This window comes from Bos javanicus, chromosome 7, assembly GCF_032452875.1.
Source record: "Bos javanicus breed banteng chromosome 7, ARS-OSU_banteng_1.0, whole genome shotgun sequence".
Lineage (NCBI taxonomy): Eukaryota > Metazoa > Chordata > Mammalia > Artiodactyla > Bovidae > Bos > Bos javanicus.
The window spans coordinates 10969987-11039799 of record NC_083874.1 but is presented as its reverse complement, the minus strand read 5'-3'; the positions used below and the strand labels follow the sequence as shown (position 1 = coordinate 11039799).

General features: G+C 51.1%; 2 protein-coding genes and 1 long non-coding RNA gene across 7 annotated transcripts; 1 reads left to right on the top strand and 2 right to left on the bottom strand.

The window, feature by feature from the left end:
* Window positions 1-42248: 42248 nt before the first annotated feature.
* Window positions 42249-42846, bottom strand: LOC133250547 (uncharacterized). Its single transcript, XR_009737343.1, has 2 exons — window positions 42761-42846; window positions 42249-42495 (listed from the first exon to the last, which is right to left on the bottom strand). It is a non-coding gene; the product is annotated as an uncharacterized LOC133250547 (long non-coding RNA).
* Window positions 42847-42954: 108 nt separating this feature from the next.
* On the top strand, window positions 42955-65989 carry ADGRE5 (adhesion G protein-coupled receptor E5). Of its 4 annotated transcripts, XM_061421877.1 has the most exons (20): window positions 42955-43039; window positions 47470-47520; window positions 47739-47858; window positions 48409-48564; window positions 51799-51930; window positions 52471-52617; window positions 53482-53628; window positions 53714-53760; window positions 53891-53968; window positions 55967-56144; window positions 56228-56335; window positions 56744-56958; window positions 57504-57686; window positions 58660-58851; window positions 59068-59294; window positions 59398-59464; window positions 59601-59692; window positions 59776-59944; window positions 60035-60139; window positions 60229-65989. In XM_061421877.1, exons 1-20 carry the CDS (start codon window positions 43000-43002, stop codon window positions 60256-60258), a joined length of 2484 nt encoding a protein of 827 aa, XP_061277861.1. In that variant the 5' UTR covers window positions 42955-42999; the 3' UTR covers window positions 60259-65989. The 4 variants fall into 4 exon arrangements, with proteins under 4 accessions (XP_061277861.1, XP_061277862.1, XP_061277863.1 ...); XM_061421878.1 differs by lacking the exon at window positions 51799-51930; XM_061421879.1 differs by lacking the exon at window positions 52471-52617.
* DDX39A (DExD-box helicase 39A) lies at window positions 60926-69522 on the bottom strand. Of its 2 annotated transcripts, XM_061421890.1 has the most exons (11): window positions 69384-69522; window positions 65226-65434; window positions 64970-65097; window positions 63699-63791; window positions 63152-63335; window positions 62362-62480; window positions 61901-62032; window positions 61696-61805; window positions 61451-61595; window positions 61192-61339; window positions 60926-61076 (listed from the first exon to the last, which is right to left on the bottom strand). In XM_061421890.1, exons 2-11 carry the CDS (start codon window positions 65431-65433, stop codon window positions 61060-61062), a joined length of 1284 nt encoding a protein of 427 aa, XP_061277874.1. In that variant the 5' UTR covers window position 65434; window positions 69384-69522; the 3' UTR covers window positions 60926-61059. The 2 variants fall into 2 exon arrangements, with proteins under 2 accessions (XP_061277874.1, XP_061277873.1); XM_061421889.1 differs by lacking the exon at window positions 69384-69522 and having other exon boundaries at window positions 61192-61595; window positions 65226-65433.
* Between the last annotated feature and the right edge of the window lie 291 nt (window positions 69523-69813).

Here is a 69813-nt window from a genome sequence, read left to right as displayed (position 1 = left end):
CATGGAGTATAGTCACAAAGAGTTGGACACGACTGAGCGATTAAGCACAGTAAAGCACAGTATGGTGATTCTCAATTTGTAAAGGTTACACTCCTTTATAGTTATTATAAAATGTTGGCTATATTCCATTTGTTGTACAATATATCCTTGTGAATTATTTCCTGCGTAATAGTTTGTACCTCTTAATCCTTTACCCCTGTATTGCCCCTCCCCTTCCCTTTTCCCACTGATAATTTGTAGTTTGTTCTCTATATCTGTGAATTTTTTTTTTAGGTATATTCACTAGTTTGTTGTATTTTTTGATCCCACGTATAAGTGATATCATACAGTATTTGTCTTTCTCTGACACATTTCACTTAGCCTAATACCCTTCAAGTCCACCCATGTCCAAATAGCAAGATTTCATTCTTTTTATGGCTGAGTAGTATTCCGTGGTGTATAAGGCTCAGTGAAACAATCCTCCTGCCAATGAAGGAGACGCGGGTTTGATCCCTGGGTCAGGAAGATCCCCTGGAGGAGGAAATGGCAACCCACTTCAGTATTGCTGCCTGGGAAATCCCACGAACAGAGGAGCCTGGCAGGCTACAGTCCATGGGGTCACAAAGAGTAAGACACGACTTGGCACCCGAACAACAATGTATGTGTATACCACATCTTCTTTATCCGTTCACCTGTTGATGCGCACTTAGGTTATATCAGTCATTTTCAAAGGCTGAGGAAGCATATGTGGCTAATGGTGACCATGTGGGCTGATGTAGCACGAGAGGATGGTGGGGACCAGGCAAAAGGGATAAGGGGACCCTGGGAGCACAGGGAGTCATGCAGGTTTCACTCAAGTGAGACGAGGACCCCAGGAAGATTTTGAACAGGACAGGTACTTGATTTGTTACAAGATCGCTTTGGGTGCTGTGCTAAAATGAATGGGGAGGACGCAGGGTCTTACCTTGAAATGCATTACAAAGTGAGGTAGATAGTCTTCAGTAGATGGATGGGCAAATAAATTATGGTGCATCCACAACATGGAATATTATTCAGTGCTAGAAAGAAATGAGCTAGCAAGCCATGAAGAGACATCGAGAAAACGTAAATGCATATTACTAAGTAACATAAGGCAATATGTGATGACTACAAACATTATAATTCCAACTCTATGACTTTCTGGGAGAAGCAAAACTATGGAGACAGTAAAAAGATGAGGGGCAGGGAGGAACGAGTAGGTGGAGCACGGGGAATTTTTAGGGCAAGGAAACGATTCTGCATGAGACTGTAATGGTGGATTCACATTATTATACATTTGTCCAAACCCACAGAATGTATAGCACCGAGAGGTGGTTCATCAGTTGTAACAATTGCACCATGCTGGTGGGGATGCTGAAAGTAGAGCAGGCTATGCATGCTGGGGACGGGGGCGGGAAGTATATGAGAAACCTCTGTACCTTCCCCACAATGTTGCTGTGAACCTAAAATCCCTCTAAAAAAATAAATTATTAATTAGAAAAAAAAAATTCACAGAGGTGGTTGAAGTCAGAAAGACAAATAGCGTATGGTATCACTTATATATGGAATCTAAATCATGACGCAAGTGAAATTATTTATAAAAACAGAAACAGACTCCCAGACATAGAAAACAAATTTGTGGTTACCAAAGTGGAAAGGGGGTGGGGGGTAGATGAATTAGGAGTTTGAAATTAACAGATACAAACTACTGTGTACAAAACAGATAAGCAACAATATGTATACCTACTGCATAGCGCAGGGAACTATATTCAATGTTCTGTAACAAACTGAAATGGAAAAGAAAAAAAGGTGGGTGGATAGATGGATAGAAAGACAGACCATGACAAATGGAGCCAGATGTCCCTTGTAGACTCTAGGTGGTGGGTATGTATTCACTGGACAAGTCTTTCAAGTTGTCTTTACATTTGACAACATTTAAGCTAAAATATAGAAAAATTGATGTTATTTGTTTCCTATGGCTGCTGTGACAAATGACCACAAACTGGGGCGACTTAAACAACAGGAGTTTGTTCTCTCATAGAACTAGAGTTTGTATCCTGAAACTAAAGATCCCGCGTGACCCAACTACGAGCTGGGGCAGCGAAATAAATAGTTTTTAAAAAGAACCCACTGCATAGAGAAAGGACAAACAGTACTTCATAAACTTTTCCTGTCAGTTCTGAACCTGGGTAGATGACATTGCAAAGTGACAAATTAATTCCTTGACCCCTGATCAAAAAAGCCACCTTCCTAGGGGGCGCTAGTATAAAGAACCCTTCTGTCAATGCAGGAGATGTAAGAGAGGTTTAATCCCTGGGTCGGGGAGATTCCCTGGAGAAGGAAATAGCAACCCATTCCGGTATTCTTGCCTGGAGAAGCCCACGGACAGAAGAGTCTGCTGCCAACTGTCCATAGGGTCACACAGAGCTGGACATGACTGAAGTGACTTAGCACAGCACACACAACATGTGATACCTGTTTTCTTGTTCAGTGAATATATTGCAGTGGTCATGTGGTGCCAATAAATATAGGTTTGATCATTTTCATTTTCTACCATGTACTGGGTTGACCAAAAACTTCATTTGGGTTTTCCCATAACATCATCAGTTCAGTTCAGTCACTCAGTCGTGTCCGACTCTTTGCGACCCCATGAATTACAGCATGCCAGGCCTCCCTGTCCATCACCAACTCCCGGAGTTCACTCAGACTCATGTCCATAGAGTCGGTGATGCCATCCAGCCATCTCATCCTTTGTCGTCCCCTTCTCCTCCTGCCCCCAATCCCTCCCAACATCAATGAGTCAACTCTTCACATGAGGTGGCCAAAGTATTGGAGTTTCAGCTTCAGCATCAGTCCTTCCAATGAACACCCAAGACTGATCTCCTTTAGGATTGACTGTTTTGATCTCCTTGCAGTCCAAGGGACTCTCAAGAGTCTTCTCCAACACCACAGTTCAAAAGCATCAATTCTTTGGTGCTCAGCTTTCTTCACAGTCCAACTCTCACATCCATACATGACCTCTGGAAAAACCATAGCCTTGACTAGACGGACCTTTGTTGGCAAAGTAATATCTCTGCTTTTCAAGATACTATCTAGGTTGGTCATAACTTTCCTTCTAAGGAGTAAGCCTCTTTTAATTTCATGGCTGCAATCACCATCTGCAGTGATTTTGGAGCCCAAAAAAATAAAGTCTGACACTGTTTCCACTGTTTTCCCATCTATTTCCCATGAAGTGATGGGACCAGATGCCATGATCTTAGTTTTCTGAATGTTGAGCTTTAAGCCAACTTTTTCACTCTCCTCATTCACTTTTATCAAGAGGCTTTTTAGTTCCTCTTCACTTTCTGCCATAAGGGTGGTGTCATCTGCATATCTGAGGTTATTGATATTTCTCCCAGCAATCTTGATTCCAGCTTGTGCTTCTTCCAGCCCAGCATTTCTCATGATGTATTCTGCATATAAGTTAAATAAGCAGGGTGACGATATACAGCCTTGATGTACTCCTTTTCGTATTTGGAATAAGTCTGTTGTTCCATGTCCAGTTCTAACTGTTCCTTCCTGACCTGCATATAGGTTTCTCAAGAGGCAGGTCAGGTGGTCTGGTATTCCCATCTCTTTCAGAATTTTCCACAGTTTATTGTGATCCCACAGTCAAAGGCTTTGGCATAGTCAATAAAGCAGAAATAGATGTTTTTCTGGAACTCTCTCCCTTTTTCGATGATCCAGCGGATCTTGGCAATTTGATCTCTGGTTCTTCTGCCTTTTCCAAAACCAGCTTGAATATCTGGAAGTTCACGGTTCATGTATTGCTGAAGCCTGGCTTGGAGAATTTTGAGCATTACTTTACTAGCGTGTGAGATGAGTGCAATTGTGTGGTAGTTTGAGCATTCTTTGGCATTGCCTTTCTTTGGGATTGGAATGAAAACTGACCTTTTCCAGTCCTGTGGCCACTGCTGAGTTTTCCAAATTTGCTGGCATATTGAGTGCAGCACTTTCACAGCATCATCTTTCAGGATTTGAAATAGCTCAACTGGAATTCCATCACCTCCACTAGCTTTATTCATAGTGATGCTTTCTAAGGCCCACTTGACCTCACATTCCAGGATGTCTGGCTCTAGGTGAGTGATCATACCATTGTGATTATCTGGGTCGTGAAGCTCTTTTTTGTACAGTTCTTCTGTGTATTCTTGCCACCTCTTCTTAATATCTTCTGCTTCTGTTAAGTCCATACCATTTCTGTCCTTTATCAAGCCTATCTTTGCATGAAATGTCCCCTTGGTATCTCTAATTTTCTTGAAGAGATCTCTAGTCTTTCCCATTCCCATACATTATAGAAAATCTCAAATTTTTTGGCCAACCCAATATGTGGGCAACTTTCTAGGCACAGACTCTTCCACAGTTTAATAGCTTTGCTTAAAGGTTTTGCAATAATGATAATAATAGCAAGCACCTATCATGTGCTTAGTAGGAGAATTTTGCACACATTACCTCATGGAATCTTCATGATATGCTCTGTGACATCAAGTCATTTGCCTGAGGTCACATAGCTTGTAGGTTGAGGAACCAGGAATGGAACAATGGCCATCTGACTCTGGGGCACTTAACCACTCTGCATTCCTCTTTATGGATCTTGGCATATCCCTAGACATGGACTTCCTGGGTCAGAGAGTTTTACAGACTTAAATGTTTACCACAAATATCTGCACTGGCCTCCAGTGTATCACTTTACACTCCCGTGAGAGTGCACCAGTGTGTCTTCTCAAAATTTCACACATGCTGGTAAGCTTGACAAGTAAAAGAGATCCTTTAACTGATAAATGATCAGGTGACACATCTTTACAGAGGTTTATTGAATTTTTTTCATTCCTTTGTGAGCCCTATGCCAATATCGTATCTGGGACATTTGTCTTTTTCTTATTGAACCATAAGGATTCTTTATTTATTAAGGCTGTTAATGCTTTGTCTGCCATACATGTGGTCAAAAACCTAATTTCCCTTGACCTGGGATGATTTTGAAAAGCCACACAAGTCTGTTTGTATTGCACTTCTGGCCTCAATAAATGTTTCTGTTTTTACTTTATTTATTTTTGGCTGTGCTGGGTCTTCGTTGCTACTCGGACTTTACTTGTGGTAAATAAGGGCTACTCTCTAGTTGCAGTGAGCGGAACCTACTCTCCAGTTGCCATGCAGGGGCTTCTCATTGTGGTGGCCTCTCCTGTTGCAGAGCACAGGCTTCAGGGCTCCCAGACTCCAGAGCACAGGCTCAACAGCTATGGCGCATGAGGGGCCTAGCTGCTACGTGGCATGTATGAGCCTCTTGGATCAAGGATCGAACCCGTGTCTCCTGCACTGGCAGGGGGATTCTTCACCACTGAGCCACCAGCAAAGCTCCAAGGTTTCTTTCCAACAAGACCTCATAAGAGGCAGTACTGTATTGGTGATGTCTTCAGAAGCAAAAGTGGGGACCAGTGAGATCTTACAAACCTCAGTCTTTATTCAGACCAACATTTGAAAAACCTCTTGGCTTTTTTAATGGCAAGAAAGTTCAGGCCTCGGAGTCAGGACCCCCAGCTTTTTGTCCAGATTCTACAGTGCAATTTTCAGCTTCTGCTTCTTCCGAGTTTGGAAAGTGGGAACATCAAAGTGTTAGTCCCTGAATCATGTCTGACTCTTTGTGACCCCATGGACTGTAGCCCACCAGTCTCCACTGTCGATGGAATTCTCCAGGCAAATATACTGGAGTGGGTTGCCATTTCCTTCTCCAAGGGATCTTCCCGACCCAGGGATCAAATCCGTGCCTCCTGCATTGCAGGCAAATGGAGAAGGCAACAGCACCCCACTCCAGCACTCTTGACTGGAAAATCCCATGGATGGAGGAGCCTGGTAGGCTGCAGTCCATGGGGTCGCTAAGAGTCAGACACGACTGAGCGACTTCACTTTCACTTTTCACTTTCATGTATTGGAGAAGGAAATGGCAACCCACTCCAGTGTTCTTGCCTGGAGAATCCCAGGGATGGGGGAGCCTGGTGGGCTGCCAGAGTGGGGTCGCACAGAGTCGGACACGACTGAAGTGACGCAGCAGCAGCAGCAGCAGCAGCAGCAGCAGTTTTACCCTCTGGGCTCCCAGTGATTGGTAAATCCAGCCACACCCACCTCTCCACCAAGCCACGCCCATTGAACACAAAGTCTCCCTCTTCAGCCGCGTCCATCTCCTCTAGTAGAGTCGAAGCAGCAGATAAACAGAAATGGGTGCTAGGTCTGCGACCCCATGGAATATAGCCCACCAGGCTCCTCTGTCCATGGGATTCTCCAGGCAAGAATACTGGAGTGGGTGTCCATGCCCTCCTCCAGGGGATCTTCCCCACCCAGGGTTTGAATCCACATCTCTTAAGTCTCCTGTACTGGGAGTCAGCTTCTTTACCACTAGCACCGCCTGGGAAGCCCCAAAATAGAAATGGCTGTCCCTCAAACATAGTTACGGAAAAACTGTACAAGGAAGGAGGCAGGCAGGACGGGTCCCTTGACCCTGATGGCAGTCAATCCCTTGGCGCCCCCAGCAAACATCTGGTTAAGGAAGAAAGAATGGCCTTGGCTGCTTGAACCGACCACTCTTCAGTATATTCTTATATGTGCCTCTTTTGTTTTGTTTTGATTTTTTTTAATATTTATTTGGCTGCACCAGGTCTTAGCTGCATCAGGTCTTAGCTGCATCATGCGGGTCTGTCATTGTGGCATACCCTGCGGAGTGTGGGATCCTAGTTACCTGACCAGGGATCAAACCCGCCTCCCCTTCCTTGCAAGACAGGTTCTTAAACACTGGACCACCAGGGAAGTCCCTTTCTGTGCCTCAGTATTGCCATCTGTAAAATGGAGAGAATTTTAAGGATCCTATGAGTCGGCATCTGTAAAGGGATTGGAACGGTGCATGGCACGTAGTAGGTCTTCAATAAACAACATCACTGTTTCTCAGTTCCACTGTGTTACCACTGAGGATAGTGTTAAAGTGTTAGTCGCTCAGTCGTGTCCGACTCTTTGTGACTCCATGGACTGGAGCCCTCCAGGCTCCTCTGTCCGTGGAATTTTCCAGGCAAGAATACTGGAGTGCGTTGCTATTTCCTTCTCCAGAGGATATTCCCGACCCAGGGATCGAACCCTGGTCTCTGGCGCTGCAGGGAGATTCTTTACTGTCTAGCCACCAGGGAAGCCCACCACTGAGGATAAGGGGCTAGATGGAAAAGCAGGGCCCAGGGCACCTGGAACCAGCCCCGGGGGCAGGTAGGGCTCTGCATGGTGTCTTTATCTGGTGTCACCTGGGAGGACCCTCTGGGAGTGGGGATGGGGTCCCAACTACACCCCTCCGCAGCCCCGAGCCCCCTCATCCACATCTCTGTCTTCAGAGGCCCAGAAAGGGCCCCCTGGGAAAGTGGCACCGTGGGGACTACAGTGCTGCCCAGCACAATTACCGTTTTCATCCTCATTAAACCACATTTTCATTCTAATTAGAGTTTCACCGCCTCCCAGAGAGAAGGGCCGATTACTTTTCACATCATTACCAGCCTCTCCCTCCCTCCCTTCCCACCCTGCCCAGGTGCCTATTCCACACCAGCTTCTCTCCCTCACCCTTTCCCCTCTCTCTCCATCTCCACGGACTAGACAGAATCACAGAACATTTATTAGTCACCAATGGGATGCCAGGAGTTGGTGATGGACAAGGAAGCCTGGCATGCTGCAGTCCGTGGGGTTGCAAGAGTCAGACATGACTGAGCGACTGCACTGAACTGATGGGAGGCCGAGCTCGGAGTCAGTAACTTACACCCACAGCATCCTTGACTTCGGTTTGCTCTACCTCATTGCACTCTCCCCCCTTTTAAATTGTAGTTATTTATCTTTGGCTGTGCTGGGTCTTCATTGCTGCGCCTGGGCTTTCTCTGGTTGTGTCGAGTCAGGGCTACTCTCTAATTGCAGTGCAGGCTTCTCATTGCAGTGGCTTCTCTTGTTGCAGAGCATGGGCCCTAGGGCGCAGGCTCGGTAGTTGTGGCGCATGGGTTTAGTGGCTCCATGGCATGTGGAATCTTCCCGGACCAGTGATCAAACCTGTGTCCCCTGCGTTGGCAGGCAAGTTCTTAAACACTGGACCATCAGGGAAGTCCTCATTGCCCCTCTTCTCTCCAGCTCATACCCCTCCAAGCATGCCCTGACATTTACTTGTTCTGTTTATTGTTTCTCTCTGTTCCCTTGGAACATCAGCGCCCATTTGTATCCCCAACGGACTCCACTTCTGGGCACACTGACCCCACAGCTTCTGACAACCCACCCCCGGCTGCTGCACTATTGCCAGGCTGGGCAGAAGGTGATGGAGAGCAAGCACACTGCTGGACCAGTCCCTGCCCAGTGATGGGGGAAGAGTGGGGGGCAAATACCCCAGCTCCCACGGCCCCCGGTGGGGAAACTCTGAGAGGTGTGTTCTAATTGGTGTCTCAGCATTTCCTGGCAGGACTGAGCCGAAGTTGCCCGCAGTGGAGATTCGGTTGCGAAGACACTTTCATCCAATGCCTTCCCTCCCTTATTCGGCCTCTCCCCTAACCTTGCTTCCTGGGGTCACCTTCCAGATCAACCACAACCTGGATCTCCCAGCCTCCTTAGGATCCAGGGAAACCAGATCCCTGAGAGAATCACTTCAGTCCTCAGCACCCAGGGGATGGGTGAAGAAAGCTTCGGCAGCTCTCCCTGACACAGAAGCTCTGTTTCCACTAGAATGTGGCATCACTAGGCTGTTTTAGTTTAGTTTAGTTTAGTTTGCTTTGGTTTTGTTTTTGGTATGGGCTTCCCTAGTGGCACAGTGGTAGAGAATCCACCTGCCAATGCAGGAGATGCAGGTTCAATCCTTGGGTCGGGAAGATTCCCTGGAGGAGGAAATGACAACCCACTCCAGAATTCTTGCCTGGAAGAATCCCCATGGACAGAGGAGCCTGGTGGGCTACAGTCCATGGGGTCGCAAAAGAGTCAAACATGACTTAGTGACTCAACAACAACTTGGAGCATCTTGGGACGGGCAGCCCTTTCCCACCCCAGACTTAGAGCACCCATACCAGGGACCCAAGTCAACCTCTAGGTGTCTCAGAGCTTGGGCATCCACAGGCACCACCCTCACCCCACAAGGGGTAATTAATTAATGCTAAGTAATATCTGTGTTCACAGAGCCATCCAGGCCTCTGGGCCTGGAGCATCCAAGGAAGAGAAGTATGAGAAAGCTGGCACCTTTTCTAGAAATGGGGATTATTCAGCCTGCCAAGGGCAGGCAGGCAGGAAAGGGTTCATGGTGACCAGCAGGGAAACAGAGGCGCAGGTGAAGAGCAAGCAGCCCTGGACAGCTTCAGAAGGGATTTGCCATTTGTTTTGTTTTCTCTTTTATTTTTTGTCTGCATCCCGTGGTACATGGGATCTTAGTTCCCCCACCAGGAATCAAACCCGCACACCCCTGCATTGGAAGGCAGAGTCTTAACCATTGGACCACCGAGGAAGTCCCTTCATTTGAAAGAACACAACCAGCCTTGGCAAGAGGCCAAGAGCCTCTGGCTTCATGTGAGCTCTGGGTCCCATCCCTTGAGCTTCAGTTTTCTCATCTGTGCATGCGTGCTAAGTCACTTCAGTCATGTTCGATTGTTTGTGACCCCATGGACTATAGCCCACCAGGCTTCTCTGTCCATGGGATTCTCCCAACAAGAACACTGGAGTGGGTTGCCATTTCCTTCTCCATTTATCATCTGTAAATGGGGCCAATAGTCTTTTTTTCTTCTACATGCAAGGAGTATGCATGTTGGACTTCTCTGGTGGTAAAGTGAATGAGAATCTGCCTGCCAATGCAGAGGACACAGGTTCGATCCCTAGTCCAGGAATATTCTACATGCTCTAGAGCAACGAAGCTCCTTCGAGCCACAACTATTGAAGCCCAACCGCCTACAGCCTGTGCTTTAGACTAAAAGAAGCCACAGTAACAAGAAGCTAACCAAGGGGCAAGGAAGAGTAGCCTCCACTTGCTGCAACCAGAGAAAGCCTGTGCCACAGCAAGGAAGACAATGCAGCCAAAAATAAATAAATTAATTTAAAAAAAGAGATTTTATGCCTGTAAAATGGTTTGCTTGCAAACTTCCTTTCCTTGGATGCCTAGGGAGAGGATTTCTGCAGCCACGTGCCTCAGTTTCCCCTCTTCTGCACACAAAGAGCAGGGAAGATTCCCCTCTGCTGCCCCCCCCTTTAGAGGGCTCCCAGGGTAGGGTCCCACTTCACCGAAGACTCAGAAAGATCGCTTCCAATCGGCCTTAAATTAATATCGCCATCACAAACGTGGCGACGAGATGGTTCCCTGGCCCCTGATTAAAACAGAAGTCTCCCCCACGTTCGCGGAGATGGAGCAGAAGGGAAAACAAAGACGTCGCACACTCGCCGCCAGATAAATACAGACGCAAACACATGCACGGCAGATAAACACACACTGGCACACCAAATATACACACAGCCGGCTGCCGAACTCGGGGTGGGCTGGCACAGCCCGGCTCCAGTCAGCCCGCAGCCCACACCCTCCCCCAGGAACGGCCACACGGGAAGGTAAAGAAACCCCACCCCCCACCCCCACGCAGATGCTGCCAAGCCTGGCCCACTTCCAGGCCCCTGACCAGTGCAGTGCTTGTGGCCAGGAGCCAGACGTGCGCCGATGCGCCCCCCAGCAACCAGGCCTTAGTCCAAGCGGGAAGGGACCTAGCGGATAAATACCTCTGCTCCCTCTCCTCGCAGCTACATGGTCCATGGGCCTCCAGGCGCCCCTGGAGCATCTGCAAGGCCTCTCTCCCCACCCCTCCGCGCTCTATCCACCCCCTCAAGTTTTTCCCCTCATCTCCTGTCTTCATCTGTTCTGGCTGCTGTAACAAAAATACCTAGACTGGGTGGCTTGTAACAGCAGAAATTTCCTTCTCACAGTTTTCGAAACTGGATGACCGAGATTATGGTGGAGTTCTGGTGAGAGCTCCCTTTGAGGTTCAAACAAGGCCAACTTCATGCTCTGTCCTCCCGTGGCAGAAAGAGGAAGAGGGTCCTCTCTGGGTGCCTTTTAAAAAACTTTTTATTTTGTATTGGTGTCTAGCCGATGAACAATATTTTGATAGTTTCAGGTGGACAGCAAAGGGACTCAGTCATGCATAGACATGTCTCCATTCTCCCCCAAACTCCCCTCGCATCCAGGCTGCCCCATAACACTGAGCAGAGTTCCATGTGCTATACGATAGGTCTTTGTTGGTTATCCATTTTAAATATAGCAGTGTGCTCATGTCCATTCTGAGTCCCTTTTATATGATGGCTCCACCCTCATGACTTAATCTCTCCCAAAGGCCACACCTCCTAATACCATCACATTCAGTGTTAGGATTTCAACATAGAAATTTGGCAGAAAGACAAGCATCCATTTTATCTCCCAAACAAGCCCTGTGCCTTCCCCCTCTTGTGTCACAGTCTGCTTTTGAGGGAAGCCAGCCCAAGGCACTCACAGAGAAGCAGAAATGCACATCTGTACACTGACTGGGTGGGTACCTACCAGAAGGGTATACAGCTGTAGGTCTCAATGGGGGTGGTTGCGCCCCTCAGGGGATGTTCAGCAGAGCCTGCAGACATTTTCGGTTGTCACAACTGAGGAGGTGCTACTGGCATCTAGTGGGTCAAGGCACATGAAGCAGCTTACCCTACAGTGCACGGGACAGCCCCTCCCCCACAGCGAAGCAGGATCCAGCCCCTGTGTCAAGAGTGCTGAGATTGAGAAATTCTAGTCCATGGGAACCCAACTGCCTTGCATACCTTAGCATCCACGTAGAACTGACCTCCATGTAGAAGCAGCTGAATGCACACATATCCAATGCAGACAGCACTGGGGTTCACAGGCAGCCTCAGACCACAGAGATGCACTAGGCACCAGGCCCTCATAGTAGGCAAATAGCAGGAACATTCAAGAATGATGAGTTAGGCAACAGGACGCACAGGTCCCCTGTGCATCGCCAAAGGGGACCTGCACAGTCTGGACGCAGCCCACGTGCCAAGCACTGCTCTGAGAGCTTTTCATGGGAATAATCCACTGGACACTCACAGCCATCTGGGGAGATAGGTCAGTGACCATTTAAGCTGGGACTTCCCTGATGTTCAGTGTTTAAGAATCCATCTTCCAGTGCGGGGGACTCAGGTTCAATCCCTGGTCAGGGAACTAAGATCTCACATGCCACAGGGCAACCAAGCTGATGCACTGCGATGAAGACACAGCTCAGCAAAAAAAAAAAAAAAAAAAGAAAGTAAAACAACCCCCCCACACACACACACAAAAACAACACAAAACCCTGACAATTAAGCCCATTTTACAGGTGAGGATACTGAGGTCCTGAGAGAGGAGTTTATGCCCCGGGCCCCAGCTAGAAATATAGGGGCCCCCGGTGGTATGTGTAGGCACCTGTGAGGACAGAAAACAAGGTGGGAGGGAACCTTCCCCATCACCATCTGGGGCCTGAGATGAGGTTCAGGGAAGATTTCGACTTTCTAAAGGGATTCCTGTATCCCTGTGGGTAACTAACAAATCCATTCTTTAATTTTTTTTTTTTTTTTGACCATCTGATGCTGGAGTTTGGACACATGACTGAGCGACTTCACTTTCACTTTTCACTTTCATGCATTGGAGAAGGAAACAGCAACCGACTCCAGTGTTCTTGCCTGGAGAATCCCAGGGACAGGGGAGCCTGGTGGGTTGCCGTCCATGGGGTCGCACAGAGTCGGACACGACTAAAGCAACTTAGCAGCAGCAGCAGGGCTCTAACCTCAGCCTCACCATTTTCCAACTCTGTGAACCTGGGCCTCCTGGAGCCTCAGTTTTTCCTTCTGTAAAGTGGGGATCCCTCCATTCAGTATTCAACAAGTAGGCTCTGAGGACCCACCAAGGCCAAGCACGGAACCCAGATCCAGTTTATAAAGGGTTAAGACAGGACATGCGCAGAGCAAGCACTTCCCCTACCCTCAAGGTACCCTTCCTCAGGCATGAGGCTGCTTAACTCGTTATGCGTGAGCAAGAGCAAACGTGGGGCGGAGCCCTCAGCTCCTCTCAGCCCCACCGTCCCCGTGCCTCCGACACCCCCAGAAGTTGAGACCCCTGGTGGCGTCCAAATTGCGGCCAGGGGCTGACCCCAGGAAGATAGGGGCGGGAATTAAATCAGCAGGTGCCTCTTCAGCCACCAAAAGCTCAGGTTTTCCCACCTGTGCTTCCCGCCGCTAAAAGTGCGCGGAGCGAGCGCCACCTGTGGGCCACCGGAGGGAGGTGCGTCCGACTACCCGGAAAGTGGGTCGCCCCTCCCATCTCTCCCCACCCAGGACTTGTGGGGTGGGAGGCCGCTCAACAGTTTTGGATGCAGCCCCTGCCGTCCGTCTACAAAATTCTCCTCCACGTTCCGCTTTTCCCAGCCGCTGTTTCCACATTGTAATCTTGTCGCCCATTTACTTCCCATCACCAGCAGTTATCAGCACTTACCTGTACCGGACTCTGTTCTGGGTTCAGAGGACACAGAAGGAACATACTAGGTAAAACTCCCTGCTATTCTGAAACATTCGGTCTGGGGGAACACAGATGAGGAAGGGGAGAGCCACCCAGGAGCCCATTCCTGGTTGGGATGAGTGTTCTGAAGGTGAAAGTGAACAGAAGGATGTAAGAGGACAGGAAGCTTGCTCTGAACAAGCGGAGTAGCGGGGGCTCTCGGAGGCGGCAACGTTTGCACTGAGGCCTGAGAGGGATATGGGCTTCTCAGGTGGCTGGCGCTAGTGGTAAAGAACCCACCTGCCAACGCGGGAGACATAAGAGACCTGGTTTCAATCCCTGGGTCTTGAAGATCCCCTGGAGGAGGGCATGACAACCCAGTTGAGTATTCTCATGGACAGAGGAGCCTGGCAGGCTACAGCTCATAGGGTCCCAAAGAGTCAGACAGGACCAAAGCAACTAAGCACGCACTGAGAGGGATAAAGCCCCAGCCACCCCAAGACCGGGGCAAGGCATCTGTGGAGGACATAGCTGGTGCAAAGGTCCTGGGGCAGAGAGAAAGGAGCTTGAGGTACTGGACAAGAAAGGATCAGGGTGGCCAGAGCTGAGCAGTGGAGGGAGAGGTCTGGTGGGATGTCAGATACTCTTTTGGAGACAAATCCCACCCTACACTCCCTATCCCATAGGTCTCCCTGCTTCCGTGCCCCTCCTTGAGGTGTCGTCTCCTAAGAGCTGGAGAAGAAAAGAATAAACCTCAGACTGAGCTGAAAGCCCTCTATCACCACTCAGCTCCACGTAGATACCATCCTCCCAACCCACCATGAACACCTGTGAGCAAGTGCCCCTCCACCTCCCCACACACACCAGAGAAAAAACCCCAGACCATGTGACCTGCCTCTCTCTCCCAGGCGTTTGCCTCTGAGGATAATGACTCCAGTTATACCACCAAAGGGCATGTGTAGTGGAGAGGAATGGGACTCTACGCGGGGACCTAGAGTTGGCCTCGGAAAGCTTGCTGAGGGGGACTTCCCTGGCGGTCCAGTGGCTAAGACTCTGTGCTTCCAATGCAGGGGTCCTGAGTTCAATCACTATCAGGGAACCAAGATCCTGCAAGCTGCAATGATCAAAGTTCCTGCATGCCACATCTAAGACCCAAGACAGCTTAAATTCATAATTATTTTTAAAAAGAAGTCTCCTTGGTGGATGCCGGGGGCTAGATAGATGGGGCAGGGGCAAAGCAGGGGGTCTCTGTGGACCTGCGTGTCCCAGGGGTCATTGTGCACCAGTTGCCCCACACCAGGAACTCTGCATCTCTGCTCCTCGTCTCCTGGCCACCTCCCTGGGAGACCCAGAGAGCACACAGTCAGCCTGACTCCTGAGGCCAATGCCTCTTGGCCGTGGTGAGCGGGCATCTCCTGTCCTCACTGAGCCCCCTAAGATTGCCCCCATCCTCCCTGTGGCCAGCCCGTGTCCATGGGGTCCTCACCCACTTTGATTTGGAATCTCTGCTTCGCTCCCCTTGGCCAGAGAGAAAAACCCTTAAGGGTTATTGCCAGCCCCACACCCCAGGCCCCTTGCCCAGCCTTATCTCCCTGACTTCATGCCCCACAAAAGCAAAGTCTCCTTGTGTAGCCTGACAACCCCAAAAGGAAAATGCCTGGGTTCCATGGGCGCTGGTCCCTGCATCCCTGCTTTGGGATGGGATGGGATGGGGTGGTGCTGAGGGAGGCTGGGAGGCTGTGAGTACCCCTCAACCCTGCCAGGGAAAGAGAGCCCTGCCCCCAGTCCCAGCTGGCCTCAGCACTGGGGATTGTCTGCCTCTTGGGGAGGGGAGCGGAGCCTCTTGGAGCTCCTAATTACGGTTTCAGAGGCACAGACTTAATTACTGCCTTGCGAAGGGTTAATTACCCCTAATCGGTTGGGAATCAGGCAATTCTCATGCCTTCGGAGAATCCAAATATTTCCCCTCCCAGAAGCCCCCCCTCTACTTCGAATCTTCTCAATTTCCTTGCATGGAGATGCGGGGCAGGCTGGGCAGATCAGAGCGGTGGGACAGGGAGGGTCTGAAACCACCAGTCTGCTGGCAGAGAATCCACTTTCTGGGCAAAAAAGAGACCCAGTGGGCCCAGAGGGGGCTCCATCAGTGGGGGCTCACTCAGCACCTGGGGCCGCTCTGTTCCTCCCAGAGCCCTCTGCTGGGCTCGGGAGATGAAGAACTGCCCCCCTCCCTGCTTTTCTCCTGATGCCCTCCCAGGCCCCTAGACACACCCACTGCTTCCCACTTCAGGCCCTGGCAGGTCCCTCTACCTGGCTTCCTTTCCCCCGCCCCCCACCATGATGCTGTGTCTGGGAAGTTCTGACCCCAAAATGTCATCTCTTCCAGGAAACCCTCCCTGACCCCTGTCTCCCCAGGCACCGCTCCTTTCCCTGGAGTTCTCCAGGCTAGCATGCTTTACTCCTCTGAGAAACTGCCTTGTTTATACGCAGGCTGGGTGACCCGGGGCTCCGTTTCCTCATCTGTAAAGTAGGGATGACGTCAGCAGTCCCATCAGAGTCTTGGACCATGACTGTGGTGACCCCCAGGGCTCAGGGTGATTTGGGACATCCTTCTGCAGGGTCCCAGGAGATGAAGATTCTGAGCAATGCTCAAGGGTAGTGAGTTGAGGGCAGGCGAAGTGAAGTTCGGGTGAGCAGTTAGAAGAAGTTAGGAAGGAGGCAGACCTGAGAACGATGATCAGGCTGTTTTCACCTGTTTTACAGGTGGGGAAACTGGTGCTTAAGGAGGTGGAAGTTACCCAGGGCACAAAGCCCTCTAGTGGGAGAGCTGGATTTCAGACCCACATTTGGCAGAGTCCCATAGGGACTTCCCTGGTGGTTCAGATGGTAAAGAATCTGCCTGTAATGAGAGAGACCCAGGTTCGATCCCTGGATCAGGAAGATCCCCTGGATAAGGGAATAGCTACCCACTCCAGTATTCTTGCCTGGAGAATTCCATGAACCGAGGAGCCTGGTGGAGTACAGACAGTCTGTGGGGTTGCAAAGAACTGGACACGGCTGAGTGACTAACACACAGGCACTGAATTAGGGAGGGGTGAGGCTGGGGAGGCGGTGATGGGAGGAGGGGTGTTAGGAGGGAAGGTAAAAAGTGCAGTTTGACTCAGTTGTGTCAGCTGCGTTGCGGGAGGGGTGGCAAGAATGATGGTTTAGACCAGAATGGGGTAAGGATTAAATTAGGGATAGGAGGGAAGAAGGGAAAAAGGGAAGGAGGGAGAAAGAAAGAGATGGAGGGAGAGAGAGAAAGATGAAGAAGGGAAGGGAGAAAAAAGAGAAAAAAGGAAGTGGAGAGGAAAGGAATGGAAAGAGGGAGCAGGGAGAAGGAACTGGTCAGAACTATTTCAGTGGCAAGTAAAAATTCAAACCCAAATTGACTTAAGGACAAAAAATATTAATAATTTAATGGTTCATACAGCTGAAAAGTCTAAGGTATGTTGGCTTCAGGCACAACTGGATCCGGAGGCTTAAACAAAGTAATGTTCCCCTCTCAAATGTGTGTGTGTTAGTTGCTCAGTCATGTCCAACTCTTTGCGACCCCATGGACCCTGTCCGTGGAATTCTCCAGGCAAGAATACTGGAGTGGGTTGCTGTTGCCTTCTCCAGAGGATCTTCCCAAACCAGGGACTGAACACCGGTCTCCCACATTGCAGGCAGATTCTTAACTGTCTGAGCCACCAGGGAAGCCCTTCTCTCAAATGAGCTGTCCTCTAGTGAGCTTCACACTCAGACAGCCATTTTCCATGGGGTTTAAATGGCCTCACAATCCCTGGTTTATATCTTATCAGCCCTGAAACTCTAAGGAAGACAGCTACTTTGACAATAGCTCTGGCAAAAGTCCTGGGGCTGCCTGTCCTTGGACAGACTGGGATCCGTGTCATTTAGGAATCAATCACAGTAGCCAGAAAAAAGTGGAGTGTGTCCACGAACCAGGTCTGATCTTGTGCTCGCTCCTGGTGATGGGGGTGGGCCTGGCCCCACCAGGCCTAAGTGGACAAAGCGTGAATGAGAAAGAGACAATGTACTCAATGAATTTATTGAGCACCTACTGTATGCCTGGTTGTGCTTTAGGTGCTGGAAATATACCAGAAACACCCCTCGCGCTCATGGAGTTACTACTCCAGGTAAAGACGTGAATTATAATGACAGTAGAAGGTGTGGTACAGAGGGACTTCCCTGGCGGTCCAGTGGTTAAGAATCCACTTCCAAGGCAGAGGACGTGGGTTTGATATCTGGTCGGGCAACTAAAATCCCACATGCCACAGCTAGAGAGCCCGTGCACCACAACAAAGACCCAACACAGCCAAAATAATAAATTCCCGAGTCTGGTCAGGTCCCGCCTCTCCTCTGCTCAGAACCCTCTGTGGACCCCATCGCACTCAGGCCAAAATCCAAAGTCCTCGTGGCCCACAAGGCCCTGAACAATTGGCCCCAATGCCTCCCACCCTCCTCCTCACGCATTTCCTCCAGCCACACAGGCCTCCTCACTGTTCCTCACCCGACTGGTAGTGCTCCAGGGGCTAAGACTCCCCGTTCCCAATGCAAGGGGCTGGGGTTTGATCCCTGGTCAGGGAGCTAGGTCCCAAGTGCCCCAACTAAGGATTCACATGCCTCAACTAAAATCTGGTGCAGGCAAATAAATAAATAAATATTAAAAAATAAAAAGAACTCAGTTCCCTTTCCTCAAATGTCTCTATCCTTTCCCCCTGCTTTAATTTTCTCTATACCACACCTTATTTTTCTTTATTAAACTATACACTAATGTATAGTTAGTATACCCCAGATTTTATTTGAGGCATGTGAATCCTTAGTTGGGGCACTTGGGACCTAGTCCCCTGGTCAGGGATCAAACCCCAGCCCCTTGCATTGGGAATGGGGAGTCTTAGCCACTGGAGCACCAGAGAAGTCCTAAGGAGCTGAGATCTTTTTAAACAGGAGATGGTATGTGAACAAAGACTTGAAGCAAAAGGAGTAAAAATATTTGGGAAAGGCAGAGGGAACGGCCTGTGCAAAGGCCCCGAGGCTGGACTGTGTCTGGGTGTGTTTGAGGAATGGTGAGGAGGCCTGTGTGGCTGGAGGAAATGTGTGAGGAGGAGGGTAGGAGGCATTGGGGCCAATTGTTCAGGGCCTTGTGGGCCACGAGGACTTTGGATTTTGGCCTGAGTGCGATGGGGTCCACAGAGGGTTCTGAACAGAGGAGAGATGGGACCTGACCAGACTCACGGAAAGAATAGATGGTCAGACCCACAAAGCAGCTGTCATAGACACACACAGAGAGGCTGGGTCTCTACCCACTGTGATCCCCGCTAATCTGCCCACTACCATCCTCTCCCCGTGTTTCCCTGAGGTTCTGAAACAGGAGGGAAGAAGGCAAGGCAGAACGCTGAAAAGAACGATGTAGCCCAAGACCTCAACATAAACCGATTGGAACCAAATGGGTCCAAGATGGCAGACAAGTGTACTTCCACTAGACCTTAAACTTCAGTATATGCTCATTGTAACACATCAGCAAGCTAAGTGACACACCCACAGGTGCCATGGCACTTCCAAGGCTGACCTTCAAAGACCCAAGAGTTGGGGGTGGCCCAATTCTTGGAAGTCGCCACCCCTTCCTCAAAATAGATGAATAATCCTCCCGCCAGGTGCCAATAGTAAAGAATCTGCCTGCTGAGAGACTCGGGTTCAATCCCTGAGTCAGGAAGATTCCCTGGGGGAGGAAATGGCAACCCACTCCAGTATTCTTGCCTGGGAAATCTCATGGACAGAGGAGCCTGGCGAGCTAAAGTTCATGGGGTTTAAAAAAGTCAGACATGACTGAACAGCTGAGTGCACAGTCTTCCCACTCATTAGCCTGTGAAATTACCACATTTCGAGGCTGCACTTGCCCTCTGTGACATTCCACATTCTGTGGAGCGTGTTTCATTCTAAATAAATCAACTTCTTACCTATCACTTTGTCTCTCACTGAATTCTTTCTACAATGAGACATCAAGAACCTGAGTTCCATTAGGTCCCAAAACCAGCTGTGTGATCTCAACTGAAAGACTGTGGATTTTGGCCAGGTTTGAGCCCCGGCCATGTGGGTTCAGGTCCCAATCAGAGGTGACTGGTTTCAGATGGGTTTGTGACCTTCTCCCATGACCCACAGGGGGAGCTACGGGTGGGGTGAAGGGCTGGGAGGACAATATAATACCTCGGGCTTCTCATTCCCGGAAGCCCCCAGCCCCACCCTGATCCAGGGCACTTGGGCAAGGCTTCTGGGAAAGTGTTTGCTTTCTGCCTTCTGCAGGTTGGTGGGAACAGGAGTGGCTCGGGGAACAAGGGCACGTGACCTAGCTTGACTGGAGCAGGGCAAGAGGGAAGGAAGCTGATCACTGAGAAGCCAACATAACCCAGGAAGTCCTACGGACACAGGGTCTGCCCCCTCGGAGAAGGCACAGGGGTCCGGAGGTTATTTCAGGCTTTGCTGGCACCGGGCTCTGTTTGGATCTCAAGCCAGGGGCTGTAGGAAGGTGGCAAGCCCTGTGGTGTGGCTCGAGTAGAGCTGTTGATGGAAGGGCTGATAAGGACCCTTGAGCTGGATTTCAGCCCTGAGAGGTTGGGCAACATCCTGTTTGGGCATCCTGTCTATGGTTTTCTCTCCTGCAGTCCTGCCCTGACCCTGGTGGGAGAATTACAGACAGGCAAGCAGGAGCCAAGTACCCACTCAACCAGAAACCAAAATAACCCCCATTTGAATTGTCCAAAGAATAGGATATACACATGCAAAAGGAAGAGGAAGGAGAAGAGTGGATGGGGGGAAGCTCTTACACTCTATTTCCTGTTCTACACAAAAAGTCATTCTAAATAGACCAGAGCATGCATGTGCGCTCCGTCATGTCCAACTCTTTGCGACCCCATGGACCGTAGCCCGCCAGGCTCCTCTATGCAGGGGATTTTTCAGGCAAGAATACTGGAATGGGTTGCCATTTCCTCTCTAGGGCATCTTCCCACCCAGGGATCAAACCCAGGTCTCCTGCATCTCCTGCATTGTCAGGCAGGTTCTTTACCACTGAGCCACCCGAGAAGTAAACCATAGACCTAAATATAAAACCTAAAACTCTAGGGAATTCCTTGGAGATCTAGTAGGTTAGGATGTTCAGTGCTTTCACTGTTGGGCCTGATTGAGGAACTAAGATCCCACAAGCCGCACAGTGCAACCAGAACAAACAAACAAAAATTTTAAAAAATCCAAAAGAAAACAAAAACAAAAATTCCCCTTAAACTATAAAAGTTCTGGGAGAAAATAAACGGGGCAATCTTTGTGACCTTGGCTTAGGCAAAAAAATTTTAGCACTATTTCTCCAAAAGCATGTTTTGTAAAAGAAAATATGAATAACTTGGACCTCATTTAAGTGAAATGTTTGGAAAATGAAAAGACAAGTCACAGACCAGGAGGAAGTATGTGCAAATCACATATGTGATAAAAGACTTGTATCCATAATATGTAAAAAGCTCTCAAAACTCAATAATAAGTCTCAATGTCCACTCATGTTTAAGGCTCTAAACAAGGTAAAAATAGATGAGATTTTCTAAACTCTGATATAAGTTACCTACCAAAACCTCACAGCAAATATCAAACTTGGTTATGAAATAGTGAAAGATTTCCCTCTGAGATTAGAACAAGAAAAAATGGCCCCTATCACCACTCGTCTTCAACATTGCAATAGGGGACCTAGCCAAGGTAATAAAAAAAGAATATAGAAGATTTAAAGATTGAAAAGTGAAAGTGTCAGTTGTGTGTGATTCTTTGCAAAGCCAGGGACTGTAGCCTGCCAGGCTCCTCTGTCCATGGGATTCTCCAGATAAGAATACCGGAGTGGGTAGCCATTCTGTCCTCCAGGGGATCTTCTTGACCCAGGGATCGAACTTGGGTCTCCTGCATTAGCAGGCAGATTCTTTATCATCTGAGCCACCAGCGAAGTCCATAAAGATTGAAATGCAGTAACTAAAACCTTCACTGTTAGTGAATGACACTATTATGTACATTACATATACAATAAAATCTACTGCTAGGGGCTTCCCTGGTCCAGTTGCTAAGACTCTGCACTCCCAATGCAGGGGGTCCAGGTTCACTCCCTGGTCAGGGAACTAGATCCCACATGTCACCCTGGCACCGTGATTAGAGAAGCCTGAATGCTGCAACAGAGACTCAGCACAGCCCAAAAAAAGTAAAATAAAAATGCCTAAAAAAAAAAAATCTACTGCTAAACTAATAGAACTGAGTGACTTTAACAAAATCCCTGGATACAAGGTCAATTTTTTTAATAACTAATTTTTATTGGAATAAAGGTCAATACTTTAAAATAAATTCTATTTCTATATATCAGCAACAAGGTATTGAAAAATAACTTTTTAAAAAACTAAATAATAAGATACTGTACAACACGGGGAATAGAGGCAAGATTTTATAATAACTATAATGTAGTATAACCTTAAAATTATAAATCACTACATAGTATACCTCTAACAAATAATATGGTACAGAAACTATACTTCAATAAAAAACAAAAACAGGGAACTTCCCCGTGATCCAGTGATTAGAACTCAGCACTTTCACAGCTGCAGCTTGGGTTCAATCCCTGGTTGGAGAACTAAGATTCCACGAACTGTGGAGCATGGCCAAAAAACCAAAACCACAACAAAACCTCTCCATACACAAAAAAAGCTCAATAAAATATTTAAAAACTCAATTAAGGAACTTCTCTGGTGGTTCAGTGGTTGGGACTCCAAGCTTCCAATGCAGAAGATGTGGGTTCAATTCCTGGTCAGGGAACTGGGATCCTACATGCGCTGCAGCACAGTCAGAAAAGAAAAAAAAAACAGAAGTTGCAGCTCTGGGAAACTACTGGATGGTGACTAAGAGTAAAAAGGAGAAGAGGGCGACAGAGGATAAGATGGCTGGGTGACATCACTGATGCAATGAACATGAACTTGAGCAAACTCTAGGAGATGGTGAGGGACAGGGAAGCCTGGCGTGCTGCAGTCATGGGCTCATGAAGAGTCAGACACGACTGGGCAACTGAACAACAACAGGTGCTCCAATGGCTAAGACTCCGTGCTCCCAATGCAGAGAGCCCCCGGTCCGATCCTTGGTCAGGGAACTAGATCCCACATCCTGCAACTAAGAGTTCACATGCCTCAACTAAAGATCTCGAGTGCTGCAGCAAAATATGTTGCATGCCACAATAAAGGTAGAAGATCCTGTGTGCTGCGACCAAGACCTGGTGCAGCCAAATACATAAATGTTTTTAAAAACAATTTTTAATGGTTTTAAACAGACAATTCAGCAAAGAGGATATTTGGATGGCAAATAAAAATAGAAGATACTCAAGATCATTAGTGGTTAGAGAAGTGCAAATTAAAACCACCATGATGAGATACCACCACACACACCATTTGGGAAAGGTAAAATAAAAAAGACTGATAATGCCTAGTATTAGGATATGGAGGTACTAGAACCCTCCATTGCTTCTGGTGTTGAAGTAAAATAGTACCATCGCTTTGGAAAATCATCTGGCAGTGTCTTAAAAAGTTAAACATTTGTGTCCCATATGATCCAGAAATGAAAGCAGACTCTGCACAAAACTTGCATACGAGTCTCCAGAGCAGCCTTATCTGTAATAGCCCAACGGTGGCAATGACCGAAATGTCTATGAGCTTTTGGTAGGCACCTCATATCAGGGTTTAGAAGTTCCCGTCTATTTTTTACCTTGCTTAGAGTTTTAAATATGAGTGGATATTGAGACATTATTGAGTTTTGAGAGCTTTTTATATATTATGGATACAAGACTTTTATCAGATATACAGTCTGATAATGAATAAAAAGAATGTGGTAGATCCATACAATGGAATACTACTCGGCAATGAAAAAGAACAAAGAATTGATAAGCACACTGACATGGATGGATCCCCAACAATATTACCCCAAGTGACAGAAGCCAGATACAAAATACTACATTTTGTATGATTCCATTTTTGAGAAATTTCTAGAAGAGGCAAAGCTTAAAAGACTGAACACAGACCAGTGGTTGCCTAAACCAGGGGCAGTGGAGACAAGACTATAAAGGGGAATGAGAGAGGGGCCTTTCCTGGTGGTCCAGTGGCTAAGATTTTGCACTCCCAATGCACGGGGCCCAGGTTCAATCCCTGGTCTGGGAACTAAGATTTCACATGCTACAACTAAGACCAGGCGTGTGGCCAAATAGATAAAATTTAAGAAAACAAAACAAAACAAACCCAAAAGGGAAGGAGAGAACTTTTGAACTGTCGAAAGTGTTCCCAAACACCAGATTGTGGTGGTGGTTGCATAACACCCTGAACTTACTAAAAATCACCTGACTGCAGATACCAGGTGAATTAAACAAAATATAAATTAGACTTCAAGAAAGTTAGGAAAAAAACTTGCCCCAACCATCTTCAGATGGGATTGTCATCATTCAGTCAGTTAGATCAACAAGTAGCTACTCTCCACACTGGGAGCACAGTGGGGAAGAAAACAAACCAAAAAAAAACCAACAACCCTGCCTGTGTGAAACTGATGTTCTCACGAGGAGACAGGAAGCAAGATCAGAAACGAAAATCTACAGAGTTGTCAGATGCTGATGTGTTATGAAAAATTATGCGATTTTAAGTCGGGGGTCAGGGAAGGCTCTCTGAGGAGGTGATGTTTGAGGAAAGACCTGAAGGAGGTGAAGAGAAAGTCGTGCAGAAATCTAGGGTAGAAAGGTACTAGGCAGTGGGAATGGCAGGTGCAGAGGCCCTGTGGTGGGAGCATGCCAGGATCAGTGAAGAAACCAGTGGAGGGCAGAAGGAATAGCCAGGGGGAGAGTGGAGGAGGTGAGGGCAGGGAGGGGACAGGGCAGAGTGTGCAGAGCCTGGTGGTCCTGGGGAAGACTTTGGCTTTTGCTCTGAGTGAAGTGGGAGCCAAGCAGGGTTCTTGAGCAGGGGAGGGTGTCCTCTGGCCACTGTTGGGGGAGCAGCCTGTAGGGAGGTGAGAGTCTGAGTTGGAAGATCCAGGCAGAGGTGGTAGCACTGGTCCAAGTGGGAGATGATTGAGGCTGGGAAGGAGGTGAAAGGTGATTGAATTATGCATAATTGGGAGTTGGTGGTCAGCAACCCCTGGACCACTGGGTTTGCTGATGCAGGAGAGAGAGAGAGAAGGGGGAGAAGGGGAAAGGAGGAAGAAGGTGGCGGGGTGGCGGTGGGGGGGGGGGTGCGGCGCGTGGAGCAAGAAGAAGAAAAAAGAGAAGAAGATGAAAATAGCCCAGAGAGATATGGATGACTTCCAAAATTTTGACCTGAGCCTCTGGGCCACTAAGAAGAAAACTGAGGCTCAGAGAGGTAGGGGATGGGGCAGGTTGCACAAGGGTCCAGGGCGGACCTCATCCCCAGGTGAGGCTGATTTGAGAGCCCTGGGGGTGTGTGTATCACTGCGGGCAGAGCCAGGCACCTTCCCCTGCTTCCTCCCAGGTCCCCATCCTAGCACCCCTTCAGGCTCTACTCTCTTCATTTCAGTCTTCTTTCCAGAATTTCTCCTCCCTGGGGAATCCAGTCCGTGTGCTTCTGATTCCTTTGTCCTGAACTCATATGGTGTGAGCACCCCGCCCCGCCCGCCGCCCCCCGAAAGCCTTATGTGGAAGAGTGTAGAGGCAGTGGCGGGGGAGGGGGCACATTCCTCCCGGGGAGTGGGGGATGGTCAGGGCTGTGTCCAGCAGCCCAGAGGCATCTCCCGGGCGTCCAGCAGTAAAGGAGGCATCTTCCCAGGCTGGGCCAGACCGACTGCCGCCCGGCACATGCTTTCTTTGGGGACTGGCCCACAGCCCTGGCTCCAATTGCCCAGATCTTCCCCCCATGCCTCCCACGTATTTCCTCCTAAGAGCCATGACTATGGGATTTGGTTCCCCCACCCTCTCTGTCTCTACGCAGCTCTGCCACTTCCTTATGCTGCCTCCCTGGTGGCCACAGTGGGCCTGGCTCCCCAAGCAGCCCCAAATAGCTGTGGCAGGGCCATTATGTGGCCAGAGCCACAAGGCAGGGATCACACCCTCCCCCATCTTCTGACCTCTGTGTTCTCTTCTCCTCCCCACCACTTGGGGATCTCTGGTCCCCTCCTCCCTCTCCATGTCAAAGGCTTTGGAGAGGTCGCTTTAATTCATTGCCCCTTTGCTGACCACTAAGCCGCCAAACTGAGCTCTTATAATGGGGGAGACAGACTGGCCGACGCTTAGAAGCTAATACTTGTAAAGAGGCCTTTCTGGCCATTATTAGATCAGCCCATCCATCTCCCGACAACTCTAAGAAGGAGCAAGATGGGTTCCTGTTCCCGTTTACACGCAGGGAGGAGATGTTGCTTGCCCAGGGTCACAGTGCCATAAAGTGGCTGAGCTGGGACGATCTCTTGACCACAAATGAGGTCTTGACCTTCCAGGAGCTCTCAGTCCAGGCGAGAGAGACAGGAAATAGCAAGTGAGCAAGAATATCCTTCAGTGACAAGGGTGATGAAGATCTCAAAGAGGACAGCTGGTTGGGGAATGGAGGCTTGGGTTGGAGATTCCCCCAAGACCACCCTCGGGGGAACTTCCCTGGTGGTCAAGTGGTTAAGAATCCACCTCTTGGGCTTCCCTGGTGGCTCAGTGGTAAAGAATCTGCCTGCCAGTTCAGGAGACACTATTAATTGATTCCTGATCCAGGAGGATCTCATATGCTGCTGAACAACTAAGCCCGTGTGCCACCACGATGGAGCTAACACTCTAGAGCCCAGGAGCCTCAACTACTGAGCCCAGGCGTCTTAGAGCCCCTGGAAGTGGAAGTGGAAGTGAAGTCGTTCAGTCGTGTCCCACTCTTTGGGACCCCATGGACTGTAGCCCACCAGGCTCCTCCGTCCGTGGGATTCTCCAGGCAAGAATATTGGAGTGGGTTGCCATTTCCTTCTCCAGGGGATCTTCCCGACCCAGGGATCGAACCCAGGTCTCCTTCATTGCAGGCAGACGCTTTAACCTCTGAGCCACCAGGGAAGCCCCCTAGAGCCCCTGTTCCTCAGCAAAAGAAGCCACTGCAGTGAGAAGTCTGTGTGCCACAACTAGAGAAAGCCCGCACAGCAACGAAGACCTAGCACAGCCAAAAAATAAATAAATTTCTTTTCAAAAAGAATCCGCCTTGCAATGCAAGGGATGTGAGTTTGATCCCTGGTCAGGGAACTAAGATCCCACATGCCATGGAGCAACTAAGCCCCCGGGCCTTGACTAGAGAATTCACACGCTTCAACAAAAGATTCCGCATGACACAATGAAGATACTGTGTGCGGTAACTAAAACCCAATGCAGCCGAATAAATAAATATTAAACAAAAACACAAAACAGACCTCTCTTGGAGTAAGTGATTCAGGAGGACTCACAGAGCTCAGAAAAGTTGTTACACTCGCAGTTGCAGTTTATTGCAGGAAAAAAAGATCGAGATTAACATCAGCAAGAAACAGCAGTGCATGGGTCAGTGTCTCGAGAGACTAGACACAAGTTTCCAGTTGTCCCCTCTGGGTCATGCTGACAGCTCTCGGTTCTGCCAGTAAGGATGTGGGACAACATGCATGGAGTATTGCCAACCAGGGAAACTCACCCCAGCCTCGGTGTCAGATTCATTGGAAAAGACCGTGGAGCTAGGAAAGATTGAGGGCAGGAGGAGAAGAGGGTGACAGAGGATGAGATGGTTGGATGGCATCACTGACTCCATGGACATGAGTTTGAGCAAGCTCCGCGAGTTGGTGATGAACAGGGAAGCCTGGCATGCTGCAGTCCATGGGTTCGCAAAGAGTCGGACACGACTGAGCAACGGAAAAACAAGCAACTGGTTCTGCCAGAAGTTAGAAGGGGAACCAGGAATTATAGTGCTTGCCATGTTGGAAAAAATTATCACTGGCCTCTCCCAGTTGCAGAGCCTGAGACAAAGAGTTGAGTGCAGGTGCTTCGTTAGAAGGGGATCCTGGAGAGCATGAGTGGAGAAAAAGGGAAGTGAGATACGGAGGGGCGGACAGGAAATGCTGAAAGTCTGAATGAGCACATTTTTGCTCTGTACACCTGGGACTCAGTCCCTGTGGGGCATCTCTGACAGAGTGTGTAGAACACACACTTTAGTTATCCCACATGAGGGGTGAGGGAGCTGGTGTACCGATCCACCCAAAGTGATGAAGGATTATTCCCAGGCATGTTAACGTCCTATCAGTCCAGACCCGTGGTCCATGGAGAAACCTGTGGAGAAAGCTCCCAGGCAGAGCATCCTGGGTGTTTATCAGGGCTGGGACTAGAGTAAGGTGAGTGAGGTGCACAGGTTGATTTTCCCCTCTTCCTCTTCTCTGGTGGCTTGCCTGGTGGCTCAGTGATAAAGAATCCACCTGCCAATGCAGGGGATTCTGGTTTGATCCCTGGGTTGGGAAGATCCCCTGGAGAAGGAAATGGCAACCCACTTCAGTATTCTTGCCTGGGAAATCCCACGGACAGAGGAGCCTGGTGCGCTATAGTCCATGGGATTGCAAAAGATTTAGACATGACTTAACAACTAACCAACAACGATAAGCTTCAATATGTCTTGGCGTATCACTTGGACAGATCCCATCTTCATTTAAAATTTTACCTTTTTATTCATCATAAATGTTTTGCATTCATTTCAATTATTCAGAACATTGCATTGAAGTAATATTCACCTTGGGACTTCCCTGGTGGTCCAGCGGTTAAGACTCCATGGAGAGGGCCTGGGTTTGATCCCTGGTTAATGCATGCTGCATGGCGCAGCCAAAAGAAAAAATGATAATAATAAAAATAAAGTTTTAAAAAATATTCATCTTGACAATAGAGTTCTTTGTCATCCCGTTACATTTTGCTATCTGTGGTGAAAGCCTCACTTCTCACCCTAGTTCCAGCCCTGGGGTTCATGGTCCAAGGCCATCAGCACACAGAGGAGATGACTCAAATGCCAGTCGCTGTGTCAGTCAGGGCAACCTCAGTTCTGCTGAGATTGTGAGCCCCACATCTCAGGGATTTAAGACATCACAGATCTTGCTTCACACTTGGCCACCATCTGGCACATTGCAGGCTTCCCATTGCAGAAGCAAAGGAAACACAGCAGGGCCAGCCCCAGCTCTTAAAGCTTCCACCATGAAATGACATGTGTCATAACTGCTCACTGTTCATTGGGCAAACCAAGTCATATGACTACATGAGTGGGTGGGGCAGCTCCTTCTTCCCTTCTACCTGGAAGTAGAGAAGCTGGAATGGTAGTGACAGACCCCAGTGGCCACTGTAGCAGCCCCAGGCGAGATTGAGGAGGAGCTGGGTATTTGAATCTAGGTTGGAAGGTCCACATGGGAACAGAAACACATGAGGCTTCAGGATATAATTGGTATCGACTTCATAGGGGGTCCATCATCTGTCCAACAGCCTCATGGGCTGGCGGGTCCAGTCTTAGTCCCATCTTAACCTCCCACCCTGAGTTTTTAACTAATGTGACAAAATACACATAACAAAATTTACCATTTTAACCATCTTTGGTGACCAGTTCAGTGGCATGACGTACATTCACAGTGTTGTACAACCATGACCACTATCCATCTCCAGAAACCTTTGCCTCATCCCAAACTGATTTGGTCCCCATTAATAACTCCCTATTCTTCACTCCCCGAGCCCCTGGCACCCACCTTTCTTCTTTCTGCAAGATTTTGACTCTTCCATATTGCTTTGTGCTTCTAGCTGCTTCAGGGAGTGTGGAATCCTCTCGGACCAGAGAGCGAACCCGTGGAATCATACAGTATTTGTCTTTTTGTGCTAGGCTTATTTCACTTGGCATAATGTCCTCAAGTTTCATCCAAATTGTACTATGTGTTTAAATATATTTCCTTTTTTAAAAAATTTTAAGTGTTAAAAACAAATAACATAAAATTTACCATCGTAACCATTTTGTGTACAGCTCAGCAGTGTTAAGTATTCATTCAGTGAATGTTAAGTAACCCTCACTGGGGTACAATCAGCCACTAGAACTTTTACATCTTGCAAAAGTGACACTCTGTACCCACTAAACAACTCCCCTCCTCCTGCCCTCAGCCCTCAGCAAGCAGTGACATTCTTCTACAAATCTGACCACTTCATGTGAGTAGAATCATGGGATTTTTGTCCTTTTGTGACTAGCTTATTTCACTTAGTGTTATGTCTTCACCCGTGTATTATAATTTCCTTCCTCTTAAAAGCTGGATCATATTCCATTGCGTGGATGAAGCATGTTTTGTTTAAGCATTCGTCCACTTATAGAAACTGGGTTGCTTCCCCTTTGGGACTATTATGAATAACGCTGTTATGAAAATGGATGTACAGATATCTTTTTGAGACCTTGCTTTCAGTTTGGGGAAGTTATACACCCAGAAGTGGTATGCTAATTCTGTTTAATTTTTAAAGGAACTGCCATACTGTTTTCCACAGCATCTGTGCAATTTTACGTTCCCACTAATGGTATGTGAGGGTTCCAATTTCCCCACATCCTTGCCAACACTTGTTATTTTCTGTTTTGATAGTAGTCATCCTAATGGGTGGGAGGTGGTATCTCACTGTGGTTTTGATTCACATTTCCTTGATGATTAGTGATCCTGAGCATCTTTTAATGGTCATTTACCCTACCAGAGATTTTTTTTTTTTTTTGGTTGCACTGGGTCTTCATTGCTGCGCTTGGGCTTTCTCTAGTGGAGAGCGGAGGCTGCTCTCTAACTTCAGTGAGCCGGTTTCTCATGGTGGTGGCATCTCTTGTTTTGAAGCACAGGCTCTAGGCGTGGAGGCTTACGCAGCTGCAGCACATGGGCTCAGTACTTGTAGCATACGGACTTAATTGCTCTGAGGCATGATCCTCCCCGACCAGGGATGGAACTGGTGTGCCCCGCATTGGCAGGTGGATTGTTATCCACTGTGCCACCAGGGAAGTCTCCCACCAGGGATTTTAATGAGTCAGTTTCAAAGAAAGCTCAGGGCATGGGTGCCAGTCTCCTTGTCAATGCCAGAGCTTCCCGGTCTCATGGGCATCAGGCAGCCTGTGGGGTGCCCAGGGCTGGCTCCTTGAGCCAGACAGAAATTAGGGGCAAGAGGCAGACATTGTGGTGGCATAGCCACAAAGGAAGTCCTGCTGAACTTTGTCACTTGGCACCCTGGAAATCCCAGGGACACCCTTGGCCCCAGACACGGGGATGCCAACAGGAAATTATCTCAGAAAAGTCATTTCTCCGACCACTCAGAAAAGTATGTTGTCTGCCCACAGGGGGCCCTCTGCCCCTCTCTCACCCTGTCTCAGAGTAGCATCACCTACAAGACACTTTTGGCCGAGGCAACATCACGGGATCCAGGTCTGCTGCCCTACCCTCGCCTCCTGCAGCATGGAGTTGATTGACAGCTCCCAAACACCATTCATTCTTCTCTCCATTGCCCACAGAGTCTTCCTTCAAGCAAATTTTCCTTTTTTTAATCCTTTTTAAAAGATATTTTTCAAATTAATTTTTGTTTGTTTGTTTATTTGGCAGCGTCGGGTCTTAGTTGTGGCGTGTGGGACCCAGTTTCCTGAACAGGGATGGAACCCAGGCCCCCTGCATTGGGAGCTCAGAGTCTTAGCCATTGGACCACCTTTTTTTAATTCTTGAGTGAATTTATCTTGAAAGGAAACTTTTGCTGTATAGAAGAAACTAACACAACATTGTAAGTCAACTATACTCCAATAAAAAATAATTAAAGAAAAAGAACCTTGATGCCACTGCCACTAAAGGAAAATAAGGCCATTTTCATAGTGGAGGACAGCAGAAAAAAGAACAACATTGATAGGGACAGTGGAGAGGCCATATTAAATCAGCTAATGCCACTGCCTTCTTAAGACTCAGAGCTGGGAATAGGGTGAGGAGAGTGAGGCACTCAGGAGCAAAATTTAAAAGGCTGCTGGCTCTCAGGGCTAGGCCTCACTCCCAGGGGCCTGAGAGCCTTGACCTCATCCTACAGTCCAGCCATGAATCAAAGACTGTTTCCTTTCTTTAAAAAAAAAAAAAAAGACAATAAAAGAAAATGGAAAGAGGTTACTGAGGTGTTGAAAGATGTCAAAAACAGCTCATGCATCTCAAAATCAAAGAACCAAACAACTCAATCAAAAAATGGGTAGAAGATCTAAATAGACATTTCTCCAAAGAAGACGCAGAGACGGCCCACAGACATGAAAGGATGCTCAGCATCACTAACTAGGGAAATGCAAATCAAGACAGCAGTGAGGTACCACCTCATAATAGTCGGAATGGTCATCGCCATCCAAAGCATACAAACAATACATTCTGGAGAGGGTGTGGGGGAAACGGAGCCTTCCTACACTGTTGGTGGGAATGTAGAGTGGAGCAATCACTATAGAGAATAGACCGGAGGTGCCTCGAAAAGCTAAAAATAGAGTTACCATATGATACAGCTATCCCATTCCTGGGCATATACCTGGAGAAAACCATAATTCAAAAGGATACATGCACCCCAGTGTTTACTGCAGCATTATTTACAATAGCCAAGACATGGAACAACTCAAATATCCATTGACAGATGAATGAGTAAAGAAGATGTGGTGTTTAAATACAGACAGTGGACTATTACTTGGCCATAAAAAAAGAAATAGTGCTATTTGCAACAACAGGGATGGACCTAGAGATGATCACATTAAGAGAAATAAGCCAGACAGAGAAAAACAAATATCACGTGATATCACTTAATAAAAAATTATACAAATGAGCTTTTTTACAAAACAAAAACAGATCCACAGACATAGAAAAACAAAATTATAGTTACCTGAGGAGAAAGGGGGAGGCAGAGGGATAAATTAGGAGTTTGGGATTAACATATACACACTGCTGCTGCTGCTACTGCTGCTAAGTCGCGTCAGTCGTGTCCGACTCTGTGCGACCCCATAGATGGCAGCCCACCAGGCTCCCCTGTCCCTGGGATTCTCCAGGCAAGAACACTGGAGTGGGTTGCCATTTCCTTCTCCAATGCATGAAAGTGAAAAGTGAAAGTGAAGTCGCTCAGTCGTGTCCGACTCTTAGTGACCCCACGGACTGCAGCCTACCAGGCTCCTCTGTCCATGGGATTTGCCAGGCAAGAGCACTGGAGTGGGGTACCATTGCCTTCTCCGATATACACACTGCTGCTGCTGCTGCTAAGTCACTTCAGTCATGTCCAATGTTACTATATATAAACCTGGTAAACAACAAGCACCTACTGTATAGCACAGAGAACAATACTCACCATTTTATAAGAACCTACAAGGGAAAAAAATCTGAAAAAGAATACATACATACGTATGTATGTATAACTGACTCACTTCGCTGTATCCCTGAAACTAACACAATATTGTAAATCAAACACACTTCAATTTTTAAGAAAGAAAGGGGGAAAAGTGTCAAGATACAGCCACAATAAATTCAGACGTACACCTTCATCCCGGCAGCCATTACTGAGCACAGCCATGGAGCACGCGCTCTGTGAGATACAGGGACATGGCCTTGACCGCAGCACGTGTGCTGGAGGGACGTGGACAGTGCATGATGGATACAACCCATGGAGGATTCCGGTGCCCCCAGGCCCTCAGAGATAAGGGGAACAGGAGAGCACCCACATGGGGCTAACTCTGTTCTCACTAGCTGGCCTCCACACTTGTTAGGTGTTAAAACGTATTTTAAATGTCACCTCTGAGTTTCTAGCGGCTGCACACAATCTCATCCCACGCTTTTTCTCTGGCCTTCTCTCCTGCTTCTCTCCCCACTGTTCACTCGGCTTCAGCCACACAGGCCTCCTTGCTCTTCCACACCAGCCTCAGGGCCTTTGCACAGGCTGTTCCCTCTGCCTGGAAGGTTCTTCCCCAGATCTCCCCATAGTTCCACCCTCCTCACCTCCTTCAAGTCTCTTCTCAAAAAACTTCTCTGAAGGGCCTTCCCTGACTGCCCTGTTCAGTTCAGCAACCTCCCCACCACCCATCTCCCTCTCTTTCATTGTTGTTCACTTGCTAAGTCATGTCAGACTCTTTGTGACCCCATGGACTGCAGCACACCAGGCTTCCCTGTCCTTCACCATCTCCCCAAGTTGCTCAAACTCATACTCACTGAGTCAGTGATGCCATCCAACCATCTCATCCTCTGTCACCCTCTTCTCCTCCCACCTTCAATCTTTCCCAGCATCAGGATCTTTTCCAATGAGTCGGCTGTTCACATCAGTTGGCCAAAGTATTGGAGTTTCAGCTTCAGCATCAGTCCTTTCAATGAATATTCAGGGTTGATTTCCTTTAGGATTGACTGGTTTGATCTCCTTGCTGTCCAAGGGATTCTTAAGAGTCTTCTCCAGTACCTACAATTTGAAAGCATCAACTCTTTGGTGCTCAGCTTTCTTTATGGTCAAACTCTCACATCCGTACATGACTACTGGAAAAACTATAGCTTTGACTATATGGACCTTTGTCAGGAAAGTAATGTCTCTGCTTTTTAATATGCTGTCTAGGTTGGTCATAGCCTTTCCTCCCAGGATCAAGCATCTTTTAATTTCATGGCTGCAGTCACCATCCACAGTGATTTTGGAGCTCAAGAAAACAAAATCTGTCGCTATTTCCATTCCCCCCACCCCATCTATTTGCCATGAAGCGATGGGACCTCTTTCATTAACTTGCTTAATATTCCCATTCTTAACATTCTCTGCAATGTTCTTATTTATCATATTCACAGGGTTCACCTGCCATGAAATATCAGCCTCATAAGACAGACAGTCCAGCTTGTTCACATCTCCACCACCACCACCACCTGGCTCCCCAGTGTTAGAACAGTGACTGGCATGCTGTGTTTTCTTTTTAATTAATTATGTCTCACCACTCGGCTTATGGAATCTTAGTTCCCTGACCAGGGATTGAACCCAGGCCCTCGGCACTGAAAGCATGGAGTCTTAACCACTGGACCACTGGGGAATTCCTGGCATGCTATGTTTGTTGAGTGAATGTATGACTGTCAAATACATAAAAGGAAGAAGACAATGCCTAACTCATCTCAGGGCAGTGGAAAGATGAAATAAGGGGAGACCTATGAGCCCCAAAGGAAAGTGAAAGGAGAGATGACCACAGTTGGGTTGGGGGACACTGCTGTGACCCACTCAGAATTTTTTAAAATTGGAGTGAGATTCACATGATATAAAGTTAATTATTTGCAAACGATGCTGAAGCTGAAGCTCCAACACTTTGGCCACATGATGCGAAGGATCGACTCAATGGAAGAGACCCTGATGCTGGGGGAAATTGAGGTCAAGTGAAGAAGGGGGCAAGAGAGGATGAGATGGTTGGACGGCATCACAGATTCAATGGACATGAGTTTGAGCAAGTGAAGATAGTGAAGACAGTGAAGGACTGGGAAGCCTGGCTTGCTGCAGTCCATGGGGTCGCAGAGTCTGACATGACTTAGAGACTGAAGGACAACAACAATTTGTAAATGAATAACCCAGTGTCATGTAGTACATTCAACAATGCTGTTCGATCACCACCTCCAGTCGTGTTGTAGAATCTCAGAAATACATTCTCCTTTATGGCTGAATGATATTCCAGCACGCTGATGGACACTTCGTTTATCCATTCATCTGTCCATGGACACCTGGGTAGTTTCCACCTCTTGGCAGTTTCTAATCACATTGTTATGAATGTGGGTGTCCAAGTGTGTGTTGGAGTTTCTGCTTTCCATTTTTTTGTGTGTATCGACCTAAAAGAAGAATTGTTTGTTCATAACACAGCTCTATACTTAACTTTTTGAGGAACTGCCAGACTATTTTCCACAACTGTGGAAAGCAGACCCATAGGTGATAGAATGGGCTTCCCTGGTGGTTCAGTGGTAAAGAACTCTGCCAATCCTGGAAACGTGGGCTCGATCCCTGGGTTGGAAGATCCCCTGGAGATGGGAATGGCAACCCACTCTAGTACTCTTGCCTGGGAAATCCCATGGACAGAGGAGCCTGGCGGGCTACAGTCCATGGGGTCCCAAAGAATCAGAGATGACTTAGCGACTAAGTCTGATAGAGTCCTGGAGATGGGTTTGTTTCTCCCAAAGCCCCTGGCCCAGAATACAGCACTTCTTTCTAGCACTGGTCATGATCATCAGCAGCACCATGGCCTGACTACCCAGGACCCTGGAAACCTGTCATGCGGGCGCCCAGATAGGGAAACTGAGGCTGGGGGAGAGATGGACGAGGGCCCTCAGCCTAAACCCCTTTCCTTTCCCTCCCCCGCCCCACATTCTGGGACCCCCTTGCAGAGCCCCTGGAAGGCTGGTGTCCACCCTCACTGGGCATTGTCAGCCCCCAGCTTGGGGCTCCCAGAGCCCTCGCAGAATGGGGAAGAAGCTGAGAGCTGAGAGCAAGAGGCAGAAACACCAGCAGGAGTTAAGCGGTGTTCCCAGCTCTAGACTGCAGAGCTTCCGCTTGGCGGCTACCAGTTCCCCTTCCCCGACCACCGCCCCCCACCTCCAGCTGTGCCCCTTTCCCAGTTGGGTCTCCCCACCTCTGGCCACCTCTGGTCATCTCTCTTTTCTTTGCTTCTTCTAACTGCTTCTCGTGAAATCCTTTAAATATTTTTCAATTTCATAAAACTGTTGATGGGGACGAGTTCACAGAAGTGATGAAATGTCATTCTCATGACCACGGGTCTATCCATGACCGGTTTTACTTTACTTTATTCATTAATTAAAAAAATTTTTTTGCTAGGTATACCCATAAACCCCCAATAAGAAGTAGGAGATGGCCCTGTTCCCTCCCTCCACCATTCCGAATTCTGTTTCTTACTCTCTCACTCCTCCTTTATTTTTTTTGTTTTCTTACACATCTGAAAACTTGTTTCATTTTCTGTCTGAGCTCTATGATGCGAGTGGTTTCTGTATAGGCTTTGGGGACTTCTTTTTTGCTCAAGATTCAGTTCAGCTCAGTTCAGTCGCTCAGTCGTGTCGACTCTTTGCGACCCCATGGACTGCAGCACACCAGGCCTCCCTGTCGATCACCAGCTCCCGGAGTTCACCCAAACCCATGTCCATCGAGTCTGTGATGCCATCCAACCATCTCATCCTCTGTCGTCCCCTTCTCCTCCTACCTTCAATCTTCCCCAGCATCAGGGTCTTTTTAATGAGTCAACTCTTCGCATGAGGTGGCCAAAGTATTGGAGTTTCAGCTTCAGCATCAGTCCTTCCAGGGAATATTCAGGACTGATTTCCTTTAGGATTGACTGATTGGATCTCCTTGCAATCCAAGGGACTCTCAAGAGTCTTCTCCAACACCACGGTTCAAAAGCATCAATTTTTTGGCGCTCAGCTTTCTTTATAGTCCAACTCTCACATCCATACATGACCACTGGAAAAACCATAGCCCTAACTAGACGGACCTTTGTTGGCAAAGTAATGTCTCTGCTTTTTAATATGCATTCGACATTGGTGACAGCTTTTCTTCCGAGCTGAAGATTCGGCTAGGATCAAATCATCCAGTCATAGGCTTTAAATATATTACAGTTTTGTCAGCATACCTCAATAAAGCTGGGGTGGGGGCAGAGATTAAAGATTCTACTATGAAATCTGTCCAGCTGCAAGTTAAGATCTACACTACACTCAGATCCCTGGAGAGGGGCATGGCAACCCACTCCAGTATTCTTGCCTGGAGAATCCCCATGGACAGAGGAGCGTGGCGGGATACAGTCCATGGGACAGCAAAGAGTCAGACACGACTGAGCAACTAAGCGCAGCACACACAGCATGGCACACTGCACTCAATTTTTAAGAAGGAAAGAATGTGTTGCCAAGACCCAGCCACTGGCAGCAACCCTTCTGGGGCTCTTTGTCACAGCTGTGTAATATTCCGCTGTTTTTCCAGTTGCTGCCGAGTAAGCATTAATGTTCCATTACAGTATTTTATTTCTTTTATTTATTTATTTATTTATTTTTGGTCACTCTGCGAGGCATATGGGATTTCAGTTCCCTGATTGGGGATCGAAATGGTGCCTCCTGCTGTGGAATCTCTTAAAAGCCATTGTGATAATGGGCTGCCTTTAACGAACCACTGGCGTTGTTCAAGCAGCTCACCCCTCTGTTCCTTCTTCTTCCCCAAATCTTGGGGATTGCTGGCTGCTGGGGGTAGGGGGGTGACATAGGAGACACTTTGGGGTCTAGCTACCCTGAAGAGCGCTCCTGGATCCATGGCCAACCCCTGCCCTGATGTCCCTGCAGCTGCTTATAAATCAGCTATTTATAGCCCCACCTCCCCCAGCCCACGTCACCAGCCTCTGCCACCCTGGGGCCACCAGTGAGCTCAGTGCTAATGGGGAAGGGGAAGAGGTTGCTAAGCTCTGGGGTTTGTTTGGGGTTTGAATGTGCCCCTGCAGTTTCCTGTAGACATTCATTTCCTAGAAGCTGAGAACACTGAAGCAACAGCTCAACCCACTTTTTGGTTTGGGGTGAGAGAGGAGGTGGAACAGGGCTCTGGGAACCCCATACCCGCTCCTGAGCCCCTGATGGGCCTCTCTGAGGCATCACAGCCCCTCACTTCATCCCTCTTTGGCTTGGAGCTCCTCCACCACATCTCTCTCTGACCCCCACTCAAATGGGACACAACAGAGACCCCTGAGACCCCGCCCCCATACCCCAGTCCTAGGAGACTGAGACGCCTGGGCAGTCCTGGGGGTCCAGGCTAAAAAGGCACACGTGCCGTGGCCCCCCCACCCAACTCTGCCCCGGGGCCGTGGCCCCAAATAGCTCAGCTTCTATATTTAGGGGTTTGCTCAGCAGTGCCAGGGAACTATAAATACAGCCCAGCTCAGCTGCTAGCTCCCAACACCATGGGCTAGGCCGGGTGGGGGCCAGGGGTTAGGAAGATGCCAGCTAGGGCTGGCTAGGGTCTGTGCCAGGAGTCCCTGGTCAGGTGGATTCTGGAGGGCTGGCCTCAAGGGAACCCAGGTGTCCAGCCTGCAGGAGGAGACAATGGACCCATCGTTGGGCCTTTCTTTCCCCTGGGTCGAGGGTCAGGGTTGGCCCTCAGCCTTCAGCCTCCCACCCCCTTCCCTTGCTCCCTGGGGTTTCCTGGTGCAGGGACAGCTGTCTGGCCTCACAATAGCTGTGCCGCCCTCCTGGAGCCGGCAGCTGGGCTCATCTGTGTGGGGGCTGGCCCGCCCCTTCCTCTGCCATTGTCTCCCTAACAGGGGGCTTCCTGTTATGCCCCTCTCCGCCCAAAGACCCCATCTGACCCCCTGCCTGAGCCCAGGCTTGCAAGTGTGGCTGGGCATGGGCTGGTGACGCCAAAAGCCAGGGGGCAGGATATTGGGGTCCCCCCTGCCTCCCCACCCCAGACAGTACCAAAGAGAAGGGAATCATCCTAACAGCTCCTGATGTACTCACTAACTGTATAACCTCAGCTGCTGCTGCTGCCTCTGTTTAGCCACTAAGTCGTGTCCGACTCTTTGCAACCCCATGGACTGTAGCTGGCCAGGCTCTTTTGTCCATGGGATTCTCCGGGCAAGAATACTGGAGTGGGTTTCCATACCCTCCCCCAGGGGATCTTCCCAACCCAGGATTGGAACCCTTATCTCCTGCATTGATAGACAGGTTCTTTACCACTGAGCCACCTGGGAAGTCCCTACTGTCAGCTACATCCCTACAATTCACTCACTCCGTTATGATTCCCATCAGCCCTGCTGCGAGATTCCGACCATTTCATAGATGGGGAAACTGAGGCCCAGAATGGCCACATCACCCACCCGAGACCACACAGTCGAAAAGCGGAAGAGACTGGGTTTGCCCCGGACCTCCGATAGAAGATTGGGGTGCCCTGTGACTGTGCCCATCATTTTCCTCCTCTGTCTGTGGGATTTCCCAGGCAAGAATACTAGAGTAGGTTGTCATTTCCAACCCCAGGGGATCTTCCTGACCCAGGGATAGAACCCGCATCTCCTGCATTGGCAGGCAGGTTCTGTACCACTGAGCCCCACCTGGGAAGCCCAATGATGTGTTTCATGGCAGCTACAATACTAAAAATATAATATATTCAGCTATCATTCTGATTGGTTGACTAGTCCTGGATCAGTTACTTCCTAGCTGAGGAATCACAGCCAGTGGCCAGTGGCCCGATCACACCCCACCCCACCTCACCCACATGCTGGTTTTCCAGCTGATCAACAGGGACCCATGTTCCCTCCTTGCCCCACACAGTTGTGGACCAGAGGTCATGAGATTGTCCAGGGGCACTGGGGCTGGGACTTCAGGGCAGAGGGTGGGGGAGAAACACCGGGACACCTCAGCAGGGGCCCGATCAGGAAGGCTGCAGGGGACTTCCTTCAGTGGAGCCCTGCTGGGTGCAGGCTGTGCTCTGTATCTTGTTTAGTTGTTAAGTTGACCCCATGGACTGTAACCCACCAGGCTCCTCTATCTATAGGATTTCCCAGGCAAGAATATTGGAGTGGGTTGCCATTTCTTTCTCGAGGGGATCTTCCCCACCCAGGGATCAAACCTGTATCTCCTGCATTGGCAGGTGGATTCTTTACCCTAGAAGCTCTGCTTCTGAAGAAAGGCAAATGAACCAAAGCTCTGCCCTCCAGGCTGACAGTCTAGTGGGGGGTGGGGGTGGGGGTCTGACAGTAGACAAATTAAGAAGGTAGATTTTATGATGGGGGGATGGTGAACTGTGACAGACTCAGAAAGCAGGGAGTATCCAGAGAATTATATTTATGACATGGAGGCCTGGGTGGAGGTTAGATCAGGGAATGTTTGGGCAAGGAGGGAGAGGAGACAGAGGTTATCTGGTTCTCTGGGTAAGAGTGCTCCAGGCAGAGACAACTGCCTGTGTAAAGGCCCTGCAGTCACTCCCAGTGTTTTCGAAAAGAAAAACTGTAGCCAAGTGAGAGTGGGAGGAGGTGAGGGCAGGGAGGTGGCCCAGCAGAGCAGGCAGGGTCTTATGGGCTGAAAGAGGACGTGCAGATTTACTCCAAGGAAAGAGGGAGCCATGGAGTGCTCTTGAGCAGAGGAGAGATGAGACCTGACTCAGGCATCCTTGGGCCTCTCAGAGGGGAAAGGAGTGGGGGTTGGTGGGGCAGAAGCTGGAACACAGACCCAGGAGATAACATGGCTGGACCAGGGTGGGGTCCAATAAGAAGGAGAAGTAGAAAGAGTCTGGGTCTATCTCAAGGCAGAGCTGTAGGACTTGCTGATTATGCCAGATTATGGAGGGGGTGGCGGGGGAGGAGCCAGGGTCGGGGTGGGGAGTGTAATGTCCCCCTTCATGCCTTCCCCAAGCCTTCTCTCTCATATCACTCAATCTGCTCTGTGAAGCCAGTAGACAGGCATTATAGTCCCATTCTCCAGAAAGGAAAATTGAGTCCTGAGCTGGTTACACCTGCTCCAAGGGCCCAAGACACAGCCCTGGGTTGGGGGGAGGGCAGTGGCTCCCTAGGCTGGAACCCCCACCCCCACCCACCCCCAGCTTTTGTAAGCACCAGCTGTCAGACCTGTTGGGGAGGGGAGGATGTCCAGCCCTGGCGTTTCCAGTTTTAAGGGAAAAAAGCCAAAAATCCACTTTGGGCCTGGTCTGGCCCTCTCCCCTCCCAGTCTCCTCTCATATCCACTCCCCTTCCCCTGAGGAAACTGAGGTCCAGAAAGGCCCCAGTTTCCCTGATGGGGCCCCCTTCCCATACCCTGTCCAGATCAAAAGGACAGCAAGGGCAGGAATGGGTTAAGTTTACAACTTGGGGCGCTCCACCACCCCTGGGATAATGTTTGTCTGTCTTTGGCCGAGGGTGACCTTTTTTTTCCATGACTACAATCCTACCCTTTTAGACTATTATGTACTTAATGTTTTATTTAATTGTCTATGCTATTGCATTCTTGAATCCATTCCTTTAAAAGAATCTTTTATTTTGATGTCCTAATTAAAAAACCCTTCTCATTGCCTCAGATAGTCTGTAAGCTTAACAAATATATAATAACACAAGGAACATAAAGCTATGGATTCTAGCTGGAAAAACTTCAGGGCTACCAGGGTGTTAAAGACACATTAGCACCCAACTGAGACTTTCTGCTGGAGCTTGGGCTCCTTGCAGACACTTGGGGACCCTGCTGCCTGCCTGTGGATCTCTGTTTAGCTACTTGTAAATTGTGCCTCAACTTTCCTCTTCTGCAAAATGGGGATCATAGCAACATCTGCCTCAAAGGTATTTTGAGGAGTCAGTGAATTAAAATAGATAACTCTAGTTGAATCTTCTAGAGGGCTTCCATGATGGCTCAGACAGTAAAGAACCTTCCTGCAATGCAGGAGACCTGGGTTCAATCCCTGGGTCGGGAAGATCCCCTGGAGAAGGGAATGGGCACTCCAGCATTCTTGCCTGGAGAATTCCATGGACAGAGGAGCCTGGCGGGCTATAGCTACACAACTGAGCGACTAACACTTTCTTTCACTTTCTCTAGGTGAATCTGGCCTGGCTCAGATTAAGTGCTTTACAAATAATAGTGTGGTTTTTTTGTTTGTTTGTTTTAAATGATGAGATGGTTTCAGAGACAGGTCAGTCACATGATTAATTAGAAAAGGAAACAACTCTCCTATGATATGATTTCTCTATTGATTAACGCAGTGTCCATGAATCCCTGAAATATGTTTCCCACCAGGTGAAACGCTGGCCCAGAAAAGGCCAGCTCCTGGACCTCGGACCTCCACGGCCCTGGGGCCCCGCAGTTCCGCTTTCTTGGCGCCAGCCAGCCTGGCTTCCACGAAGGGCTCCTTTGTGCCCCACCCCCCGCACAGCTCTCATGTGGACTCTGGCCTCTCTGGGCCTCAGTTTCCTCATCTGGAAAACAAAAGAGGAAGTTTCTGTTAGCGCGGGAAACTGGCGTTGGAGATTCAGCAAGACAAGGCAGCCAACACAGGGTGGTCCCCGCAACGTGGGAGCCCCGCGTTATTTCTGAACGCGGCCCCTCCCCAGCCTACACGCCTCCGGCCAAACAAGGCAAGCAGGTCCTGGCAAGACTCCTCCCCCTCCCCTAGCCCCTGGGATCCGCCAGCCGTTTTACACAGGGGCCAGAAAGTGCAGACACTCAAAGGGCAGGTTGTACCTTAAAGTGTGTGTGTGCGCGCCCGCGGGTGCGGCGCCCCTGGGTCTGTGTTTTCGCTCCACTTTCCTGTTGGTTTCCAGCTGCCCCGCCAGTTCCGGGGAGGGCCCTGGGCCCGCGGCTGCTCCCCCGCCCCCCTTTATAAAGGCCAGGCGGGCCTTGGGAAAGCTTGCACAGCTGCCCAGCTCGGCGGCAGAAACAGCCCTGCCCCATCTTCTGCTTCCCCTGCGGCAGCTCGGACCATGGGAGGCCCCCACGGCGGCCCCTTTCTTCTCTTTCACGGTGAGCGCTCTGGGGCCCTGAGGGGTCGCGGCAAGCGGCCAGGGAGCCCCCGGCAGCACCATGTGGTGCCCCCGCGCCCTCTTTTCCCTGGAGAAATGCGAGGTGCAGCTGGCAGCTATGGGGCCAGCCTGGAAGGGAGTCACATGGCCGGGCGTGGGGGCGGGTGCTGAGGGGGCCTGGGGCCAGGGGCCAGGCACCCCTTCACGGTAGCAGGATCCCCCAGCATTTTCTAGAGCCTGTCCCTGTCTCCCAGAGAAATCTCTGAGCTCTCTGAACTGCTCCCAAAGTGGGAGACAGGTTTGGGGAAGGAGGAGGGGCAAAAAGGAGCGCTGAGACCCTCTCTATCTCTGTCTCTCTCTCACACACACACACACAGGTGGCGGCTCTTAACACAGGTTGTAGGGAGATCCTAGGGGGCTGGAGGACTGGGGGGCGGGACCTCTTCACTGCCAGGTGGGGGTACCCCCAACATGTCCCACACTGTCTCAGTGGCAAAATCAGCCCCAGAGACCCTCGTTCTCGCTCCCCCGGATCCAGCTGAGATTCAGCTGCAGGTGGGTGGAAAAGGTTTTACCGGCGCTGGTGGCAGGTTTGAACTTTTGCTGTGACTTCCCCAGGGCCTCCCTTCCCGCCCCACCCAGGGTGGCTCTAACGGTTATCTGGGCAGCTGGTTGCCTAAGCAACCAAGCAACAAAGAGAATGAAGAAATGGCCCTTGGGGTACCAACCCGGGCTTCCCAGGTCGCCCTGGGACGGGATTCCCCGTGCTGGCCCAGGTTGGCAGGCATAAGCTCAGTGGCTCCCGGGCGGGGAAGCTAGAAAGAGGAGTCTGTGTGGGGCACACCTGATGGAGGGGAAAGCGGTGTGTCACTGGAGCTGAATCTCACTGCCTCTGAGCCTCACTTTGCACATCTGTAAAATGGGGTAAGACCAATCTTCACCTTACTGGGCTGTGTTAAGTGAGTTCCAAAGCAAACTATTCCTAGTTTACAGAAAGAATTAAGTAAACAATATTTTTATTGGCTCAGCGGTAAAGATTCCACCTGCGATGCAGGAGATGTGGGTTGGATCCCTGGGTCTGGAAGATTCCCTGCAGGAGGGCATGGTAACCCACTCCAGTACTCTTGCCTGGAGAATCCCATGGACAGAGGAGCCCGGTGGGCTGCAGTCTATAAGGGTTCAGACACTACTGAAACGACTGAGCACACGCACGTTATTATTTCACTGGCTGGTCTGGGGGGAGACTGGAGGGTCTGAGGAGGAGCAAAGAGAGGCTGCCTGTCCTGCCCCCACCCCAGGAATGTAACCACTCAGGGCTCGCCAGGGGGAATGCAAACCAGATGGGACTGGGCGCAGATGACCAGCAGCGCCTCTCCCAGCTCCTGTTTGGGCGACCTCCAAGGACCCAGATGGAGAAATTGTGGCCTGGGAGCCTCTGTGGTGGGGGAGCAGAGCCCAACCCTGCCCTGGCGGAGGGCACGGGGCTCAGAAGAACTGTCCCACCCCCATGCAGGGTCTGGGAAACTTGACCCCATTCCACCTTTTCTGTTTAAGTGTTGTCACTTTTTGTTTTTTATTTATTTTTGGCTCTGCTGGGTCCTCACTGCTGCGAGGACTTTTGTCTAGCTGCTGTCAGCCGGGGCTACTCTCTCGTCGCGGTGCACGGGCTTCTCATTGCAGTGGCTGCTCTTCGAGGCACGCGGGCTCAGTAATTGTACCTCCCGGGCTCTAGGGCACAAGCTCAGAAGTTGTGGCGCACTTAGTTGCTCCTCATCATGTGGGATCTTCCCAGTTCGGGATCAAAACCATGTCTCCTGCACTGGCAGGTGTATTCTTTATCACTGAACCACCAGGAAAGCCCCAGTCCCACCTTTCCCAAGCTCCTCTGTTCACCAGATTCTTCCTGAGCCTTTTCTGGGCTCCAGGCCTCAATCTGTCCATCTGCAGAATGGACACAAACAGGGCAGTTGTGAGCAGGAAGTTGGGAAATGGGGGCAAATCAGCCCAGGCTGCATAATCCTGCTGCGGTGGGGAAGGGGAGGGGCGGTGCGGCAATAATTTTGGGTCTGTCCTGCAAAGAGGAACTGAGTCCCAGCAGAGGGGGGAGCTAGCCAAGCCCTGTGACCTGAGAGGAGGACGAGAGAAATCCTCAAACGAGGAAGGGGAAGGGCATCCCAACCTCAGTTTACCCTTGCTGAGAGGGCTTCTGGGAGGGACTCCATGCCCACCGCCAACCTAAGGGTATCAAGTTTGGACCTAGGGACTGAGTGGCCAGGGGACCCTCCAGTCTGCTGACCCCTCACAGCCCTTCAAGCCGGGCTCACAATGACAGACCCCAGAATTCCCCTGGAAGCTCGCTCCAGGGGCAACGAGCTGTGTGTGAGTCATGCTTTCCCTTGGCCCAGGAAGTGACTCATTCCTGCCCTTCCTCCTGCCCTATCCGTCCGCCCACTGCCCTCTTCTGGGTCTCCCTGGATTGTTGGGGTCTGTGTTGCCTCCTACAGCATTCTCAGGTGGGCAGGGACCGGTTGCCTCCCCCAAGCCCTCCATGCTTCCCCCTGCGGCTGAACTGTCCTCCCCCTCCCTCCCCCTTTGTTTCCATCCCCGCCTCCTAATTGTTTCCCTATCTCCCTCTCAGTCTCCACATCTCTGTGTTTCTTTGTCCAATCTCGGCCACGTCTGTTTCTCTCTTGCGGAGTTCCCTATTTCTCTGTCCATCTCTCTGTTGTTGCACAGTCACTAAGTCGTGTCCCACGCTTTGTGACCCCATGAACTATAGCACGCCAGGCTCCTCTGTCCTCCAAAGTCTCCCGGAGTTTGCTCAAATCTGTGTTCATTGAGTTGGTGATGCTATCTTACCATCTCATCCTCTGTCACCCTCTTCTCCTGTACTCAGTCTGTCCCAGCATCAGGGTCTTTTCCGATGAGTCGGCTCTTCCCCTCAAGTGGCCAAAGTTCCTGGAGCTTCAGCTTCAGTCCTTCCAACGAGTAGGCAAGGTTGACTTCCTTTAGGATTGACCATCTCTATCACTGCCTGAACTTCTGCCTTTGTGTTTCTCTCCATTTGTCTCTCCTCTTCTGTCTCCATCTCTCTCTTTCTCCCTCTCTCTCATCTCTATTTTTTCTCCATGTCTTCTTGTCTGTCTCTCTTTGGTGAATCGTAAGGAGATCCCCATCTCTAAAGGCCCTGATGACTTGAAGAGGCCCTGAGAATGGGGTGCCCCTGGGTGGTAAGTACAGCCAGAGAGGACCCCCTTCCAGCAACACCCCCAGTGTGAACCCACAGCATCTTCCTGTGCACTGGGGTGGGGGCAGGGGCAGCCCAGGGTTAAATGTCGCCACTGGGTCCCAAGAAAGCCATCAGGACTGACCGACACGGGTGTGGGGTGGGTGAACCTGTGTCCCTGAGGAAGGGTATGGGAGCTGGAGGATCTTAGATTCAGTGTTGGGGGTGGAATCTGAGAAAACTGCCTGATCCAGCCCTCTCCTTACATAAAGAAACGTTATCCAGGGAACTGTACTCAACATTCTGTGATAACCTCTATGGGAAAAGAATCTGAAAAAGAATGAATATATGTACACGTATAACTGAATCACTTTGCTGTTCACCTGCAATTAACCCAACACTATAAATCAACTGTACTCCAATATGACTTAAAGAAAAGAAACGTTGATGACAGTACACTTTGGTGCACCAGGCGATATCTGCAGGCTTAATTCTCACAGTATTCTAGGAAATGGGTCCTGTCATCATCCCCACTCCACAGAAAGGGAAGCTGAGGCTCTGAGAGATGAGGTCGCTTGACCACAGTCTGAGACCTGGGGCTGCCTGGCTCCAGTCTGATTACTGAGCTGCTGCCCACACCGGTCCCCGGGAGCTGGGACCCCCTGGTGCTTGGAACTCTTCCTCATCCCTCAGTTTCTTTCTCTTTGGCTGTGCTTCGTCTGTGTTGCTGGGCACAGGCTTTCCCTAGTGGTGGCTCACGGGAACTGCTCTCTAGCTGTGGTGTGTGGGCTTCTCATGGTGGCGGCTTCTCTTGTTGAGCACAGGCTCTAGAGTTCTCGGGCTTCCGTAGTTGTAGCACATGGGCTCAGTTGCTGCGTGGCATATGGGTTCTTCCCAGACCAGGGATTGAACCCATGTCTCCAGCATTGGCAGGTGGATTCTTTATCACTGAGCTACGAGGGAAGCCTGCCATCCCTCAGTTTCTGAAACCCACCTCCAGGTGACAGGTGGCAGATCCCCTGGCCATGGGTGTTCATTCGCAGGCAGATGCCACGTACCCACTTTCTCCTTGAGCAACAGACAGAGACAGAGCCCAAGCCTGGGAGGGGCTGAGAGCCCTCTCTTCCTCGTTTGCGTTACTCTGGGGACTGCATCTGCCCTTCCCTGCCGGTGGCCCCTCTGACGCCCCGCCCTCTCTGTTCCAGTGTTGTGCTTCTTGCTGACTCTGTCGGAAGTTGGATCCCAGAACAGCAAGGGTGAGTCTGCTGGGAGCAACGTGGTCCACAGCTGGAGCCTGGGGAAGGGGCCCTAGACTTCCGCCCGCACCGCTCAGCCCAAGCAGGAGACAAACCCGTTACAGGGGGAAGGCCAGGGTCACGCCTCCCCAACACCCCGTCTCCTGGAGTTGATCCTGTCCCCGTCCCCAGCCCCTGGCTCAGCCCTCACCTTCTGACCAAGGTCTCCATCCCTACAGCTTGCGCTCTGCGGTGCCCTCCAAACTCCTCATGTGTCAATGGCACTGCCTGCCGCTGCGCTCCAGGATTCATTTCTTTTTCTGGGGAGATCTTCACCGACCCCTTGGAGAGTTGTGACGGTATGGCAGCTTGGGGGTGATGGCGTGACATGCAGAGATTGTGGGGTACAGTCCAGTGTTTCTGGGGGACATGGGTGTTGCTTGGGGGCCTCAGCCTTTGTCCTCAGGTCCATCATCAAGGATAGAAAAAAAGAGAAAGGAAAAGATATGAAGATGGACAGACGAGACATGAATACACATGGCTTCCTAGAGAGAGCACAGCTGGGTCTCCAGGAGTCTGGAGTCTGTGCCTCAGTTTGTCCTTTGAGAACTGAGGAGGGGGACACAGGGCTTCTACCCACACCCCAGTTCAGCACTTCCCATTGTGTCTCAATCCGGGGTGACAGCCAGAGGGCCAAGAAGAACAGAGCTGATTGCACAAGCTTTAGGAATGGCTTGCTCCAGCCACAGCCCAGTCTCAGCAGTATGGCCTAAGAGAGTCTAATTCTTTCTAAAAGTATACTGATTAAACTTCAGGCCCAAAGCTGGGGAGTCAGGTAGGGGTTGGGAATCTCTGCACTGACCAAACTCGTGCCTTTGGGAGGTGACCCCTTGCCCTGTTGTGTTCCAGACATCAACGAGTGTGGCCCACCCTCACAAGTGGACTGTGGAAGTTCAGCAGACTGCCAGAACACGGAAGGGGGCTACTACTGCACGTGCAGCCCAGGCTATGAGCCTGTTTCTGGGGCAATGATCTTCCGGAATGAGAGTGAGAACACATGTCGAGGTAAGAATGAGGCTGTGCTTCCCGCCTCTCATTCTTGAGGTTTGGGGCCTCAAATGCTGAGTCCTTCCTGCAGCATCCTGGTTACAGGTGTGGCACCCAGGTCTGCGTTAGGAAAGGTGTACCTATGCCTGTGCCACTTGCACGGAGAGGTGGGGTGGCATGATGAACCAGGGGCCCAGGTCCTGGCTTTGCCCCCTGATCGCTCTGTGTGTGACACTAGCCAGGATGCTGATTCAGAAATCACTGTTTGGGACTTCCCTGGTGGTTCAGTGGTTAAGAATCCACCTTGCAATACACAGGACATGGGTTCAATCCTTGGCCAGGGAACTAAGATCCCATATGCTGCACAGCTCAGCCAAAAAAAAAAAAAAAGAGGAGTCATTAACATGTGAGATGTGATAATGTAATTGTGAGTTTATGCTTTAAACAAACAAACAAAAAGAGTGTCTTTTACAGATAACAACAAAAGTAGCTTTGCCTTTTACTAACTGTGTGATCTTGGACAAGTTACTTCACTGCCCTGTCCCTCAGTTTACCCATCTGTAAAAAGGGGGTGACAGTGGTGTTTACCTCATAGAGTTGCTGGGGTATAAATAATAATAATAAGAATAACAAGGCACAAAACAGTGAGGGCCGTTGGCATTTTAAATTATGGTCATCATGCTCTAACTCATCCTCTCCAGGATGGGCATCCCTGGGGGCTGTGCCCCAGGGTGGGTGCTCAGGAGCAGCTGTCCTGTCCACTCCCTCACCAGGGACCCAGGAGGAGCCTGGCCTCCATACATCACTAGGCTTTGCCCCCTTTCCAGTGGGAGAAGATAGGCAGGGGAAGGGGCAGAGGAGACCAGCAGTGGGCAGACAGGACTCCAGAGAGGGCTCCATGAAGATGGTTAGACCTGAATACAGAGGATGGGGAGGGGAGGAAAGGGAAGGTGGGAGGTGAGAAGGGGCTGAGCCCAGGATCCAGAGGACTCTGAGGAGGGTCCTTTGACCCACTCTGCTGCACAGAGAAGAGCCCGCAACCTTGGTCCCAGCCCCTTCCCTCCTGCCCTGCAGATAGAGGGAGGCACAGCCTCACAGGGAAGAGGGGTCCTGCATCTGTGGGGTCTCTGCTGGTTCACAGGGTCCTCTGTGGGTGGATGTTGTGCTTGAAACATGTGGCCTGGCCAGAGCCTTCACACGAATAGGGAAAAGTTCCCTGTCATCCCATTGAACCGTGTGTTTGGGGAATGGAGTGTGAGCTGGTTTTCACCTGCCTCCTTGGCTGGATACCCTTGTGCAGTGACCAGCCTGCACAACAGTACGTGGTGGTCGTGGATCCCACTCAGTATCTGGACTGGGTGTGCCGCCCACCCACTGTTGTGAGTTCCTCTAGAGACACGCATGAACAAGAGCGAGTTGGGAGAGGGACCTCCAAGGGCCTCAAGGAGGGTGCCAGGCAGAGAGCAGCCTACTGACTGGGACTAAAGCCTGCCGCCTGAAGACCTAGCTCTCTGGCGGGCTCAGCTGGACTGTCTGTGCAACCCCGTCTCAGCATTCCAGCCTTTGCTGCACCTGAGCACGTGTCATCCGTGTCCAGGCCGTGGGATCTGCTATGGGCAGACGACTGGGGCTGCTCCCTGGCTTCCTCATCCCACTTTCTCTGGCATCAGAGGGCCATCCTGTGCATCTACCTGGTCTCCCAGCCCTCTCTGAACCCCAAGGCTCAGAACCTCTGCAGAGGGGCTCTTCTCAATGTTCAGAACATCCACCCCACTGCCATGGGGGTGACATTCAAGGTACTCAGTGCGGTCACAGCACCATGTGTCCCGGAACCGTATCTGTCCTCTTCGCCATTGTTAATGACTGCTGGAAGGAGACCTGCCCCCACTGGGGCCTCTGACCCAGGGTGAGTCCACCCTGGGTTGTGGTGGACTCTGGGGACCTGTCTAGAAATGCTGAAGGAGGAGATTCAAGGAACAGTCCACTGTCCCCGGCTGGCCACGCCCCTGGCCCAGCAACCTGCCTGGAGAAGACGCCTTCTGTCACCCTGACCCCACATCTCAGCTTCTCAGCCTCCATCTATTTCCCCGCCCCACCCAAGGCTCCACCCTGACCCTCCCCAGTAATTGCGGTTCACAGACCTGAGGCAGTTCTGATGACCGAGGCCCGGGAGGATGTTGTGTCAGGGGTGTCCCAGGGTGACATCAACCCCCAACCCACTGCAAGAGTCAGTCGAACAAAGAGGCTTCCATCTGGACCAGATGATGAGACGTCGTCAAAGACCACTGCCCCTGGCCTGACCCTTTACTGAGGAGACCAATCCAGGCCCCACAGTGACCCAAACCATGTCGGGAGAGAAGGTGGAGGCTGAGCCCCACCCAGCAGGATGCACAGGCCTACGTCTCTAGTGGGAGGCCAAGTGCCAAGATGGCAGAAACACCTGCCACCCTTCACCCAAGGGCACCTGCTCCCTGCTCCAGCCATCCAGCCTTTGCTCATTGTGAACTTTGCTCAGATATGGATTCTTACCACTTCCTGCCAGTCTGGGGGAAGCCTTCATGGGAATCAGAAAAAGGTACCTTCTTAGCCCCAAGGCTGCCTGGCCAGACATCAGCCCCACTGTCGAACACGGCCTGGTGCCCACTGCCTGGGTGGCCCTGACCTTTTTCTGTCATCCTCATTTTCCATGCCACTGCCCCAAAACATTGTCATTGAGCAGCCTGACTCAGGGGTGGATCTTGGTCCATCTTCATGGAGCTGGAGCCTCAGAGTTAGCACGGACAGGAGAGTGCTGTCCTGCCGGAGTCAGCAGGATCTAAGGAGAACTCTGATGGCAGCACTCGCCCTGGGGGAGTCAGGACAAAGTCCATCACTAGAAGCCAAGATGGGCCCTGCTGAGGGAACACAGCTGCGCTCGGCTTCCAGGAAGACCCACCCAGTCCTTCGTCCAAATCCTCAGACTGGGACACAGGCAGCTGTGATGTTCCCATCCAAGCTGGGAGCTTCCCAGGGAGGCTGAGGGAGCCAGAGCTGGCAGACGGGTAGGACTTGGGCCACATCTGGACAACAGAACATGTGGGCCACCATGCTCACCATAGGATGCCTCCGTGTGAATGAGGAAAGGCCCCCACTCACCAGGGGAGAGAGAGTGGGCCCTTCTGGATCCTTCTATACCAGAAAAGGTGGCCAAACTCCATGCTCGAAGGCTGTCCACAGCAGCAGGTATCCATCATGCTCTCCTTCCCCTTGCAGACGTGGACGAATGTCAGCACAGACCCCGAGTCTGTAAAGGCCGCAGCGTCTGCATCAACACTGAGGGTAACTACACCTGCCAGTGCCCACCTGGCTTGGAGTTCAGCCCAGAGGACCTGAGGCATTGCACAGGTAGAGACCCCAGGAAGAAAGAGTGAGGCAGGCCTGGAGCTGGGGAAGGAGCCGAGGCTGTTCCCAGAGCCCAAGCAGCAGAGAGAAGAGACTCGGGTTCCTGTGATGACAAGGGTCTGCCAGGGCCCTGCCTGCAGATCGCCTCCCCGAATGGTCCTACCACAGACCAGGGAGACAGCAGAGACTTCGGGCCCCAAACTTGGCTCTGTGAACATCTCCCAGACCTCACCCCTTCCACATCTGCCACATTCGAGCAGAGGAAGCTCTCACTTCCGGTTCCTAGAAGGGGAACTTTGGTCCAGGGCCCCAGAGGCAAGAATCCTTGGTCTGGAAGTCCAGCCCCTGTGACTCAGTTTCACTCCTAGTTTTTCTGCCTATAAACTGAGGACCATGGCCCCTACCACGCCCATCTTACAGGTGTTTTAAGAGTCAAGTTGCAGGTCACCAGGTGCTGACATGTGCAGTCACAGTGGGGTCCTTGGTACTGGGCAGTGAGAAGCGGAAGTGGCGGTGGCGCTGACCTTCTGGCTTTGTCCTCAGATGTGAATGAATGCACCTCAGGGAAAAAGCCATGCCACAGCTCCACCCACTGCCTCAACTCCGTGGGCAGCTATGAATGCCGCTGCCGCCCCGGCTGGAAGCCTATTGCTGGATCCCCCAATGGCCCAAACAACACTGTCTGTGAAGGTTCGGAGCTCAGATGCTACACTCTTGGAGTGTGCGTGCATGCTCAATTCGTCTTGTCCGACTCTTTGCGATCCCATGGACTATAGTCCATGGCATTATCCCAGCAAGAATACTGGAGTGGGTTACCATTAGCTCTTCCAGGGGATCTTCCCGACCCAGGGATTAAACCCACATCTCCTGGGGCTCCTGAACTGGCAGACAGAGCCTTTACCACTGAGCCACCTAGGAAGCCCACACTCTTGGAGACCCACACTCAAAACATCCAATCACATATTCAGTGGCACCCGCACAAACCAAACAGAATGAATGCTGGAGGTGTCCTGCTATGCCAGGCACTAATTCTTGTTAATTAAATGTGATTAATGTGTTAATTAAATGTGAGATCTGGGGGGTCCTGGAGAAGGAGCTGGGGTACGAAGGGGAAGGCTCCCAGGGACTCTGGGCAGCAACTAATTGTTGTTCAGTTGCTAAGTCCTGTCGGACTCTTTGCCAGCTCATGGACTGCAGCACGCCAGGCTTCTCTGGCCTTCACTATCACCCGGAGTTTGCTCAAACATCATGTCCATTGAGTAGGTGATATCATCCTCTGTCGTCCGCTTCTCCTCTTGCCAGCATCAGGGTCTTTTCTAATCACGAGAAAAGATACTTCAGTATTTTCACAACTTGCCTATCTGTGGGGCTTATCTGCTGTGTGTCAGAACTCCGCACACTTCCCATAAATAACCTTAGTGTCCACCACTCGATGTGCGGACACCGGGTGGTGTCACCTCCTGGGGGACTAATATGGGTAAAAAGTGGGGCACAAGGAGGACAGGGGCCTCACAGGGCTGGGGCAGAGCCTGACCTCCTCCTTCTTGTCCCCAGATGTGGATGAGTGCAGCTCTGGGCAGCATCAGTGTCACAACTCCACCGTCTGTGTCAACACTGTGAGTTCATACACATGCCACTGCCGCCAAGGCTGGGAGCCTAAACCTGGACTCAAGGATAAGCAAAAGGACACCATCTGTAAAGGTACCTGTCCTGCCCTGACCCCAGGCCCCGCCCACAGCAAACAGACACTGCCACAGCTAATGAACTGCTGTCCTGTCCCCTGCAGAGATCTCCTTCCCCGCCTGGACCGCTCCCCCTGGAATCAAGAGCCGGGTAAGTGGCCCCAGTGGGGACCAGCGACAAAAAATCCCTCCAACCAGCTCACCCTGATCACTCATTTTCCCCGAAGCTCCCCCACCCAGGATGAAACTCTCTGACTTCCCCACCTTTCCCCTCTCTCCAGAGTCTCTCTGCCTTCTTTGAAAGAGTCCAGAAAATGAGCAGAGACTTCAAACCAGCCATGGCCAAGAAATCCATGCAGGTAAGGGCAGGACAGTGTGGGATGGCTGGAGGATGTTTCAGTGTGAATGGAGATGCCCAAGCAGAGGCCTCTGGTCAAACGCATACATCTGTATACAAAAGTCACGGATTGCTATTATTTAGTTGCTCAGTCCCTCTAGGCTCCTCTGTCCATGGAATTCTCTAGGCAAGAAGACTGGAGTTGGTTGCCATTTCCTTCTCCAGGGGATCTTCCTGACCCAAGCTGTGTCTTCTGCATTGGCAGGTGGATTCTTTACCACTGATCCACCAGGGAAGCCCACACACACACACACACACACACACACACACAAACACACACGTTTGAGAGGAATATAATGTCAATGAAATGGAGCAGTTGAGAATTCACCTTTGGAGCAAGGCCACAGAGTTCAAATACCCCTCATCCCACCCACTGCCAGTTCTTGCTGTGTGACCTCAGGCAAGTGACTCCCCCTCTCTGAACCTCAGTTCAGTTGGGAAAGGTTTAAATGAACTGATAGGAGTGAGTCTCAAAGAAAACTGCCTGGCATACAATATAAATACTATATGTCATATGTGCTTGGCCTGGTAGAAATATTGAGCCTCTAAAAAGATTATAATAATAAACTTTTTAAAAGAGAAATATGTGAGCCCTTTATGTCATTTGGATTTTTCCAATAGCTGCATTTTTAAAATATAAAGGTTAAGAATAAATTTAAAGAGTAGAAGTATAAATGCTGGAGAGGGTGTGGAGAAAAGGGAACCCTCTTGCACTGTTGGTGGGAATGTAAATTGATACAGCCACTATGGAAGATGGTATGGAGATTCCTTAAAAAACTAGGAATAAAACCACCATATGACCCAGCAATTCCACCCCTAGACATATACCTTGAGGAAACCAAAACTGAAAAAGACATGTATCCCATTGTTCACTGCAGCACTATTTACAATAGCTAGAACACGGAAGCAACCTAGATGTCCGTCGGCAGATGAATGGATAAGTTGTGGTACATATACACAATGGAATATTACTCAGCCCTAAGAAGGGGTGCATTTGAGTCAGTTCTCATGAGGTGGATGAAACTAAAGCCTATTATACAGAATAAAGTAAGTCAGAAAGAGAAAGATACATATCACATACTAACCTGCATGGAATCTAGAAAAACGGTAGGGCAGCAATGGAGAAGCAGACGTAGAGAAACTCAAACAGGGGCTCCGTATCAACCTAGAGGGGTGGGATGTGTAGGGAGATAGGAGGGAGGTTCAAAAGTGAGGGGATATATGTATACCTACAGCTGATTCAGTGTGAGGTTTGCTAGAAAACAACAAAATTCTATAAAGCAATTACCCTTCAATTAAAAAATTAATTTTTTTAAAAAAGAAGTAAGTGAAATTAAGGTGAAAATTGCATTTAACCCCATAGATTAAAACTATTATCATTTCAACGTGGAGCCATATTTCAAGTGACATCTGGGGCTCAGGGCAGCTGTTTCGGGCAGTGCAGACTTAGAAAGTGCCTGCATGCGTGCTCAGTCGCTCAGTCATGTCCGACTCTTTGCGACCCCGTGGACTGTAGCCTGCCAGGCTCCTCTGTCTGTGGGATTCTCCAGGCAAGAATACTGACGTGGGTAGCCATTGCCTTCTCTGGGGGATCTTCCTGACCCAGGGATTGAACCTGCGTCTCCTGCATTGGCAGGTGGGTTCTTTACCACTGAGCCACCAGAAAAGCCGCAGACTTTCTATGTCAGAACAGGGCCTGACATAATGCCAGTGCGTGATAAATGTTAAGCACTGTTGCTGTTATAATACGTGCACACAGGCACATGCTCAACCCCCTTACTCATCTTCTGGCTACTGCCCTGTCTTGATGATTCCCCTGGTTCTGTCCCCTAGGCAACCCAGGTGGTTCTCCAGTGTGTACCCCAGTTGTGGGGGTGGGGTGAGGGGATGTGAGATAGCAGGGTCCTTCGGGCCGCCCTTGTGGTGCAGTAACCCAGGAGCTGTCACTCGTTACCCACAGGACCTTGTCGGGTCAGTGGATGACCTGTTGAAAAACTCAGGAGACCTGGAGTCACTGGATCAGTCTTCCAAGCACGTCACAGTCACTCACCTGCTCTCAGGCCTTGAACAGATCCTGAGGACACTGGCCAAAGCCATGCCTAAAGGCTCCTTCACCTACCGTTCGCTTGACAACACAGGTGAGACCACGTCCTCCCCAGCCCAGCCCCCAGGACCCCCTCCCACACCCGGAGCCCCCGATCACTGCCTCCTCTCTTCTCAGAGCTGTCCCTGGTGGTCCAGGAGCAGGGGAAAGGGAACGTCACCGTGGGCCAGAGCCACGCACGGATGCTGCTGGACTGGGCCGTGGCAGCTGCAGCTGAGGAGTCGGGTAATGGCAGGCACCCAGAGCGGGCACTCCAGGGAAAGGGAGGGAGAAGCTAGGATATGGCTAGGATACAGCAAAGATTGAGGGAAAGAGGAAAGGGGGCGACAGAGGATGAGATGGTTGAATGGCATCACTGACTCAATGGGTGTGAGTCTGAGCAAGCTCCGGGGGATGGTGAAAGACGGGGAAGCCTGGCGTGCTGCAGTCCATGGGGTTGCAAAGAGTCGGACAGGACTGAGGGACTGAACAACAGCAACACAGCTTCAGAATGTGCAGCCACAGGAAACCGAGCCTTGGGGCGGGACTCTGGGCATCATGGCAGACTAGCGAGCTTGAATTAGACATCTTCAGAGGAAGGATGGGGCACGGAAGCAAGCAGAGCAGAAGGTAGCCAGCATGTCTGTCCCCCAGGCCCCACCGTGGTGGGCATCCTCTCCAGTCAGAACATGAAAAAATTGCTGGCCAATGCCTCTTTGAAACTGGACTTGGAGAAGCTGAAAGAGACCTACAAGAGTCCTGTCCGAGGTGCCAAGGTCACGCTTCTCTCAGCAGTCAGCTCTGTCTTTCTGAGCAACACGAACACTGAGAAACTCGACTCCAATGTCTCCTTTGCCTTCGCCCTCCATGTGAGTCCTGGGGTGGGGAGGGCAATCAGCCACACTGCTCACCCCATAGCCAAGGTCCCTGTGGTCTCTTAGCAGCCTTCGTTCCCCCACGCCATCCACTGTGCTGCTTCCTCACACGTGCCTCAGGGCCTTGACACGTGCCCTCTGCCTGGGGCACCTTTCCGCCACGATTCAGTCCTTTACCTGTCAACTTGTTCACGTCACCTACTTGTCTAGGCCTTCCTGGACCTGCTTGTTTAAATTACAATCTAATCACACCTCACCTTTCCCCTTTGCTCTTTTCTTTCGCATTCAGCACCTGCTAACACACTATCTAGTTTACTTATTAGGTGTATTATTTTCTATCTGTCTCCCCCACTAGAATGTCAGCCCAGAAGGACAGGGATTTCTGTCTCCCCAGTTCACTCCCGGGTCCCCTGGCCTGGCACACACAATCGGTGCTCAGTAGACAAGTGTCAAAGGAGAAGCAGCCCTCTTTGGGGTCCACCCAAGCCCAGTACCCACGAGAGGGTTCCAGGCTAACTTCTATGACCGCCTCTCCCTAGGAACAGCCGGAGCTCAAGCCTCGGCAGGAGCTGATCTGTGCCTTCTGGAAGAAAGACAGCAATGGGAACGGGTCCTGGGCCACCACAGGCTGCTGGAAGATGGGCAGGGGCAACGGAAGCATCACTTGCCAGTGCAGCCACCTAAGCAGCTTTGCTATCCTCATGGCCCACTACGACGTGGAGGTGAGCAGACGGGGCCATCCTCAGAAACCCACTGTGGCATGGCTGGCTCAGGCAGAACAGACAGCTGGTTTCAGTGGAATGGTCCAAGAGGTTCCACATGGTTGCACAGACCAGATGCAGCCCCTTGCTTGTGAGCCCTAGACCTCCACATGACTCAGCAACTGAACAGAGTGGCCTGGCACTGCGGGCCTTACTTCAGCCAGTGCCCCTCTGATGGCCCACCCCCAACAAGTTGTTCAGTCATTAAGTCGTGTCCAACTCTTTCAGGACCCCACAGACTGTAGACTGCCAGGCTCCTCTATCCATGAGATTCTCCTGGCAAGAATACTACCATTTCCTCTTCCAGGGGATCTTCCTGACCCAGAGATAAAATCAGCATCTCCTAGTGGATTGGCAGGTGGAATCTTTACCACTGAGCCACTGGGGAAGCTCCATCAAGTTGTTAAATATCGCTAACAGCTCCTGAGGGATCCATAGATACACTAGGCCATGTGAATACCTGGAATGGGTCAGGCAGAGTAGGGGAGGCTGGTGGTCCAGGCCCAAGGCCCAGGAAGGACACAAATGTGGGTTTTGATGAGCTCATAGTTGCAGCGAGGTGTTGGAGAGGCAAGAGATGAGATGAAGATGAGGGTCAGAGAGGTGGGCTCATCAGTGTAGGGAAAGAAGGTTGCAGCCATTGAGGATACACGGGGGACCTTCTAAGAACTGTCTGGGTGTGTGGTGGGACACTCATCCAGAAGAATTGGGGATACCTGCTGCACCCATGGGTGCAGGGGTGGTGGTGTTTAGGGTGAGAGAGACATAGTAAGTTTATTCAGATGTTGATGGTAGAGGAGGTGGAGGGAGATGAGCCACCTGATCAGAGTCCTGCAGGCCAGGTCCCAGGTGGGTGTGGGTGGTGGGGCCCACAAGGAGGGCAGGAAGGCCTCAGGGTACTGATGGAGTCCCACCCGCCCCATCCTGCATCTAGGACCTGAAGCTGGCCTTGATCACCAAGGTGGGACTGGCGCTGTCGCTGGCCTGCCTGCTGCTGTGCATCCTCACCTTCCTGCTGGTGCGGCCCATCCAGGGCTCGCGCACCACGGTGCACCTGCACCTCTGCATCTGCCTCTTCGTGGGCTCTGCCATCTTCCTGGCGGGCATCGAGAATGAAGGCGGCGAGGTGAGGCCCCGCCCCGTGGAGCGCCCCACTCTCACCTGGGCGCTAGACCTGCGAGGGCCTGGAGTGGAATAGCTGCGCCTACTCCCAGCTGGGTAGGGTGGTCGGCCTCCCCTCAGCGGAAGCATACGGCCCCGCCCATTCACTGCTTCTGAGTCCAGTCACGGACCCGCCCACCGCTGACGTCACCGCCCCGTCCCTCCGCCCTTGCCCCCGCAGGTGGGGACGCGCTGCCGCCTGGTGGCCGTGCTGCTGCACTACTGCTTCCTGGCCGCCTTCTGCTGGATGAGCCTCGAGGGCGTGGAGCTCTACTTCCTCGTGGTGCGCGTGTTCCAGGGCCAAGGCCTGAGAAAGCTCTGGCTCTGCCTGATCGGTTACGGCGTGCCTCTGATCATCGTGGGCATCTCAGCAGGCGCCTACAGCAAGGGCTATGGCCGCGAGAAATTGTGAGCGCGAGGTGGTGGGAGGGCCAGGGCTTGGGGGTTGCATGGAGCCCTTGCTCCCCTCTGGGCTTACTGGGTGCTGACCAGACCCTCCCTTCTTGCCCAGCTGCTGGTTGAATTTCGAGGGTGGCTTCCTCTGGAGTTTTGTGGGACCTGTGACCTTCATCGTTTTGGTAACTGTCTCACCTCGCCCCACCCCACACCCTTGAAAATCTGAAGCACTCGGCTCCACATTGAGCCCCTGTACCAGCTTTCTCCCTGCAAGTTCCAAGGATACCCCCTAATCTGAATTCTGTGCTCCCTGCCCAGGGCAATGCTATCATCTTTGTGATTACTGTCTGGAAACTCACTCAGAAGTTTTCTGAAATCAACCCTGACATAAAGAAATTAAAGAAAGCCAGGTGAGCAGACAGACAGGAGGGCTGACAGAAGAGGTGGGTGTGTGAGGTGGGGCCCCCAGCTGCAACTGGCTGCCTCTCTGCAGGGTGTTGACTATCACGGCCATCGCCCAGCTCTTCGTGTTGGGCTGCACCTGGGTCTTCGGCCTGCTCCTCTTCGACCCGGAGAGCTGGGTGCTGTCCTACATCTTCAGCATCCTCAACTGCCTGCAGGGCTTCTTCCTCTTCGTGCTGTACTGCCTCCTTAACAAGAAGGTGGGCTGCAGGCCAGGCTGCGGGCGGAGCTGGGCCCCTCCTCCTGTCCTGGGGCCTGTCCTCCCCTGACCTGGCCCCTGTGCCCCACAGGTGAGAGAGGAGTACCGCAAGTGGGCCTGCATGGTTGCTGGGAACAAGTACTCCGAGTTTGCCACAACCACCTCTGGGTCTGGCTCTAGCCACAATCAGACTCAGGTAAGGGCTGAGCCTGGGGTCAGGGGTGCAGGACAGAAGGCCCCCGGGTCTCTGGGCTCCGTTCTCACGCTGTGCTCCTTTCTCTCCAGGCCCTCAGGCCCTCAGAGTCTGGCATGTGAAGGCGCAGATCTGGCCAACCAGCATCTCCTGTGGCCTCAGCAGCTTTTGCACACACAGATGACCTCCTCTCCTCCCTCTATGCTATGCTCCCTCCTGCCTCGGGCCCCACACGCACCACGGAGAGGAGGGTGACAGCCACCGTCTGGTACCGAACCCCTGAACACCCAGCAAGGGTGGAGGGTCGGACCTACTTCCTGCTGCCTCTCAGCTCCACCCCAGTCAGCACCCAGGGTAGGGGCAGCCCCCTCAAGTACACCAGGCCGGGACAGAATGAGGACTCGTGCCCAGCCTGGCCCTTTCCCGTCATCTGTCTTTGCTACAGAACAAGAGGCCAAGGTGCTGAGACTTTGCTTTTAGGTTAAGCTAAGACTGAGGCTGGGTGGGAGAGGGGCAGGGCCCTTCTCAGCTCCTTGCCGAAGAAAGCTCGTGGTACTAAGGCCCATCTGCCCCAGGGCAGAGGGTTCAAAAGATGTGAAGGCTGTGGACATTGCCTGTTTTTTTAAAATCTGTATAAACCTTTCAGTGTTGACACTTCAAGAATTAAATCTCATGTTGACACAGAAGGTGGCATGTCTTGCTGGCCAGAGGCTCACTGACCAGGCCATGGGCCCCTGGTGTCCATGAAATGCAGTGAGCTGACAGAAACAGACACTGTGGGAGCCAGACTTCCATAATACAAACTTATTCTTGCACAAATCTACAGCTTTTAAACAGTAAAATGAAAGGCCCAGTGTCGCCTAGAAAGAGGACTTGAAGCAGCACGTGGGAAGTAGAGTGGCTCTGGTCGTCAGGGCATGCGGTTACCGGCTCTGCTCAACTGTAAGACACACACGGGGGACGGGGGAAGCCAGTGAGGAGGGGGCGTGGGGACAGAAGGCCCCACCACTGTCCCCCACCTCCCCCGGCACCCCAGCCCTGTCTGAGCCACTTACTGTATGTGGAGATGTCAATTTCTTCTGGAAGCTCTGCCACATTCACTTCAAACCGGTCCTGGACATCATTGAGGATTTTGGCATCGTTCTCGTCAGACACGAAAGTAACGGCCAGGCCTTTGGTACCGAAGCGACCCGCACGGGCCACCTGCAGGGAGACAGGAGCAAGGGTCAGGCTGAGAATAGACAGAGGTCCCCATCCAACACCAACCCTGAGAAAGGGGCAGGAGGGGAAGGGACACCCCCGTGGGCCACTCACACGGTGGAGGTAAGTGTCCGAGTCCTCAGGCATGTCATAATTGAAGACGATGTTGACGCGCTCAATGTCCATGCCTCGGCCGAACAGATTGGTGGCGACAAGGATCCGCCGCTGGAAGTCCTTGAACTGCTGATAGCGCGACAGGCTAGGTGCGAGAAGAACAAGGGGTGGCCATCAGATACGGGGACCCTGGGTGGCATCCCCTCCACGGGGCCTGCCAGGGGCTGAGGGCGGCCCACACTCACCGCTCTTCCTGGGCCATGCCCCTGTGGATGGCAATAGCTGGGAAGTTCTGTTCTACCAGGAGCTGGGCCAAGGCCATGCAACGCTGCACTGACTTCACAAAGATCACAACCTGCGAGGGAGGGAGGGGCAGACCTGGGTCAGGGCCAGAGTCCCTCCCCGAGGCGGGGAACCCCAGCACAGGCCACGGGAGTGCAGAAGCATCACCTGGTTAAACTCCAACACATCCAGGAGGTCGAAGAGCTTGCGGTTCTTCTCACTGTCCTTGAGTTTCACATAGTACTGCTGTAGCCCGTGCAGCGTGAGCTTGGTCTCGTCGTCCACAAACACCTCCATGGGCTGTGCAGGGAGGAGAGCAGGAAGAGCCAGGCGGGGCTTACTTCTGGGCCTTCTGCCTGCCCAGAACCTTCCAAAAGTGACTCCGTGGCTGCAATACTTCAAAGAGGCCTCTGTACCCCCAATACTTGTCTCCCAATAGCTGGATCTAAGGTCCGGCCCGGTTCAGGTGTAGACCAAGCTCTCAGCTCCCAGTTTGACAAGAGAGGAAGAGGCTCCGCCGGCCTTCCAGCATGCTTGTGCCATGAGGGCAGCGTGGATGTTGGCGAGCGGCAAGAGCCTGCACCCTCGGAGGCTGAAGCTACCGCACTGAGCTCTCCGCCATTACTCACATCTTGCATGAACTTCCTGCACACAGGTCGGATCTCCTTGCTCAAGGTGGCGCTGAACATCATGCACTGCTTCTCGTGGGGGGTCAGGCGGAAGATTTCCTGCACGTCCCGCCGCATATCTGGCAAGAAATGGGGCGTGAGCGCCTGCCAGACCATGACGCCCACCCAAGACTGGATCCAGTCCCTCCCAACCTGTGCCAGGGAGCAGCTGGCCCCATGACAAGGGCGGTGTGAGTGCAGACTGGCCGGAGGGGGGGAGCCCCAGGTGCCTGAGGGCCCGGACTTAGGGTAATAAGCACAGGCGCGGGAGGAGCGGCAATCCACTTACACGCTGCCAGAGCGGAGCAGCCGTGCCAGCGCACCTCCAGCCACGCTTCAGGGTGGGGAGCCTGAGGCAGAGATAGCCGCTGGAGTGAGAGCTGCAGCCGCTTCCCAGGCACAAGCCCCAGTTCCCACCAGCCCTGTCAGGGCTCCCTGAGCGCAGGCGGGGGCCTAGAGCTAAACCAGCAGGTGGCAAGGCCACAGTCCTCGGCTAACATGGACATGTGCCCAGACACGGCTTATCTTGGGCCATGTGGTCCCACTCCAAGATCTAGCTCTGAAGCCGCAGTTCACTCTGCCAAATGCCAGGATTTGCCCGCAAATCTGTTTCCAGGAGACCTGACTGCTGGCCACCCACACGACCCCACTCTGGGGAAACCTCTGGCCTGCCCTGTCAGGGCCTGGCTCTGAAGTCTGGGGGATGCTGCGAGAGGCCTCCACAGCCCGCAGACCCGGCGCAGACACTCACCCAGCTGCTCCAGCATCTTGTCGCACTCATCCAACACGAAGTGCTTCACATTCCTCAGGTTGAGGCTCCTATTGCGCACAAGTGCCAGGATCCGGCCCGGTGTCCCCACCACCACGTGGGGACAGTTTCTCTTCAACACCTCCTCATCTTTCTTGATGGACAGGCCCCCAAAGAACACAGACACCTATGTGGGCAGAAAGCTGCCGTCAACCATCTGGTGGCCAAAAGCTCACACCCAACTCCAGTGACTGCGGCCACTCAGTTCATGACCCTGCAAAGCCCCCACCGACACGCCAGACCTGGTGCCTGGGGACAGGAGAGGCCTCAGAGCCTGGCCCCAGCTCCACTGAAAAGCAGCCCCAGGACTGAGACTGGCACAGGCCTCTGGGGGCCATTCATAATTCATCAGGCTTTTAAGGAGCGTAAACCACCACAGACCTCAAAGGCAGCCACTGCAGCCAAGCCTGGTTAATGCCGGCTGGGCCAGCACCACGGCCAGCAAGGCTACAGAGGGTCACGTGACGCCCCACTCGGTCTGGGGACTCACCTTGACGCTGGGCATGTATTTGGAGAAGCGCTCATACTCCTTGCTGATCTGGAAGGCCAGCTCTCGAGTGTGGCACATCACTAGGACTGTCACCTGTGGGGCAGGTGGGGAACAGACCCTTAAGGCAATGTCCGAAGTCCTCCCCTGGCCAGAGCCCACCCTGGTGCTGGTCCCCTGGAAGGTCCAGTCCACGTGGCCCCAGCTTCTCCCAGTCTATCAGCTGCTGCTCACTCCCTGTATATTCTTATTTTTTCCCTAGCAGGTAATAAGGCTTACTGTTGTTTTTGTTTAGTCCCTCAGTCATGTCTGACTCTTTGACCCAATGGACTGTAGCCCATCAGGCTCCTCTGTCCATGGTTGCCATTTCCTCCTCTAAGGGATCTTCCTAACCCAGGGACTCAACCTGCATCTCCTGCACTGGAGCCACCAGGAAAGCCCTCCCTACGTCTCCTTATAGCTACTCAGGTGTGTCCCCCTAGGCCAGGGAGACCCCTAGCTGGTGACACCCTCCATGCTAACAGCTTCCCGAGCCTGCCCTCTGGCTGGCCTATGACCACCAGGGGAAGGCTACCACACCTTCCTGGCCCACAATGCCAAGGACTGAGACCACACCATGGCCTCCCATGAAACCTTCCCTCCGAGACCACCCATCCTAAGGTCAGTAACAAGGGCTCATGCACCCACACACCACCCAGGGAGGTGTGCCCCAGCATGTCAAGAACAGAACACCTGCAAGGACCGCAATTATCCCCTCCAAGTAGTGAACTACAACATTCAAGGCATGAGAAGACAATTGTGTTCTGTCGGCAATAAAAGCAGTAACAAAACCGTGTTCGGTGTAAGACCACCTTCCTAAAAAAAAAAAAAAAAAAAAAGACCACCTTCCTGTATGTGAACGATCCAGAAAAGCACATTGGAAATAACAGCCATCTTGCCGGGTGGTCAGAATGGGCACTTTTCAGTTTTTCCTCTTGGCTTATCATTTTGGGGGTGATACTGGTAACAACTAAGTGTGTGTGTGCTAAGTTGCTCACTTGCGTCTGACTCTTTGTGACGCCATGGACTGTAGCCTGTGAGGTTCCTCTGTTCATGAGATTTTCCAAGCAAGAATACTAGAGTGGGTTGCCATCTCCTACTCCAGTAGAACTAATTACCGTAGTTAATTTTAAAAGTCCACAAAGAGGATGCAGGAACAAGGATTTTTAACAAGACGACCCATGATTCCTGCTGCATCAGGAAGCTGGGGCCTAGCAGGGAGGGTGTCCACCCACCTGTCCGTTGACGGGCTCGATCTGCTGCAGAGTGGCCAACACAAAAACTGCTGTCTTGCCCATCCCTGACTTGGCCTGGCACAAGATGTCCATGCCCAGGATGGCTTGTGGAATACACTCGTGCTGGACTGAGGGAAGAGAGCACATGAGCTATCAGAAACTGGACGGACGTTCCCTCTGTGCAGGCCCCTCACCTGAGGGGACCACGCTGAAGCAGTGAGGAGAGCCGAGGAAGGGAGGACCCAGGGATGCGTACCCTCTGATGGATGCTCAAAGCCACAGTCCACTATGGCCCTCAGGAGCTCCGGCTTCAACAGAAAGTCCCGGAAGCCAGAGCTGTGGATGGAAACATAGGAACCCTTAACGTCTTTCTTGGGGGGAGGTGGAGCGCTCTCTGGAGGTGCCTGGGGCTCTTCATCTTCCTCATAATCCAGAAGCTCGTTTTCCACATCCTGTTCCGCCATGCTGCTGAGAACAGAGGAGGGGGAACAGGGCTCAGAGAAGCAATAATGGTGACTGACGCAGGCGGGAAAATTCCCAGAGTGAGGGGGAAGAGGGAGCCGGCTGCACAGAAGCTGTGAGCTGCTGACACAAGTCCAAGGTGGGTGAGGTCCTGGGGTCAGGTCTGGCCGCCCAGCCACTGAAGCCAAGATTGGACATCATTCTCTGATTTCTCTTTAACTCACCTCCACCACTGACTCCAACAGCAGGTCCCACTACTCTACCTGTGTAGCACTTCCCAGCTTCCACCTGTTGTTCCCACATCTCCACCACCCTCCACCAAGCTGCCTCACCTCTACTGGGACCCTTCAGGCCACAACCACAGGTGCACCAAGTGAAACCCCAATTCCTTTCCAATTGCAACCTCCCTCTCTGGCCCCTGCTCACCCCATTCCATGCCACCCCCAGCCTCATTTGGCTGCTGATACTCACTGAGCCTCTACCCCAGCCCCACAGGCATGGCTCTGCTGCATTACTTCTGGTCTCTGAACAAATAAATGCCTCCTTCTCAGCTTCAAAGTCTCAGCTCTACTGAATAGCCTCAGACCACCTAGTCTCAAGGACTCCCCTCCCCCTTCACTCCCCAAGGACCCCACCCTGAGCCTGGAGATGCAACTGCCAGGATGCTGGAGAGATGGGAGCTTGTGAGCTCGCCAGTGTCTACCCAGCCCCAGCTGCTCCTGCTATTTGTGGTTTGCACAAGGGAATAATTAAGTGCTCTCATGAAAAGACCTCCCATTGGGCCTGGAGCCAGTAAGAATACAGCCAAGATGGTAAAAAGAATTAATACAAAGTGCGATCACTTCCTGGCTTCATTTAATTCCGACACACAGAGCACCTAGTGGGTGCAGGCTACAAGGGACCCAAACATGAGAATACTGTCTTTTGTCCTCCCTGTTGCACCCCAGCCTCCAGTCAAGGGGGTGGTTGTTGCTGTCATTTAGTTGCTAAGTCGTTTCCCTTTGTAACCACATGAACTGTAGCCGGCCAGGTTCCTCTGTCCATGGGATTTCCCAGGCAAGAATACTAGGGTGGGTTGCCAAGCCCTCTACTAGGGGATCTTCCCGACACAGGGACTGAACCCACGTCTCCCGCATTGGGAGGCGGGTTCTTTACCATTCAGCCATCAGGGAAGCCCAGTGTAGGGGGTGGAAGTGCTAAAAACAGTCCCTCTTCCTGAGATGGATTTTGATGGTCCCAGGCCCAGTTTGTGGCCCTTTTGCCACTCATCCTCTGTGAGTATGCAGCCCCAGGGCCTTAACCACCTCTGTGCAGCCTCTCTATGGACAACCTCTCCCCTCAACCCGCATCTGAGAAAAGGCAACTCCATTCTCTGAACTGTTCTGTCTTTTCTCTTTTCCTGTCCCTCCAGCCAATAAAGTCAAGCAGGTCAATCAGGCCACTTCTCACCCCTGCTACGTCACTGGTTCCCAGGCTGTCATCACCTTTCTTTTTAGATTAGAGCAGCTTTATGGAGACATTCACATGTCATACAAGGCACTGTTTAAAAGGTACATTTTATTGGTTTCTTGTGCAGTCACAAATACTTTCAACTGCTGCCACAATCATCTTTAGCACACATTTCCTCATGTCAATAAGACTGAATCCTTAGGCTACCATTCTGTGTCCCCCAACTCCCTTTGGCAATCACTAATCTACTTTCTTTTTATGAATTTGCCTATTTGGAACATTTCATATAATGGAATCATACAACATGTGACAGTCTGACGTCTTTTACTCATGTTATTTTTCAAGGTTCTTCTACATTGTGGCCGTGTATCAGTACACCATTCCTTTTTGTGGCTGATGAATATTCCTTTTTACTGGAATACTACAGTTTGTTTTAGCCATTGTCAACTGATAGGCACTTGGGCACTGTCACCTCTTGCCTGGATTATGTCAAAAGCCACCTTGTTGGGCTCCTTGCTTTCCATCTCCCACTCCCCCTTCAATGCCGCTCAGCTGCTGAAGGGAGCCTAAAAAAGCTAAGTCAGAGAAAGCCACTCCTCTGCTCAACACCGGTCCACAGGATCCCACTGTGTTCAGAGTAAACCAGAGTCCTCACCACAGCCTATCAAGCCTGGCACAACCTGACTCCCTCTACATGCAGTGTGTCACCCCCGTCACCCTCACACACAGGCCTTGCTGCTGAGCCTCAAACATGCCTCAGCACCTTTCAACTTGTTTTCCCCACTTTTTTCAGACCTCTGTTGTTTCAAAAAGGCATTTCCCATTGTTTAGTCACCTTGTTGTTTCCAACTCTTATTGACACCATGGACTGTAGCCCACCAGGCTCCTCTGTCCATGGGATTTTTCAGGCAAAAATACTGGAGTGAATTGCCATTTTCTCCTCCAGGGTATGTTCCTGACCCATGGATCAAACCCCCATCTCTGTGTCTCCTGCACTGCAGGCAGATTCTTTACCCACTGAACATCAGGGAAGCTGTTCTGTTGTTCCAAAAAGGCATATTCTAAAGTTGGGTCCAACTAAAAAAACACCCCCTCCAGTCATGCCAGCCCAGCACCCAGAACAGGACCTAGTACATAACAGGTAAGCACTCAAGAGCAAATGGCTGAATGAATGGAATCAGAATCGGGGCCTCAAGGCAGAGTTTAGGGGCTAAGCAAGTATCCTTATCGGATTCTTGAAAGAGGCAATCCAAGTACTGAGGATTCCTACTGGTGAAAACAAGAAGGCTCACTTCAAGCATCAAAGAGGAAAAAAGGTGCCAGCAAAGGGCAGTCCAGAAACCACTAGTCCAAACCCTTTCAGGGGTTGGAAAGAACTGGCTGCTTGAAGCAAGAGGCAGAAAACCAAGATGGTTAGGCCCAGAGCATTCATACTTAATTCACTGAACAATAAGAAATCGCTGATTAGGTTTTTAGTTGTGACTCAATCAGGATTTGCTCAAGACCGAGTTACTCCAGAGAAGATGGACTAAGTTAAGGGACCAGCAGCAGGGAAAACCAGACACCAAATGAAAGGGGGTTAACCACGGTGGGAGCGTTGTTAAAGAGAGAAAAGAGGATGGATCACCCTACAGAGGAGGACCAACCCTTGGGGGAGCCTTGGACATAAAAACAGGCAGCGTTGTCTACTCTGGGCTTCAAATCCGGAAAGAGATGTGCATTCCAAAAATTAGGAGAAGAGTTCGAAGAAACTCTTTTTGTTTTAATGGGGAGACAAATTTAATGACAGACTAGGCTTGACACACAAAAATTTCTAGGGACTGGCTAGGGAGAACCTAAAAATCAAAACAAATTAGATCAGGAAAGGATTTGGCGCTGTTTGCTCCACCCAGAGAAGGTGGCAGAGGCCCCAGGAGCTGATCAACTTGAAAGCTTACAGACGACTAAGTAACAACTCAGACCCTTTCGCGTACCCTTTTCACCCTGAAGTGCCCCCCAAAGAGAATTTTCATTTAAGACTTTGTTCCTTACTGGAACATCATTTTTTTGCCCTAAATCTCTGGAACTACGAATCCACCCCCTGAAACGCAAAGCAAGAACGGAGGAAGAGTCTTTCGATCTTGAAGATCGTCACGTCTACAAGCTCCGGCTTCGCGCTCCGCGGCCCCAGACCCCCGGGTCGCCTCCTGACCCTTCCCCAAATCGCCTCGGGCTTCCAAGAACAGGCAGACTCTGCCCCAAGGTGGGGTTCAGCCTGCAGGCGGCCATGACAGCCCCTCCCGGAAGCGGACTCGTACCCGCGTTCCAACGGCCGGTCTACCCCTCGCGCATGCGCCCTAACGCCCAACGGCCGCCAACGCGCGCTCGGGACACCCCAACCGCCCCGCCTCCCCTTGTCTCGCGCCCGGACTCCTTCCCTCAACCCCTGGCGTCTCTTATCTCCCGCTCGCCCGCAGATCCGACGTCTCCGCACCGCGGCCCCGCGCCTGGGCCAGCTGCTCACCTGATTCCTCGTTCGCTTCCCCGTGCTGCGAAGAGAGCCACCCGACTCCGGTTACCGTTCTCGAGCCCCGACACGCGCTGTTGTGCTCCCTGTCTCCTGCGTCCGACTGAGGCTCAGCTCACTGGACCGCTCGCTTTTCATTCAAGAGAGGCGGAAGCGATTATTGGATTTTGCGGAAGGTGTCTGGAGGCTATTGGTGGAGAGGGGAAAGGGGCGTGCCTCATACGTCCGATTCATTGGTCAATCTAAAAGTAGGCGCCGGAGTGGGCTGACCGAAGCGGGCGTCTGCGAGCGTACCGTCACGTGGTCGAGGTTGTAACCGGCTCGTGTGCCACCATATTTAGTACGGGCAATCGAAGCCGTGATGTGGGTCTAGGGTGAGTGTCTCGCCCTTATGAAATATGGCCTCTACGCCGAAGAAAGTTTTTGA

Bases quoted from the DNA above. Each gene is read 5' to 3' on its own strand.
- ADGRE5 (XM_061421877.1), top strand. From the start codon at position 43,000: ATGGGAGGCCCCCACGGCGGCCCCTTTCTTCTCTTTCACG. The intron at 47,859-48,408 runs GTATGGCAGCTT...GTTGTGTTCCAG, and splicing joins CCCCTTGGAGAGTTGTGACG to ACATCAACGAGTGTGGCCCA. The intron at 53,629-53,713 runs GTACCTGTCCTG...TGTCCCCTGCAG, and splicing joins AAAGGACACCATCTGTAAAG to AGATCTCCTTCCCCGCCTGG.
- DDX39A (XM_061421889.1), bottom strand. From the start codon at position 65,433: ATGGCGGAACAGGATGTGGAAAACGAGCTTCTGGATTATGAGGAAGAT. The intron at 65,098-65,225 runs GTACGCATCCCT...CTCTTCCCTCAG, and splicing joins CTTTGAGCATCCATCAGAGG to TCCAGCACGAGTGTATTCCA. The intron at 62,033-62,361 runs GTGAGTAATGGC...CTCCCTGCACAG, and splicing joins GCAGGAAGTTCATGCAAGAT to CCCATGGAGGTGTTTGTGGA.